The sequence below is a fragment of the Elephas maximus genome, chromosome 8, assembly GCF_024166365.1.
Source record: "Elephas maximus indicus isolate mEleMax1 chromosome 8, mEleMax1 primary haplotype, whole genome shotgun sequence".
Classification (NCBI taxonomy): domain Eukaryota; kingdom Metazoa; phylum Chordata; class Mammalia; order Proboscidea; family Elephantidae; genus Elephas; species Elephas maximus.
This window is the reverse complement of record NC_064826.1, coordinates 92,658,630-92,730,718: the sequence shown is the minus strand read 5'-3', so window position 1 is coordinate 92,730,718 and position 72,089 is coordinate 92,658,630.

The window sequence follows — 72,089 nt, the reverse complement described above, 5'->3', positions numbered from 1 at the left end:
TAGAGAATCCCATCATTGGCAAGGATTACTCACCTGAGCTGTCCCAAAACCCAGATGTTGAGAACAGGTTCTTAAAAATTAAACCTGTGACTCCCAACTCTTCTTGTTCAGGCCTATGTAGGGACAAAGAATCAGGATTAGATTCAGAGGGGGCTGACGGCAATTGATTGACAACAGTTGAAGAATAGTTGAGAAGGTGCTGATCGTTTGAGGGCAGTGGTGGTTCAGTGGTAAGATTGTTGCCTTTCATTCCAGAGACCAGAGTTTGACTCCTGGCCAATGCACCACGTGTCTATCAGTGGGTGCTTAGTTGTTGCTGTGATGCTGAATAGGCTTTAGCAGTGGTTCCGGACTAAGACAGACTAGGAATAATAGGACTGGTGATCTGCTTCCAAAATCAGCCAGTGAAAACCTGATGGATCACAACAGTCTGACCCTGTTGTACATGGGCTCTTCATGAGAGCTAACAACTGATGTGTTTACATGATTATATATATTTTTAAATGTGTCCTAATTATATCAACCTCTAAGGGTTATAAGGAGCCCTGGTGGCTCAGTGGCTAAAAGCTCAGCTGTTAAACAAAAGGCCAGCAATTCGAATCCACCAGCTACTCCTTGGAAACCCTATGGGGCAGTTGTACTCTGTCCTATGAGATCTCTGAGTCGGAGTCAACTTGACAGCAATGGGTTTGTTTTTTGTTTAAGTATTATAAAACACAAATATTAATGTCTAGAGTTTTAAATAACTGTGTAATAAAAGCTCACCATTTGACTGATTGTCACTCTGTCTCTTCCCAAATAATAGAATGATTTTCTTCAAGAATGATTATTAATATATAAGCGATCATAGGCATTTTGGGGCTTTGCCTGTGAGATCTGTATGGTTTGAAGTTAGACAGGGGCGTCCCATTTATTACAGCCTTCGCCACGCTGACTAACACCTAACAGTTACCAGTAGTGACGTATGTGGGCTGCTACCTGCCTAAGCCCCATAGCATACGTCTTGCTTTATTGGGGTATTTTCCCAAGAGCTGTGGCAGCATTCGTTTTGCCTTCTCTGTTCCAGAGCCATGAGGAGCCAAGGGAAGCTTGGCTGTTAATGCCAATGTTCCTTCAACATTTCTTCCCAGGGCCCCAAAATTTTTAATGGATGGCAATCCTAGTGGGCTTTCTGGACATACCAAAATTCCTAAATTGTATGTCTAGATGAGGCTTTTAAAGTTTTGTTTCTTGGTTTTAACATTTGCTAACGTTTTCATTATTAGTTCTGACAATAACAGTATTGCATGCTTATTGTAGAACACTGACATTATAAATCCAGCCAACGAACTAGCAAATAAAATGCATAATATTCTCCTATCCTGACAAACATTCCTTCAGGATGACTGGGAAGACCAAGCTCAAATGAAAAATAACCTGACTCTGTGGATTTTCTCCCTTGAAGCTGGCAGTGCAGGGAGGGGAGGCAGCCCCCAGGCCCCAGCCTGTCCCCTTTTCTTCCCACCCCTGACCCTACTTGGCCATCATATGAGCCTGAGTAAGCATGGTCCCCACTGTGAAGACTGATCCAGGAAAGAGATGTGCATAAACGCTGGAAGCAGGCTCCAAGCCCTTTTGGGAAGGGAGTTTAGAGCCCCAGGTACCTGGATCAGGTCAGGAAGAGTGTATGCACAGACTCAGGTTGGGCACCTGCCCTGGGCCCTCTCCCTCTCTGACTTCCTTTCTATCACACTGCCATCCCACATAGATGGCATTTTTGTGACCTGGCTAAGGGAAGCTACTTGGACATACATTTAGTTTGAACTTACTGCAATATATTTATGTGGTTGTCAGTCATTCCATATTATTGCCGCTGTCTTGGTATACGAATTGCCCCTTGAAACAGTCCTACTACCCACCATACCGACGTAATCCCGTACCGAGTTGTGAAGGTGCAGCACCAGAGGTGGTGTCGGGATAAGAGTGTGTCCTCTAGCATTCAGCATATGTGGTAAGGGAGGAAGAATAAGAAGCCAAAAGTTAGACAGCGCAAAATTCTTCTAATTATCAGGTATGTATAATTGTAAATGAAGGATCAGTTGTATCCATACCTGGGTCAAAATGGAAGTTCTGTCCTGTCAGGAATATACCTGGAATACAGTGTAAAAAAAAAAAAATAAAAGTTCCTGTGGAGTCGATTCCAACACATAGTGACTCTATAGGACAAAGTAGAACTGCCTCACAGGGTTTCCAAGGAACGGCTGGTGGGTTCAAACTGTTAACCTTTTGGCTAGCAGCCATAGCTCTTAACCACCACCCCAATATCCAAGTGTAAATGCACCATATTTCTTTTTTGATGCAATGCACATTTGATAGAGCTCAAAAATACCATGTTAACCACCATTTGTAAAAACTTTTTGAAATGTTCAATAAAGCAAGTGAGAAATTGTCAAATCTTTACTTGGATATATGTAAAGTATATCCTCTTTGCTAACCATAAAATGTATTAGTCAAACACACAAATATACACACAGAGATAATTCAGATAAAAATTACGAGTCATTAGACAAAAGCTACTGTGATCACTGGCAGTAGAGGAAAGACTGGCTTAGCTTTCTACTCTATTAAAAATTGTATTGCCTAGTGTTAGTGTGATATGACGATATGATTTTTAAAAAATGTAGAGAAAAAGATATTTTAAAGTGTGCCAAGCAGTTGATTATTAAAAATATTAGGTTTATTGGATTTCATAATGTTTGTGGTATTTTCCAGCTTTTTAAAAATCATAATGTGCTGTAGTCTCCTTTTTCACTCAAAATAAATACTCGTTTTGGACCTAATTCTGTATTTTGCATCTCGTATTCTTTGTTTTAAAGATGTCTCCCAAATTGTGTAAGCTCTAGGCTCCACCAACCTGGTTCTGTTTCCAGGTACAGGAGGCAGAGGCAGGCACCCCGAGTCTTGCAGGTGAGACCAAGGTCCAGATAGGCAAAGCAGTGATGCGAGAGTTAAAAAGGGTGGAAAGGGTATCTTTTAAGTTACATTAGAAAGCATTGACAGTGAGTAAAAGCCAGTTCAGACCGATTAAGACAAAAAAAATCAGTATGAACTGATATTTGACTTATAGATGTTTTTAGTAAAACTGTAATTTTTTTTTTTTCAGGTCCATAAAAAAATCAAACCAAACCCACTGCCATTGAGTTCACTCCAACTCATGGTGACCCTATAGAACAGAGTAGAATTCCCCCATTGCTGAATTATTCAATAAAGTATTTGGGCGTACATATCCTTCATTTTTTTTTTTTTTTTTATCCTTCAGTTAATAAGACACAATTCATGCGCTATTTACGGCCATTTATTGTGTCTGCAATGTTTCATCCTGTTATACATAAGGCCACCATGAGTTGGAGCTGACTGGTCAACAACTACCAACAAGAACTGTATTTGCGTATAAACAGTTAATACGTAGTTCCGAAATTCTAAACAAAAACTGGGTGTGTGTTTTTTTTGTTGTTGTTGTTGGTTTGTTTGTTTTGAAGCAGCAGTTTATTAATGCATGGACTCTGGATTCACTCTGCATGGATGCAAATCTCGGATCCATTTCTTAACTATCAGTGTAACCTGGGCAGGTAGATTATTCTCTCTGGGCCTTGGTTTTCTCCCTTGTATATTGGACCTCACAGCAACACTTGCCTCGTAGTGTTGATGTGAGGAGGATTAAATGAGATAATACATGAAAAACACTTAGAACAGTACGTGGTCCAGAATAAGTGCTCAAGCCAGGTTGAGTTATTATGAAACCCAAATCAATGGCCACCAAACAGGCAGTTTGACTAAACAAATTGTTTTGTCCCTAGCCTGGTCACACTGTGGCAGAAACCTTGGCAGACCATGCAGTGTTACACTGGTGAGAGAACATGGCAAGAAGGATATTAGATTAGTTATAAGTGCAGCGAGCGATTGATATCATCTGTAACCCTCCAGGGTCTCTCTGCATTGCCATGCTGACCAGTGTAAAGCACTGCATTTTTCCTCTCAGTCAACTGTTTTAATTCCAGATTTACCCTGAGCAACTTCCACCCATCTGACAAAATATGGAAAAGAATTACAGAAACAGAATAAATCTCTAATTGGTTAATTGTCATGGCAATAAAACTGAAATAGACTTGTCATGTGACCATAGCACAAGACCCCAAGTATTGTAACTGATATTCACAAATATATATTTAAGGATTTTCTGCTCTAAATCAACTCTATTGCAAATTAGCAAGCCTCAGTAAGAAAATATTAGCATTTCTCCTCTTTATCTTTACAAAAAAAATCTTTCTTAACTTAAAAAATTAGCTTTGAGCCTTCCACAACAGTGTTTTAGAAAAAGAAATGATGAGTGCCAACATTAAGCTCAGTATTTTTCAGCCTTAGACTCAATGACTACCTGGAGAATAACGTGATGTTCACTGCATAGAGGTTTCAAAAAGACTATTAGCACCATAAGCTTTCATGATTTTTTTAATAACAATTTCCTATTAAAAGACATTGAAATTAATAGAAGTAATTTAAACCATGCTGAAAAATAAAGACTAGATGAGAATTGGATAATTCTTCTTAATAGGCATTATAACCCATAATAAGCTTATATAAAAAGTAGGAGTTTTCTTAAAGCTGAGTCAGGAAAGGAAACCCTGGTAGCGTAGTGGTTAAATGCTACGGTTGCTAACTAAGAGGTCGGCAGTTCAAATCTGCCAGGTGCTCCTTGGAAACTCTATGGGGCAGTTCTACTCTGTCCTCTAGGGTTGCTATGAGTCAGAATCGACTTGACGGCACTGGGTTTTTGAGTCAGGAAATGTAGACTAGATTGACAGATCCACTTTTATGTTTTCTAATCCCGGTATGAAAACCGTGGTGGCGTAGTGATTAAAAGCTATAGCTCCTAACTAAAAGGTCAGTAGTTGAATCCACGAGGAGCTCCTTGGAAACCCTATGGGGCAGTTCTACTCTGTCCTTTAGGGTCGTTATGAGTCGGAATTGACTCAACGGCAATGGGTTTAATCAAGGTATAGGTACGTTTTATGTGATTAGTACTATTTCAGCAAATATATATTTGCAGGTCATTAAGTACCAAAAGTGTGGGTGATGATACATTTGTTTGTTAAGTTACAGGTATAAACAGTTATAACTAGCCCAGAAATAAATACCGTGGAAAAGAATAGAGGAAGACTTCTAGTTCAAGAAGGTTGAGAACATGTGTTACCACCGCTGTCTTCATCAATTCCATTGAAAGGAAACAAGAGGTTAAAAAAAAAGCAAATGCACTGCAACACTGGCCAGCTGCGAAGTATACCACCGGCAGACCAAAAGCCAAAAACCCAACCTGTCGCTGTCGAATTGATTCCGACTCATAGCGACCCCGTAGGACAGAGTAGAACTGCGCCATAGGGTTTCTAAGGAGTTGCTGGTGCATTCGAACTGCCAACCTTTTTAGTTAGCAGTCAAGCTCTTAACCACTGCGCCACCAGGGCTCCAACTGACAGACCAGAGCGGAGAATAATTTCTAAAATATATAGAAGAAGGAGATAAAACCCAACTGAAAAACTGACAACCACTTCAAATAAAAGAGAAAGTTTCCTAAGTCCAGGCGATTTTCTACAACAGAAACTCCAACTACAGCAAGATCAGAGGCAGCAGAGTCTAGGAGGAGGCAGACAAGAGTGTGTGGTTAGTTGAGCAATTAAGAGGCAATTTAAAAAAAGTTAGGGCAGTTTCATAGTCTCTGTGCTTCTAGGTTTGGCATTTGACTGGATTAAATTCTGGAGTATACCTCTTTGAATTCAGAAATCTGATATGAGAGGCTTAATGATTGGTATGGGGCAGGAGATGCATCTGTCAGTTTGTTGTACTGTGGTGGCTTGTGGGTTGCGATGATGCTGGAAGCTATGCTGCCAGTATTTCAAATACCATGGTCACCCACTGTAGACAGGTTTCAGCAGAACTTCCAGGCTTAGACAGACTAGGAAGAAAAGCCTGATGATCTACTTCTGAAAATTAGTCAGTAAAAACCTATGGGTCACAACAGAACATTGCCTGACCCACTGGCTTTGGACACATCATCAGGAGGGCTCCATTGCTGTAAGAAGACATCACGTTTGGTGAAGAAGAGAGTCAAGGAGGGCATGGGAGACACTCGGTGAGATAGATTGGCACAATAGCTACAATGTGCCAATAATCATGACAATGGGGCAGGACTGGGCAATGTTTCATTCTGTTGTACATAAAGTCACAATGAGTTGGCAGCTAACAACAACAACAACAACATGGGGCAAGCTACGTTTTAAGAAATGATCACTGAGAAATTGGCCCACGTACTCAGAAGAAAAACCACTTGTACTCTTGAAAAGAAAGACTGTCCTGCCCTGTACATGTCCTCTCTCTCCATCCAACCAGCAGATAAAAAAAAAGATAGGTCCTTCTAAATCAGAACGTGAATTCATGTGCAGATGAGAAGTTTCACTTCAGCTGAGGAAATAACTCTTCTTCACAATATTGTTTAAATTAGATCCGCACCTATAATATAAACAGGTCACAAAGAATTGCCAAATATCCAAGGAAACCTCCAGGACGAAAGAGACATTAATACTGAGTAAATATAAAAATTATACCCAGGGGCACAGAGTAAACACAGAAACAAAAGGAAACTTTATTTGTGTACATTGTTCTCAAAGAGATTTTAAAACTATCACATTTATAAATTTAAAAAGGAAGAGCAGGCTACTATTAAAAAAAAAAATCAGCAAACAGTGCTCTTGCAAATCAAAGATTACTAAAAAAATAAAATAAAATAATGTTTTTGTTGTTAGGTGTTGTGGAGCCAATTCTGACTCATACCAACCTTATGTACAACAGAAACACTGCCCCGTCCTGCGCCATCCTCATCATCACTGGTATGCCTGAGCTCATTGTTACAGCCACTGTGTCAATCCTTCTCCTTGAGAGTCCTCCTCTGTCACTGACCCACAATTTCACTTGCTAGCCTCCACAACTGTGTAAGCCATTTCCTTGAAGTAAGTCTTTCACACAGATACAATTGTTCACTACAGATTAGTAAATAAGTACAAGTAAGTCCATGCGTACCTTGCTTATTGGTTAATCTGCCCCTGGTTCAGGACAATGAGGGATTTAGTTTGGCTGAATTGGAGGTTATAAGCAGACAGAGTAATGGGTGATGCTGCAGAAGTATACATTAGGGGAATGCCAGAGAGAAACTGAGGTAGTCCCAGGGCTGGCGAAGAATTCTAGCCGGGAAATGCAGCAACAGAGGGAGCAGGTACAAGGCAGATGACTGTTTAAGCCTCAGCTGCCTCTATCTGCCTCTCGGTCTGATGAGAGCTAATCCCAGGAGAGCCTACAAATACAACAGAAAACATCTGGCTGGATATTCTGAGTGCAGGAACAAGAGCAGACTGTTTTTTAGCAGCTGCCGTTCTCCGCAGGTAAGGGGCTAAGGATCCAAGAAAGCTACCTGACCCACACTGGGCTAAGTAACGCTTAATGGTAAGAAGCTAACTAGCCATAGACCAGACAGAGCACTTACCTCTCTTCCAAAGGATTCCACCCCACAGCGTTCCTGCTTCCAGGGACAAGCATCCTACCCAAACCAGACATAAAATAAACCTATTTTTGTCAGATTTGACCTACAGACATAGTGCATCAGTGAGGGGAATTTATCCGAGGATGCCTGCTAGAGCTGTGTGGACGGCTGAGGTGGCATTTACACTGTATCACTGGTGAACACAATAGCAGAGCTGTGCTGGTACGGGTTTAACAATTGGCTTTCTAGGGAGAAACCTTTGATTGGTAGCACTTGCCAGTTTTTATGGTGTAAATAGTCCCACCATGACCAATTTCAAGTTACCAACATGATGCCAATGAAGGTGGTATTGAGAAGAGAAGCAAAGGCCAGGTCCAGAACAGAAGTGCCTGTCACCCCCACCTTAGCATTCATCCTTCCAACACATGACAAGCCCCACTCCTTGGTGTGTGTGAGGGTTAATGTTATATGTCAACCTGGTTAGGCCATGACTCTCAATATTATGTAATTATCCTCCATTTTGTGATCTGATGGAAGGAAAGTTTCCTTGTGTGTGTGGCCTGCATCTAATATAAATGGATGTTCTGGAAAAGCTCTCTCTCTTGATCTTGTATCCATCTCATCATCATCTGGCCTCTGGTTCTTAGGATGTGAGCCAGCAGCCTGAAGCCTGATCTGCAGATTTGGGGGTTCATTAGCTTCCGCAGCCCTGTGAGCCAGCAGCCTACCATCTGACCTGCCAATTTTGGGTTCCTGAGCCCCTGCAACCACATGAGTCAGGAGAAGCTTCCAGCCTGTTGCCTGACTCATGGATATAGGGCTTGCCAGCCTCTATCACTGCCTGAACCATTTCCTTGAAATAAATCTCTATCTTTATACACATACACACTTCACTAGTTTTGGTCCTCTAGAGAACCCATCCTAAGTCAATGTGATTTCTGTGACCCTGGGTGAATCTTCAAAGAATCACACAACGCGGACACTTGAAAACAATTTATCTCTCTTTATGTCTTGAAAATAGCTAGGTCCTTGTTCAGCATGGAAAACCTGGTAGTGTAGTGGTTGAGAGCTATGGCTGCTAACCAAAAAGTCAGCAATTTGAATCCACCAGGCACTCCTTGGAAACTCTATGGGACAGTTCTACCCTGTCCTATAGGGTCACTATGCGTTGGAATCGACTCAACGGCAACGGGTTTGTTCAGCATACTTTGACATTTCCTTGCTTAATACCCTTTACCACTGGAATGGAACACCATCATTTAAGCAGGTAGTGAGGCAAGAATATAGATTGGTGTCTAAGAGAATGATCCATGGAAAACTCAAGCCAGAAACTTATTAAAATGACACACAACAGAGGGGGAAATCACCCTCTGCTTCTAAAAAGCTGGAGACAAACCTGGACTATATTCCACTGTTTTCCACGAGCTAGAAAGAAAGTAACTAGTTGGTAAATTCCATCAGGAGCTTGGGGATTTTTGATGTAATGAGTTTTACGGTTTCAGAGGAGAATGCTTTGCTAATAATTATGTAACAGTAATTAAATCTGAAAAAGGCTGCACTCTAACTATGTTGATTTATTGCGGCTCCAACAAAGTACTCCTGGAGCGTGCATTGGAGTGTGTGTTGCCTCCCTCCAGTTTTCTTTAAATTCTCACAGAGCACTGGGTCACAGATGGTCTGAGCTGCTATATTTTCCCTATTAAATTCCTAATAATCTTTTTCTGAGGCTGAGTCATGGAAGCCTGGGGATTTCTCATTTTAATTAGAAGGTTTAAGGAGCTAACTCTGTTTGAAATTTCCTCCTAGGAGAGATGGGTGCAGGTGATTCCATTCAGGAGAATGACACAGTCCCGTGGCCAGGACCATATTTCCATATTAGATTGCAGCTTGTTTGGCTCAACTCCTATTTTCTGAGGGTGATGGTGCATTGTCTGAATTTAAAGAATAAAGTTTGGGAAATAAGGTTCTTTGGAGATTATTCTGGGGGAGGGGGACAGAGTTTGGCATTTGCTTCCTGACCTTACCTTGCATATAGAGCAGCAATTCAGGAATGTGAATTATTTGTCTTTCCAAATGAAATTTAAATTCCATCAGTGTGAGCCAAAGCCACCAAGGAACGAATCTGGAGACGATCTGTCCTTCTTTACCTCTACTTTTTTCTTCCTCCCCCCTCCTCTCAGATTTAACTTTTAAATCTCTCAAGTTCTGGGGCAATCTCATATTAAATATAATTTGGAATAAGTTTGGGTAGCGAAAAAGTACAAAAATGTGTATGAATGGACAAGCTATTTACAGCAATACCTTTCATTTGTTGGAGAACCACAGAGTAGTATCAAGTTAAACCAGATAGCTGAAATAAAACTGTCTTTTGGAGTTTACCAATGAGTCTGATTATTTGTAGAAAGTCTGCTATGCAGGGGTGGATTACCCAAGAAGCAAGGTAGGCATGGGCTTACTTGTGTTCTTTTACTAATCTGTAATGAACAATTTCACTTGAAATTTCATGTGAAATTGTGCACTACAGTGCACTACAGATTAGCAAGTAAACAAAAGCAAGCCCATGCGTACCTTGCTTGCAGTAAACCTGTGCGTACCTTGCTTAAGATTAATCTGCCCCTGCCTCTCTGTGAGATGGAGTGTGAGACTAGGCACAATTCCCTTGATACTATAATATAAAAGAAAAAAAATGCTTCTTATAAGACAGCTGTTCAAGTTTTGTCTCCCCAATCACAGAGCTGGTTTCTCTGCTTTTGTAAAATAACGAGCACAATCCAAAGAAGTCCAACCGAACGGCACTTACCTCTGTAGCACCCTGGAGTTTTAACATGCTGCACGCGTTTCAGAGCTGGCAGCAACCGCTGCGTTTTATAAAACTAAGAAGTATAAGCACAACTAATGCATGATTCTAAAAATAAAAAATAAAAAAAATCGATTTTTCAAATGTAGAATACTGGCTTCTTAGTTCATTGAGGGCACCAAAAAGATTTTTCTCCTCTTTTACATCAAAATCATGTTCTGCTTCCTGGCTATATTACTGAAGTCTCTGAACCCCTACAGGTTCAGCTAATTAAGTCATTCCAAGGCTTGAAAAGTACATTTGTTCAGTTATTACCAGTCTTCAATGATTCTATTCATGGCTTCATATTTTTCATAGCAATTGATCAGGTTTCACAGAATAGGTCTTAGTTTTTGTAGCCATAATTTAAAACATGTTAGAAATATGACATGTTTTATATTTTTATACTTTATAAGTGTGTGTGTGTTTTCTACTTTTAAGGTAGAAATGTCATTTTCCCATGTGTGTAATCAAAACAAATTGAGAGAGGAAATCATTGTTTCTGCACTAAATTCTGGGTTACATCAGAAGGTTGAAAAACTAAAGACGTGAAGTTTCCAAATACCAGACTAAAGAATGTTTAAAGACACTTAAGGATTTTTAATCTGTAAGAATAAATTTTCTTTCAGATATCTCTGGCCCAGCCCGATGTTTCTAGAATGTACTGGCAATCGCCATATGTTTAGTGATTGCATTTGTGAAATGTGTGGACAAGGTGGCTGGAGAGAGTGAGGGCTGCCAGACTGCCTCTGTGTGAGCAGGTTGGCCTGCTTGATGAGTGTTGCTCATACTGTAATCACAAGGAAAACAGCACCAGCCCCATTTTTGTGGGAAAAAATCAAACCACATTCATTTCTGAAGGCCTGACTTAGGAAAAGCGAGCAATCTTTTCATAGCCCATTCACAAAACAGCTGGATTTAGAAATCCAGAATCCTAAATTCTGTATGAAACAGTCCAATAAGAAGTGCGTATGGCTATACGGAGCTGTAAAGAAGCCTAAATCATCTATGTTTATGCCAGTTCTCAGGTGAAAGAACAAAGCTTTCCCTGAAAATTCCACATCTCCTTGCATCAGACTTGATCGAGTCAAGGGACCACTTGTCCTGAGCATTTGGTCCGGGGAAGAGGTAAGGGCAGCAAGTATGCAGCCAGGTTCGTGAAGGAGTTAATCAAGACAATGTTTCCGACTTCTGATTAACGGCCAGGGACGTTCCAAGCTGCTCTGCCTACCTCAGCAGTACATGACTGGTGCAGCAGGGTAATACTTAATAGCTCATCTTTGACACAAGAATTAAGTCATTTTGCAAGAAAGAAGATCATTAGGAGCCAAATTGAATTATAAGTAATACTACCTCTGCGGAGGATTGTAAATTAATTGGTTTTTAACAATAACATTTCTGTATTTTATTAAAGCAGCATAAGAATTCGGTGAAGAAACGAATGTAGCAGATAAACAGGCCAGGTGCTGGCGATGCAAATGAAATAGATGACAGATGGCGAGTAGCACGCTCACTCTGTGTGTGTGTATAATGGAGAGAGGTAATCAAATTCCTTTGTGAATTGGCGACTTTCTTTACATCAAGAACTTTAACACGGGCCTGCTCACACGTCTCCCTACCTCCTGCTCCTCAGTGTGCACACGTGCACACACACACACCCTCTACTTACACACAAATACATCCTAATGACAACCAGGTTACTACCAGAAAGATGGGCTATAGCTTTATTTACATAACACCACACACAAATAGCATTCCACCAAACCAACCTGTGTACGCTAAACAACAGATTTCTCTGATGAGAAGACCACACTAAGGAAATGAAGCCACCTGTTTAAAGGAGTCCCAGTCAGTAAGAGAAGTGATACTTAGACCAAGAGGCTGGTCTAATGGGAAATGACTACTTCTGGTACACTTAGGTTGAACTTTCCATGACTGTCTTCAGAAAGCAATGATCATTCTGGTGGGCTTCCTTTTGCCTTCCGATAATGGTTGCAGGGTCTCGGCACTCAAAGAAAATGCTGATCCAAGCCTACTATTAGACTGACGGATTGTATACAAACTGATCTCTCCCCTTTCCATTCTGGTACTGAAGAGGGGTTGCTCTCTTACTGTTTCTTCTGATAAAGGAAAAACTGTCCTCAGCCAATTCAACTGCACAAATTCATATCCTGTGCAGAATACAGAAAGTAATTTTACTCAGGGTCATAACAGATGACCATGGAGCTCACTGAGAAATTATGTTGTATGTGTTCAAACCCCTATTTTCAGTCACATGTTGTTATCTGAGCTTTATCACCACATATTTAATGTTCACTGAACATGTCCACTTGGATGCTTAGAGGTTTCCGTAACAACAGTATGTCCCATAGTACACTTCTGGAGTCCCTGGGTGGTGTAAACCAGTAATGCACGTTGGCTGCCAACTGAAAGCTTAGAGGTTCAAGTCCACCCAGAGACACCTTGGAAAAAAGCCCTGGCAATCTACTTCTGAAAAAGCAGCCATGGGAAGCCCTGTGGAGCACAATTTTGCTCTGACACGCACGAAGTCACCATGAGTCCGAATCTACTCAATGGTAACTAGTGGTTAGTCATCTTCTTCAACGCCAAGTTCACAGGGAAAGTGCCTATCTCTGAGCTCTCTTTTACTCAGGCTTGAAATTTTGGAGTCATCTTTGACTGTTCATTCTTCTTTATATTTTATGTGCAGTGAAGATACAAAATCTTCAGATTTTTCTTCTAAAATCTCCTAAAGTTTATCAGTCCCTGTCAAGTCCCATTTCTGAGTTCTAACCTGGGTATCGTGGCTAGACCACTTCATCAGCCTCCTGGGCTTCCTCCTTTCTCCCCGTGCACGTGCCAGGCTAATCTCCCCTTCCTACTGCTTCCAGGTCTCTCTATTTCCTAACTTGTCCAATCTTTTGCTGGCCCTCAAGCTGCCATTTGTGCCATTTGGGCCAGTCTCCTGTGGTCCACATAGCAGCCATGTTCTCTCCAACCTCAGGGCCCTCATGAATGCGTGTCCCCTTCCCTAACCTTATCAAAGTCCGCTCAAGATTTCACAGACAACTCTCTCTGAACCACATACAGTCAGCAACTCATTACACAGTACTTACTCATTTGTCACTTTGATTGTCTTCTGGTTATTTCATATGTGATCATGGAGTTGGCCCAGCCATGGGGAGTTCTTTGAGATGCGGGGTTGCATGTTACACATGTTCACGCCTATCCCCATTGGCAAACACCGAATGGTTCATAGCTACTTTATTACCGCGCAGCAGATACCACACACTGAGACACTCCAGCGCTCTCACTCTTCACAGCCTGAACCCTCCTTCTGGTCACTTTCGTTCTGGGTTCAGATCACAGCCCCTTCTTTCCATGCCCTTGAGATTTGATTCTCAAGTCACCACACACTCACGGTCTTCTCTGACAAATTCCTGTTGTCTTTGACCCTACTTTTGACTGGGTACTCTACCTTTTTGGCTCAGTTTGGCCCTGGGACCCCTACTTGGAAACCACCGTTCTCTCTCCCTTTGAGGAATCTGCCCAGTTGATCCATCTTTACGAATGCTGGGCAGTAGTAAGTGCTTAATTAATGTATGTTCCTTGATGTGTTGGTTACGGGAAAAAGACATCTATCTCTGTGCTTTTGAGGCCATGGTACAAAGCTACCAGATCACCATAAAGTACGCTTGATTTGCCCTTGCTTTGTTTATATATATGTCCCTACCAGAACACCTCCGTACGCCAGGCCTTAAATTTGATTCCAAGAAGTTAAAATGACATTTGCATTGCAGGGTCCTGTGCTTCAGGCAGCACAAAGCGTTAGAGTTTGTCCTGGTGGTGCTAATCTTGTGTGGACTCCTCCTAAGGGAATATTGTGCTTTCGGACTGTTTCTGATTTCCTATTAGATGGCATTTAAGGAAGTATATAATATCCTGATCCTAAAAGGATCAGCTCTTTAATAAACCAAATTGACCTTTCTGCTTTTCTCCCAAGGGGAAAGGGGTCATCCTCCTTGCCTTGAAGCCCCCTTTCTTCCCTGGCAACAAATTGATTTTGTGACTGTTGTGTTTGGCTTTTTTACATGACAACCACATATATGGTGAAGGGTAATGACCAAAAGTCGTACGAACTCCTGGGCAACTGGATATAGCCAGATGAGGCAATAAATATAATTTGTTGAATTACTGAGGTAGCTCCTGTTCTGCTGGCTGCATGTTCAGCTTCAACATCTTGGCGAAGAGATGATGTCACCAGTCGTAAGAGATGGCAGACCACCTGCTAAGCATCCAGGCATAAGTCAAAACCAAGAGCTCAGAGTTTGTAAATATCCCCCTTTAATTCTCACGATTTCAATTTGAAGTTATACTGTTTTAAACAAAAATCTTTTTATTACTGATGCTATATGCTAAGGAAAATCAAATATCAGAAGACTTGAAGTTTAGTACCTACCTATAATTTGTCACCTAATTTGTTACTAGGAAGTACTTCTGGAAACCCACAGCCCTGCAAACTGTGGACAATTGAAACCCAACCAATTCTTGGGTATGACTGAACTTTATAAATATTCTGAATTAAAGATAGATTGGCACACATCACTTTTGTGGGGCTATGTAAGAGTTACGGATATATTGGGAAATAAAGGAGAGACTTGACTATTCTGATCTAAATTACCTTTCTGGAGAAGGACCAGTCTAAACCCAGTTTCTGACTTCCTGCAATAGTACTGCTCAGTATCAGCACCTTGAGCTCTCGCCGAAAATTAAATTTACCGATATCCCTTAGATTTCCTCTCTCTCTGACAATTTTGGCCTTTCCTTTGCACAGCAGAAATTCTGCAACTGAGTTCCAAAGTCTCTCCTTCCTAATGCATCTGTAAACAGCTGCAGCTCCCTGTTCAATATTGGCTGCAGCTGCCATAAGGCCCCAGAAGGACAACCAAATGGAGAGAGCTCCCCTTAATTGCCTCGCCACCCCCGATTGAATTTATGTTTTGTTTTTAAGTAACATTTTGTTGCATTTGCATTGCCCAAATTACCAGGTTACAGTAAACTATAATCCCAAATCAATATCCCCCCAAAGAAAGCAGACGTGAACTTTATCACCAACAACAAATTCAATTTTCGCATTACCTACTGACAAAGAAGCTCGTGCCAGCAACCCTTACGGATTACTGAAAAGTCGGCCAGACAAGAGAAAAACCACAAATCTTAGGTCTTAATGTCTCATAGTTGGCTTTCTTTTTAACTATTGCTTTTCACCCATAGGTGGAAACTAATCTTTATGCATTTTGCTTTTGTTTCCAAAATGAAATGAGTGACACATATATCCCAAACCATCTAGAGTTTAAAGTGTTATTTTAATGTGAATTCTAGTAAAGCATTAAGAAATCGGGTGGTAGGTGAAAGGATAAGGCTTCAAGCTATTTTATCTATAAATTTCTAAAATCTTGATAAAAGATGGAACTAGAAATAAGAACAGTCATAGCTTTATAAAGCAGTGGGAGAAGACTACAAGAAATAATTACACTGTACACTTTTCCTTTAAAAAGAGAAAAAATGGAAAACTCCCTTTGATTGCTTCTGTCAAAGATGGATACAGTTGACTAATCTCACTTCAAGAAAAACCAAGCGGAAAAAAAAAAAAAAAAAAGGTATAACCAGAAAACGTTTTCTTCCCACTCATGCTCACTTCCATTGCATTCTATTCCTAGGATTTGGGAGTGGAATTCAAAGCTGTAAGGATGTTTAGAATTACTGCAAAAGGCCCACACTCCCTCCCCTTAAATACTGGACCCATTCAATAAGGAAGGCTGTTTACCTGGTCCGCCCACTTAAGTATTTTGACGATGAAAATAATTAGGTCCACCTGACTTAGTTACCTTTGCTTCTTTAGCAATTTATGGAAGAGTTCTTTGACTTGAAGCTTTAGAACTATGGGTCTCAAATTTTAAGGTGCATCAGAATCACCCAGAAAGTTTATTCCAAAAGCAGGCTCACTGGGCATCATCCCCAGATGTTTCTGGTTAAGTAGGTCTACCATGAGATCCGTAATCTGCATTTCGAACCAGTTCCCAGGCTGATCGTTGATGTTATTGATGCTCAGACCACAATTTAAGGACCAAGATTTAGAAAGATAACAGGAATATAGAATGTCTAAACTGAAATGACAGAAAAGATCCTATAGCTATAAATACATACATGGGCATGAGATATAAATAACATACAACTGTAACTTCAGCATGGATCAGTGATTAACTATTTACACTGAGTTAAAACCTTAGTGACAAAAGGAAGTATTTATCTAAACCAGTCCTGTTTTTTTGTTTTTATTTCAACTTTTTTTTTCCTGTAAGGATCTTTTTAATGCAATAGTTGACATATACTAAAGAATATCTGAGGATCCCTGGTGGCACGGTGGTTACAAAATTGGCTGCTAGTTGAAAGGTCGGCAGCTCGAGCCCACCAGCCTCTCTGCAAGAGAAAAGAAAGGCCTGGCGATATTCTTCTGTAAAAGTTACAGCCTAGGAAACCCTACGGGGCAGTTCTACTCTGTCTTATAGGGTTGCTATGAGTTAGAATCAACTCAATGGCACACAACAACAACAAACAACATCTGTAACCTATTTATGTAAGTTAGAGTCCCTGGGTGGTGCAAGTGGTTTGCCATAGACTACTAACCTAAAGGCTGGCAGTTCAAACCCACCCAGGGGCACTGTGGAAGAAAGGCATGGCAATCTCCTTCTGTAAAGACAACACCCAAGAAAACCTAATGGAGCAGTCTTACTCTGTAACACATGGGGTCACTCTGAGTCAGAATTGACTCAATGACAGTGGGTTTGGTTTTTTGGTTTTATATGAAGTTACATAGAAAAAAATCCCAAGAACCAGAACATAATCAGCAACTTTATCTATCTATGTGCTTTTTCCTCTCCTATTCCATTGCCGATCCTCCATGGAGGGGTAACCAAAAAAAATCCTATCCCAAATTTTATATTTATTATTTACTTCCTTTTGCATATTTTAAAGATTTATTAAAATGGCATTGTGCTGCATGTAGTCTTTAGTATTTCCAGGCAGGATTTCATTTGAGACATTTCATGGGAAATTTATATATTTTTCCAAATCCTGAATTCTGAGAAAAATTAGTCAGGAAAACAGAGAAATGTGGAAAAGTGTTATAATTGAAACTGGTAATTAATATTGTAAGAACTTAAAACTTAACAATCAACCTAGACATGATTCTGATTTGAAGGAATCCACTGATGTCAAGTCAAAAGCAAAACATAAAGCTCTGGGACATGGAATCGAAAGTTACGGTCAGTCTTTCCTGTAACCAGGACAGGAGTATAAGAGGGAGAAGCATCACGAGCTAGTCAGGTCAGCTGGGCTTGGAGCTGTTGCCACGTTCTAGGTATGCTTTCATGGTCCTGTCTGTTTACAGTAAGTCGTTCTTGCAAATAAAATATATATTGATGAGTTTATATAAACCAAAAAACAAACCCACTGCCGTCAAGTCGATTCCGACTCATAGCGACCCTACAGGACAGGGTAGAACTTCCCCATAGAGTTTCCAGAGAGCACCTGGCGGATTCGAATTGCTGACCTCTTGGTTCGCAGCCACAGCACTTAGCCACTATGCCACCAGGGTTTCCATGAGTTTATATAGATAGTGCAAAAATCAAAAAAACATTGCTTCGAGTCAATTCTGATTCATAGCAACCCCATGTGTTATAGAGTAGAACTGCTCCATAGGGTTTTCTTAGCCGTAATCTTTAAGGAAGCAAATCTCCAGGACTTTCTTCCACAGTGCCTCTGGGTAAATATGAACTGTCAAGCTTTAGGTTGTTAGTCGAGCACAAACTGTTTGCACCACCAAGAGACCTATAGATAGATAATATGCTTTATACAAATCCTATGACCAGTGTGTCAAGAAATAACAAGTTTTAGATGCAAAATAAGTCCTTAAATGGGTAGTTTCAACGTATGAGTCCATGTAGTGCTGTCAAACTTGTTGGGAGGTCTGAGCATTAATATATTCAAATGTTACCCAATAATGGCATTAATGGTTAAGAACTCACTGCTAACCTAAAGGTCAGCAGTTCAAATCCACCAGCTGCTCCTCGGAAACCCTATGGGGCAGTTCTACTCTGTCTTATAGGGTCACTATGAGTCAGAATCGACTTGTCAGCAACAGAGAATGTTCACTGGCATTTTTCCATGTTTGAATATTCGCTGTAGGCTACCATAAAACCCATTAACCAATGTGTCACCAGGGCTCCACTGTAGGCTGCAATTCTTTGTAAATACTACTGAACTTTTTTTTTTTTAAAGTAAACACAAATTTTAGATATACATAATAATGAATAGGGTATGAAGACTGTTGAATGTGTTTTAAAATAATCATGTTTCAGGAATTTCTGGGAATTCTGGTATCTCATTCCTGAATCCAAGAGATTAATATCTGTCAGAAATTTGAAAACACTAAGAAACTTGCTTATCTTTACATTATAATTGTAAAATATATCAATATTGTTGAATAAATTTACTTTATTCTTTTTCACTGCAAAATAATATTCTAATAGGTTAATTCACTACAGTTTATGTATCCAACCTTCTTTCAATTGACATCTGGCTTTTTTTTTTTTCTTTATTTTTTGTAACACAAAGAATCCCAATACAAGTAATTTATGTGTTTCCTGCTGCATTTGTGCAGAAGAGAATTTCTCTAGGAAATAAAACTTTTCAAGATAATACCAAATATATTCTGGAATTGTACAAATTTATTCTCCACTACCATTATATAGGAAACCCTGGTGGCATAGTGGTTAAGTGCTACGGCTGCCAACCAAAGTGTTGGCAGTTCAAATCTGCCAGGCACTCCTTGGAAACTCTATGGGCAGTTCCCCTCTGTCCTATAGGGTCTCTATAAGTCGGAATCGACTCGATGGCACTGGGTACCATTATATAATAAGTCCTATTGCTCTATATTCTCGCCAACATTTGATATTGGTAGACATCTTAATTTTCCCAAGCAAGTTGGCAAACAATACGTCATTGTAATACTAATTTGCATTTTCTTGATTACTAATTAGGCTGAGCATCCTTTCATATGTTTATTCACCATTTTTTCCTTTTTGCAAAATGTTTTTAAATGCCTTTTATTCATCTCTTCAATGGTTTATAGAAATAGGCACACACATATAATAATATTACTTTGGCAATGAAGTGTGTAACACATCTCTGAATTTGTGACTTGTCTTTTCACTTTCTTTATAGTACTTAGGAATAATTTTAAATTCTAATATGGATACTACTTTTTGCTTCATGTAAAAAATTCTTCCCTCTCTTGACATCAAGGAATAATGCTAGATGTTTTCTTCTAAATATTTTGGTGTTGTACCTTTCATATATAAGCTCAGTAATTGATTTTTGTATATGACGTGAGGTAGGATTTAGCTTCATTTTTTTTCTTATAGAAAATCAGTCATTCCCTTATCATCTACTGAATGCTCTGTCCTTTCACTAATGATCTAATATTCCTCTGTCATATATCAAAATTCTGTGCATGTGTAGGTCTATTTCTGGGCTCCCTATTCTGTCCCACTGATCAGTTTTTCTATTCCTGCATCGATACTATACTTTTTATATCACAAAGTTTTATAATAAGCCTTGATACCAAGGGCAGCAAGCCTTTCATCTTTTCTTCTGTAACACTATGGTCTTACAAATAAACTTTAGAACCAACTTCTCAGCTTCAATGAAAAATTTCTTTTAAGATTTTGATTGCAAATTCATTGAATTTATTTGGAAAGAATTAACAACTTTACAATATCAAGTTATCGTATCTATGGACTACCTCACCATTTATCCAGTTTTCTTTCGTGCTTTTTAACTAAGTTTTGTAATTTTGTAATTTTCTTCATACAGACCCTATACGCTTTTTATTAGGTTTATTCTTAAGTGCCTTACAGTTTGTTGTTGTTATTGTGAAAATATATATATACTTTTTTCTTTAATTGCATTTTCAAACTGTCGTTGGATTTTGTTATTTCTGCAAATTGATCTTAAATCAAACTGCCTTGATATATTTTCCTATTATTCTTAATAATTTAGAGATTCCTTTGGGTTTTCTGAGGAGATCAATGTTTCTGTTTTATAATCCTCATGTCTTTGCTTTTTTTTCCCTTAACTTGATGCACCAACTAGGATTTTTAGAACAAGATAGACACCAAGAGAATAGGAATCCTTGCCTTTCCATATATTAAGGGTCCTCTTTTAAAGTTTTTCTATAAAGAATTATGTTGGCTGAGATTTGGGATAGATATCCTTCTTTGAGTTATGAAGTTTCCCTTTCTATTCATGGTTTGCCAGAGGTTTTGATCATGAAAATGTATTGAATTTTATCAGATTCAATGATTTTTATTCTTTTATTGAGATGACCCTATATATTTTTACTTTAGCATATTAGTGTGGTGAGTTATGATAACAAATTTAGATTCTCTAATATTAAAAAGTGGTAAAAAAGAATAACAATAATCAGTTTAAGAAAGGACTAAGCCTTAGAAATAATTTTAGAAAGAACTAAAACACCAGCACATAATTTGATGGATAATTGGAATTAAAGCATTCTAAGATCCTTTTTTTTTTAATAATTTTTATTGTGCTTTAAGTGCAAGTTTAAAAATCTAGTCAGTCTCTCACACAAAAACCCATATACACCTTGCTACACACTCCCAATACTCTCCCCCTAATGAGACAGCCTGCTCTCTCCCTCCACTCTCTCTTTTCGTGTCCATTTCGTCAGCTTCTAACCCCCTCCACCCTCCCATCTCGCCTCCAGGCAGGAGATGCCAACATAGCCTCAAGTGTCCACCTGATCCAAGAAGCTCACTCCTCACAAGCATCTCTCTCCAACCCATTGTCCAGTCCAATCCATGCCTGAAGAGTTAGCTTTGGGAATGGTTCCTGTCCTGGGCCAACAGAAGGTCTGAGGCCATGACCACTGGGGTCCTTCTAGTCTCAGTCAGGCCATTAAGTCTGGCTTTATGAGAATTTGAGGCCTTTTATCCCACTGCTCTTCTGCTCCCTCAGGGGTTCTCTGTTCTGTTCCCTGTCAGGACAGTCATCGGTAGTAGCCGGGCACCATCTAGTTCTTCTGGTCTTAGGATGATGTAGTCGCTGGTTCATGTGGCCCTTTCTGTCTCTTGGGCTCGTAATCGCCTTGTGTCCTTGGTATTCTTCATTTTCCTTTGATCCAGGTGGGTTGAGACTTGAGACCAATTGATGCATCCTAGATGGCTGCTTGCTAGTGTTTAAGACCCCAGATGCCACTCTTCAAAGTGGGATGCAGAATGTTTTCTTAATAGATTTTATTATGCCAATTGACTTAGATGTCCCCTGAAACCATGGTCCCCAAACCCCTGCCCCTGCTACACTGACCTTTGAAGCATTCAGTTTATTCAGGAAACTTCTTTGCTTTTGGTTTAGTCCAATTGTGCTGACCTCCCCCGTATTGTGTGCTGTCTTTCCCTTCACCTAAAGTAGTTCTTATCTACTATCTAATTAGTGAATGCCCCTCTTCCACCCTCCCTCCCTCTCCCCTCTAATAACCACAAAAGAATGTTTTCTGCTCAGTTTAAACTATTTCTCAAGTTCTTATAATAGTGGTCTTACACAATATTTGTCCTTTTGCAACTGACTAATTTCACTCAGCATAATGCCTTCCAGGTTCCTCCATGTTATGAAATGTTTCAGAGATTCCTCACTGTTCTTTATCAATGCCTAATATTCCATTGTGTGACTATACCATAATTTATCCATTCATCCATTGATGGGCACCTTGGTTGCTTCCATCTTTTTGCTACTGTAAACAGTGCTGTAGTAAACATGGGTGTGCATATATCTGTTCGTGTAAAGGCTCTTATTTCTCTAGGATATGTTCCAAGGACTGGAATTGCTGGATCGTACCATTAAAAAAAAAAAAAAAAAAAAAAAAAATTTTTTATGGTAGTTCTATTTCTAGCTCTTTAAGGAAGCACCAAATCGATTTCCAAAGTAGTTGTACCATTTGACATTCCCACCAGCAGTGTAGAAGTGTTCCAATCTCTCCACAGCCTCTCCAACATTTATTATTTTGTGTTTTTTTGAATTAATGCCACCCTTGTTGGAGTGAGATGAAATCTCATTGTAGTTTTGATCTGCATTTCTCTAATGGCTAATGATCGTGAACATTTCCTCATATATCTGTTAGCTACCTGAATGTCTTCTTTAGTGAAGTGTCTATTCATATCTTTTGACCATTTTTTAATTGGGCTATTCGTCTTTTTGCAGTTGAGTTTTTGCAGTATCATGTAGATTTTAGACATCAGGTGCTGATCAGAAATGTCATAGCTAAAAACTCTTTCCCAGTCTGCAGGTAGTCTTTTTACTCTTTTGGTGAAGTCTTTGGATGAGCATAGGTGCTTGATTTTTAGGAGCTCCCCGTTACCTAGTTTTTTTTCTACATTCTTTATAATGTTTTGTATACTGTTTATGCCATGTGTTAGGCTTCCTAATGTTGTCCCTATTTTTTCTTCCATAATCTTTATCGTTTTAGATTTTATATTTAGGTCTTTGATCCATTTTGAGTTAGTTTTTGTGCATGGAGTGAGGTATGGGTCTTGTTTCATTTTTTTTTTGCAGATGGATATCCAGTAATGCCAGCACCATTTGTTAAAAAGACTGTCTTTTCCCCATTTAACTCTTTTGGGGCCTTTGTGAAATATCATCTGCTCAAACGTGGATGGATTTATGTCTGGATTCTCAATTCTGTCCCATTGGTCCATGTATCTGTTGTTGTATCAGTACCAGGCTGTTTTGACTACTGTGGCAGTATAATAGGTTCTAAAATCAGGTAAAGTAAGGCTTCCCACTTTGTCCTTCTTTTCAGTAATGCCTTATTTATCCAGGGCCCCTTTCCCTTCCATATGAAGTTGGTGATTTGTTTCTCCATCTCATTAAAGAATGTCATTGGGATTTGGATCAGAATTCCATTAAATGTATAGATCACTTTTGGTAGAATAGACATTTTTATAATGTTAAGTGTTCCTATCCAGGAGCAAGGTATGTTCTTCCACTTATGTAAGTCTCTTTTGGTTTCTTGCAGAAGTGTACTGTAGTTTTCTTTGTATAAGTCTTTTACATCTCTGGTAAGATTTATCCCTAAGTATTTTATCTTGATGGGGGCTACTGTAAATGGCACTGATTTGGTGATTTCCTCTTCAATGTTCTTTTTGTTGGTGTAGGGGAATCCAACTGATTTTTGTACAAGATGTCTGGGTGACTTTCTTCTAACATCTACCTTATGTGGAGTTCGATGAGCATCTTGGATAGATATCGTCTCATCTTTCACAATATCAGGGAAGTTTTCTGCCAACAAATCTTCAACAATTTTCTCTGTATTTTCTGTTATCCCTACCTGTTCTGGTACTCCAATCACTTGTAGGTTATTTCTCTCGATAGAGTCCCACATGATTCTTAAGGTTTCTTCATTTTTTTTAATTCTTTTATCTGATTTTTTTTCAAATATATTAGTGCCAAGTGATTTATCTTCGAGTTCAGAAATTCTAGCTTCTACTTGCTCAATTTTGTGCCTCTGACTTTCTACTGAGTTGTCTACTTCTGTAATTTTATTGTTAATCTTCTGAATTTCTGATTGCTGTCTGTCTATGGATTTTTGCAGCTTATTAAACTTTTCATTACATTTCTGAATAATCTTTCTAATTTCTTCAGTTGCTTTATCTGTGTGTTCCTTGGCTTGTTCTGCTTATTGCCTCATTTCCTTCCTAATGTCTTGAAGGGTTCTGTATATTAAACTTCTGTGTTCTGCATCTGGCAATTCCAGGAATGCACTTTGATCTAGAAGATCCCTGGGTTCTTTGTTTTGAGAGACTGTTGAGGTGATCATGGTCTGTTTCTTTATGTGACCTGATATTGAGTGTTGTCTCCAAGCCATCTATAAGTTATTGTATTAGTTTATGCTTGCTTGAAACCCTGGTGGCATAGTGGTTAAGTGCTACGGCTGCTAACCAAAAGGTCAGCAGTTCAAATCCTCCAGGCACTCCTTGGAAACTCTCTGGGCCAGCTCTACTCTGTCCTATAGGGTCTCTATGAGTCGGAAACTGGGTTTTATGCTCGCTTACTGTGTCATAGCTGCTTGCTTTGTTTTGTTTTCGTATACCCCTATGGGTTGCTTGAGTGAGCCAGCTTGATTATTTTCACCTTTGGAGCTCTGGTGTCCTGTCCCCAGCTGGCTAGAGCTGTTATCAGGTATATTGGTCTAGGAGTCCATTCAGTTTTCTTGTATGAATTCAGCTCAGGTTTCCAGGTAGCTGATCATCAAGTGTGTGGTACAGGCCCTGTCCTACAGTCTTAGAGGGGCAGGGGTGATTGGTGTATATACCGGTATCTGATTGCAGCAAGGGGTCATGCTCTGAACAAGCAGGGGCCTGAGAACCAACCCCTAAGTGTCTCTGAAGAAAACATGTCTCTGTCCCCTAAAGCATGCTGGTGGGTGGGTTCTTCAGAGGGACCATGGACTCAACATTTTTGGTTGTAAGGACTAGGAGGTACCAGTTATCTTTGGACTCCTGTCACGGGTGGCTGGGTGACCTGAGTGGAGCTTCCAGTCCTTTGGTCCTTGATGTGGGTAGGGGAGGACCTTGTTTAGTAGGCAAAGCAATGTCAAAAGTCAAACACGCACCTCTCCACCGCACAGCTGAAATGGTTGGAGTTTGCCAACTAGGGCCTATTCTCCCAAAATAGGCCCACACAGGTCCATGCAGAAGGGAAAGGTGCTCAAGGTCCACGGATGGTTTATGCCTGGACAGGAGCCACTTCTGTCCTGAGCTCCCCTGGTTAATGGAGTTAGCAAATTATCTTTTCCCCCCAGTTGCAAATTTTTTCCTTCCCCAAGGCCAGGAGGATGGCTGTAGGTGCTCACCAGGGTCTACCTCAGACCCAGGGATTCAGCCACTGAGGCCAGCTTGGGGTTGGGGGGGTGCGGTAAAATATACTCAAGTGCTTAGCTTTTGCCGAGAGCGCCCTTCTCCTCAGGTTCCAGAGGTGTGAGTAGACTGTGCGACTGGCTGCTTCTCCCTGAGGAAACTGCAGCCGATCGCCAGTACCAGCCTGCCGCTGCCGCCATGGCCACCACTCCTGGAACGGTGCCTAAGGGCTCCCCGCTATTCAGGTCCGGTAACTCCTCTCCGCTTCTGAACGGCCTCTTCCTTCCCCTGCCCCTCAGTTCGTTGTCTCAGCTTGCCTTTGATGCTCAGGGCTCTCAGCTTGTCACAAATATACTCCTTTCACTTGTTTTTTCGAGTCTTTGTTGTAAAGAGGACTTGCTGGAAGCCTCTGTCTATTCCGCCGTCTTTACTCCGCCTCTCTAAGATCCTTTTTATTTTTTGAAAAAGGAGCTAAGATTTTTAAACAATAGGAATTTTAGAGATTAGATCCTCAGCATACTGGTTTCTTAAAAAAGCAGTTCCTCCCACTTTGCCTCAGTTAGAAAAAATGAGTATTCTGATTTTTGATAAGCAAGAACATGTCACCCTTCCTCAGGATACCACCTCTCCCATATATGAAGGTCTTTTACTCTGTGGCTTTCTCTTGTTTTACGTTCTTAAATGCACAGCATCACCTGGGATCAAAACTGTCACCCTGATACTGTGAAAGTGTTTTGGATCTGAAGTATTTAAATTTCATAATATTTAAGAGTTACAAGAATTTTTAGAAAATCTATCATTTAAATTACATACTGAAGAAACATTGAATTATTTTCTACTTGAATCCTTTCAGACTGTTGAGATACAGGACAAGTAACAATAATTTGGGGCAGAAAAGCAAGTGAATGCACAGCAATAGCAATTAAAAGACACTTTAGAGTCCCAACAACCTCATTTGAACCAATCACCTGTAAAAGACATTTTGGGGACAGTTTTAAAAATTTTTAAATAGACTGATACTATTTGATATTAGGGAATTATTGTTAATTTTGTCAGATATGATAATGGTTTTGCTGGTCTATAGGAATGTGGCCTTTTTTATAGATGTCTGTTGAAGTTTTTAGAGGTAAAATATCATGATGTCCACAAATAACATAAAATTCCATAAACAAAAAGAAGAAAATTGATGAAGAAAATATGGCAAATTGTTAACAGCTGTTAACGTTACATTATGGATATTTGAATGTTAACTGAAGGGTTGGTTGTTGAACTCACTTCCAGCCTCAGGAAAAAGACCTGGTGATCTGCTTCTGTAAAGATTACAGCCTTGAAAACCCTATGGGGCAGTTCTCCTCTGTCACATGGGGTCATTATGAGTCAAAAACAACCCAGTGGCACCCAACGATGACATATGAGTGTTGATTATACTTTTCTATATGCTTGCAATTTCTCAAAAGAAAATAAGACAGGATTTTAGGTATTAAGTAATAAGGAAAATAGTGTAATAAGCAACTCCTGAGATAACCCCAGGAGTTCCTGGGGGGAGTGAACAGTTAAGTGCTCAACTATCAGCTGAAAAGTTGGTGGTTTGAACCCACCAAGAGGCACCTCAGAAGACAGGCCTGGCCATCTCCTTCTGAAAGGTCACAGTCTTGAAAACCCTATGGAGCACAGTTCTACTCTGCAACGCAGAGGTTGCCATGAGTTGGAATTGACTTGATGGTGATGAACAACAACACTAGGTAGCCCTGAAGATCCCCACTCCTGATAGTCACACCCTTGTGCAATCCTCTCCCTTTGAGTGTGGGTTAGACCTACTGTCTTAGGCTGGGTTCTCTAGAGAAGCAACACCAGTAAAGCGTATAAATATACAGATAGAGAGAGATTTATATTAAGGAAAAGGCTCATGAATTTTACAGGCTGGAACATCCCAAGTTCATAGGGCAGGATGGAGCCTTCTCCTGATTTACAGGGCTGGTGAATCCAAGATTGGTAGGTCAGAGCACAGCGCTCTTGCTCACAGGCTGCAAAGGTCAATGAGTCTCAAGATGGGCAGGCAAGACAGCAAGTAAGCTGCTAGCTCAAGTTCCAAGAACCAGAGGTCAGATGAACAGGAGCCAGCTGCAGAATCCAGCATAAGCAAAAAGTTCACGAGCCTTGCCAGAATGTCCGCTTATATTCAATGCAGGCCACACACCCAAGGAAACTGTCTTTCAACTGATTGGCTACTCACAGCAGATTCCATTACGGGGGTGATCACATATCAGATCTCAACATGGAAGTAATCACAACATTATACAATGCCAAACTACTGACAACCATGGCGCAGCCAAGCTGACATACAATCTTAACCATCACACCTGCTAACTTGATTCTAACAAGTAGAATATTGCAAAGCAATGGAATATCACTTCTGAAACTAGGTAACACAAAGATTCTGATCTCTATCTCTCTCTCCCATCTCTCTCTGGGAAAATCAAGCTTCCGTGTTGTAAGTTGTCCTGTGAAGAGGCCCAATGGCAAGAAACGGATAAAGGACCTGAGACGTACCAATAAGCAGCAAGTGAGTTTGGAAGAGGATTCTCCCTGAATCAGGTGTTAAGATGAAAGCAGCTTTTTGAAAGACGCTGAGCCAGGGTCTGGGGAACTGAGAGGTAAGGTCCCTCAGGTATTAAATCACAGAGATGAGCCTCTAGCCAGTGCCAGGGCTCCTAACCACTAGACAGCCCTGCCCCAATGGCATGTGTTCCAGCTGAACTGTTCTTTGATTCCTGACCCACAGAACCTGTGATATAGTGAATGTTTGTTGTTTCAAGCTGCTAGATTTTGGGGCATTTGTTATGCAGCAATAGATAACTAGGACAAATATTATGAGGGAAAAGAGGCTAAACACGTGACATTGCTAGAGACATTTTGAAATATGATTTCAGTTGCTGTTTTCAATAAGGAGTTAACTCCTCCTATTTCAGGAGTTAATCAGTTTGGTGGGGAAGAGAGGTCCATTAGGCAATAGGAGATGGTCATTAAAATTAAAAAACACTAACCTACCATTTCTGCAAGAAAACACATCTATTAACTTATAATTAAATCGATGAACATTTATAAGACACCTACAATTTGTGCAGCAGTGCTTTCGATGACAGAATGGAAACAACATAATTAAAAGGTAGCCTCTGCCGTTTATTGAACTAGAGTCTATCGATGCATAAACTACTCACTGAGATTAAGCAAGGCAGGTTTTGAAGCCATTTTCATTCTTCCAGGCCATCTGGTTACCTCACATGGAAAGCCCAAATGGACAGCACAGCTTCTAAAATTTGGTTAGCTTACTTCTAGAAATTAGTTTATGTAATAAGAGAAGCTGCAATTAAGCACCGCTTCTGGCAATGTCTGTGTAAGATGGTGGCGTAAGTATAGATGCAAGGAAACCCACTTTTCCTACCACTCTTTAAAGTAACCACAAATAGGAGAACATCTGCAACCATCATGAATTAGGAAATATTTATTGAGCACCTACTGTGTGTTAGGGACGGTGTTATGTGTGACATTACAAAAGTGAATGAGCTGGACATGTCCCTGCCCTCACTAAGTTTATCCTGTACCAGAAGATAAACAAGTAAAATATAATCACATATTATGACACATACCATGAGGACAAAGTATAGCATGGGAAAGGAGCACTTCACTGAGGAAATTTAATTTAATATGTGACCTGAAGGATAAAAAGAAATTAGGATAATCCTAATGCAGGGAGCAGAAAGAAGGCCAGTGCCTTTGTTACCTAGTGCTGCTGTAACACACATACTATAAGTGGGTAGCTTTAAAGACCACAAATTAATTTTCTCACAGTTCTGGAGGCTAACAGTCCAAATGAGGATCTCAGCCATGTCAATTCCTTCCTTACGGTAGCCTGTGCCTTCCTTGGTTCTTGGCGAGCATCACACAGCATCTGCCTCTCCCTGTCTCTGTGTTTAATCTGCTCTTTTTATAACTGGAAGGTGATTAGGTTTAAGACACACCCTACACTGGAATGGCCTCATTAACGTAACATTAGATTACATTATGGAACGTGATTACATTACATCGCATCCACAGGTATAGGTGTTAGGATTCCAACACATGTTTTGATGGGACAGAATTAAATTCATAACAGCGAGGGTGCCTGAAGGGCTGGAAGTATGAATCTAGAGACAAGGTGTGATCAGGGTTCTGTAGGCAGTCAAGAATTGTTTATTTCATCGGAAATGCAATGGGAAGCCTGTGAAAGGATGTAAGCAGGAGAGTGACCTGGTCTGATTGGCATTGTTACTAGATAATTCTAGCTACTGTGTGGAAAATGGTTGGGAGAAACAGCATGGGAAGCAGGGCTGACTTCAGGATTACGTAAAGGAATTGTGTCTCTTGGATCCATACTTGATATATCTCATCTTCATCCCCATTATGTTTCATTTCTTCTTCTTTTCTTCCACATTCTGAAAGAATTTACTAAACTCATCTTCTAATGTGCTAATTCAATTTTCTGAAGCACCCAATTCTCTGCCTCTATTACGGTTTAAAATTCTGCAATTGTGCTTTTTATCTTAACATAGACTTTTCAAGTCTCAAAATTGCTGTTTCTTCATGTCTATTTATCTATTTTTGTGGATGCAAGATATCTTTTAAAAACAATTTTATTGGTTTTTTCCCCCTTATTTACAAAATGCAATGCACATTCATGTTAGGAAAAAATACAAAGCACAAAGAAGCAAAATGGAGAAAATGAAAATACAGTTTTAATTGCACACTTCAAAGATAATCTAGGCTGAATTTGTGTGGGTAGAAGAAAAATGAAGTCCAAAAGTAAAAGACAGATGAAAAAAAGGAGATGAGTCATCAATTTCAAAGGTCCTGGGCAGGAATATTGAAACCACACTTTAGTCATATCCAAATGACATTTCCAAACTCAAAGGATAAATGACAAATGAGCCAGAAGGACACTGGACTCAATACTAGAAAATGAAGAAATGTTCAGAGTTATGAGAAAACAGGGATTTTTATCTTAGACATCAGTACTCAGGCATACTGTTGTTCATACTGAAGAAGGAAAGGATGACATTTTTGGACATTCAAAGGTGCTGAAAATGTACCACCCATGTCTGTTTTCTGAGAAAAAAAAAAAACTGAAAGTACAAGGAAAAATCACTTAGTCACCCACTCAGATAACGACAAGGATGCAAAGACTGGCTGCAGAGCACAAAGGAGGAAAAATGGAGTTTGTAAGTGGAATTGAGAAGTTTAATGCTGGCATTAAGAGTGGAACCTTAAACTAAAAGATGCTAATCACAAATACACTAAAACTAAAATCCTGGGTTATTAAAAATTTAGGAGGAGGGAGGGTAGAAGCAAGTAAAAGCATATTAATATTCTTTTATTTTTGAAGGGACAGGCAGATGTTATAAACACTATTGAACTCTTGTTGTTTGAAGAGAAAGTTAAGTTCAAATATATTTACTACCAAGCAAAAATAAAATTGAAATTTTGTTGGCTGCCTGTTTTTATAAAGAAAGTTGTATTGGAACCGAGGCTGACATTAGGTTGAGGCAAGTGAGGCTGGGCTGTGGAATGCAGGATCAGATTTTATTTTTATTTAAACCCTTGATATTTTTTTGTTCATCATGGGTTTTTGGGATTAATTCTTATTTTTAAAAATTGCTCTGAATCAGCTCGACAGCAACTAGCAACAACTATTTTGGAGCCCCCTTTAAATTTGCACTCATTTACCTCATCCTAGTCCCAGCCCGGTATCAAAACTATTAGAGAAGACAAATGAGAGAGAAACTTGACCAATCCTTGAAAAAAAAAAGTCACTAAAGAGAAAAAAGGAAACAATAATAGAATACACACACATTTGAAATGAGGGAGAATGAATAGTCAAAATATATCATGTAAAAGCTAATGAAAGCAAAGGAAGTAGTACAAACCAAAAAACCAAACCCATTGCCATCGAGTTGATTCCAACTCATAGTGACCCTATACGACAGAGTAGAACCACCCGTAGGGTTTCCAAGGAGTGCCTCGTGGATTCGAACTGCTGACCTTTTGGTTAGCACCCATAGCACTTTACCACTACGCCACCAGGATTTCCAAGGGAAATAGTAAGCTCAGGAAAAGGAAAAAAAAAAAATCAAATTAAAATGAATATTTTCCATTGATAATATAGCTATTAGTACTTTTCTATTTGTTAAGCAATATTTACTGATATTTCTGTTATTCTGTACCAAAGAGATAGAGATAGGATTTATCAATTAATATTGCATTGAAACTTACAATCAAAAACTGTAGAAATAAAAGGAAATTTAGATAAAACTCTCAAGGGTTAAAAAATTAGAAGTTCTTGCAGCCTCTCCAAGGCCCCTCATGACGTGCCCCTAAACAAACTCATTTTTTGAACTCCTCTTCTGAGCCAGCCACCAGCCTTTCCTTTGTTTAAATGTATGAAGCAGCTCCCACATCAAGCTGTTCCCCCTGCTGGACCATGTTCTCCTGCCAGTTCCTTCACTCCCCCTCTTAACCTGGCTAACTCTAGTGATCCCTCAAAGCTCGCCTGAAATATCAGTCTGAGGAAGGCTTTCTTTGTGTCCTGCACTGAAGGAGATCATTCTGTTGTATCAATGTTGTTGTTAGGTAATTGAGCTCTAGTAGATTCCAACTCGTAGCGACCCCGTATGATGGAGTAGAACTGCCCCATGGGGTTTTCAAGGCTGTAATATTTACGGGAGCAGATCATCAGGTCTTCTCCTGAGGAGCTGCTGGGTGGGTTTGAACCGCCAACCTTTTGGTTAGCAGTGAAGCACTTGACGGTTGTGCCGCTAGGGCTCCTATATGTCTCCTAGCAACTTTTATTCTTCCCCATGCCATTTTTCATACTTTGTAAATATTCAGTCTATAGCTTACCCAGTCTTTGTAAGTTTCATGAAGGCAGTTGGCTTTTAACCAGTGACCAGCATGCTGGGTAGCACAAATGGTTTGTGCTCAGCTGCTAACTGAAAGGTTGGCAGTTCAAATCCACCCAGAGGTGTACTTCTGTAAAAACTATAGCTGCTGGTAATACTACAGACCACAGTTCTCTGCAACACATGGGGTGCATTATCAGAACTGACTCAATGGCAACGAGGTTAGCTTAGCATCTGACACATGGTATATGCCCAATAAATTATTTGTTGTTGAATTATTGCAATTTGGTGTTTACTGTATGGTTTCATGATTATTTGCTATTCCTGTTCCTATACCACACATTTTTTATCACAGTATTTTTAATATTTATTTATAACTTAGAAGGTAAATGCCTCCCACTAGTTATTGTTTAAAATTTTCTTGACAACTGTTACATATTTAGGACCAGCTCGTCCAGTTCCAAAGACAACAAAAAGGGTATTTGGCATTCTGATTGTATCTGAGTTATCCCATTGCCAACGAGTTGATTCCGTTTCATAGGGACTCTATATGACAGAGCAGAGCTGCCCCATAGGGTTTCTAAGACTGTTTTTTTAATCTTTATAGAAGCAGACTTTCTTCTGCAGAGTGGCTGGTGGGTTCAAACTGACGACCTCTCGATTAACGCAGAGCACTTAACCACTGCACAAGCAGGGCAACTCATTGCCTTTGAGTCAATTCTGACTCATAGCGACCCAATAGGACAGCGTAGAACTGCTCCATATGGTTTCCAAGGAGCGGATGGCGGATTTGAACTGCTGACCTTTTAGTTAACAGCCATAGCTCTTCACCATTGTGCCACCGGGGCCCCAGTTGCATTATATGTCTGCATTAATCTGGGAAAGATCAACATTTTCATTAGGTTGCTTTCTATCTCAGCCAACCAGGATGTATTTCCCCCTCCCCTGTCTCCCCTGTCCCAAGACTATCCCCAGGGTACATGTATAATCTTCAGTTTGCTGACATACTTTAGACCAAGGGAGTCAGGTCACACCTCCCTCCCAATGCAATACACAAACATTCCATAGAAGGGGTGAGTGGAAGAGCCTTCTCCCAGGAGAGCATTAACCTTCTCACACTTTGTCCTAGGAGTTCTCCAATTTGATCCAGTCTCTGTGCGCCCTTACACTTGACATGACTGTTTCCATCACTCATCTCCCAAAGAACCCAAGCATTAGCAGTATCTTGGAACCCCAGCCTAGCCTTTAATATTCTGAATATATGTATTAACTAGAAGAAAACAGGTATGTTTCACCTGTATCACTTGAAATCTTATTTACGAAAAAAAATTTTTTTTTTTCCGAAGGGCTGTAACAAGTAAGGACCTTGATGGCACAGTGTGCTTCAGTAAAGTTTACAGCCTTGGAAACCCCACAGGGCAGTTCTCTGCGCTATAGGATCACTATGAGTCGGAATCGACTCAACTGCCAGTGAGTTTGGTTTGGGTTTTGGTAACCAGTCTAAGCTCTGTAGGCAGGCAGGTTTCCTTAATAGCGGAGATTATCTAACTCAATTAGCCAGGAAGAAAAGCAATAAGGAAAGGCAGATGTCTGGAAGCTCTAAGCACTCAGCCATAGGATACCTCTGGTAATGAAGGGGAGAGGGAGCATAGTTTGACAGTTTTCTGCTTCTTTTGAATGTACTGCACATTTTATTTCAATATTAGACATCCATATGTTTGTTGTTGTTGTTGTTAGGTGCCATTGAGTCAATTCTGACTCCTAGTGACCCCATGTGACAGAGTAGAACTGCCTAATAGGGTTTTCTTGGCTATAATCTTTAAGGAAGCAGATTGGCAGGTCTTTCTCCCGAGGAGCTGCTTGCTGGGTTCGAACCGCCAGCCTTTGAGTTATCAGCTGAGTGCTTAACCATTTGCACTTCCAGGGTTCCTTTATCCACATGTTTAATAATATTACAACCCCAAACTCCATTTATTCTGGTCTTACTTTGGCATGTCCTTCAGAAAAATTTCATACCACAGTGAAATTTCGTGTTACACAGGGAATAGCTTCCAAAGCCAGCCTTCGAAGTGACAGTTGCTGATAATCAAAATTATCCTCAAAATCCTTTAAATTGCTGCTGAAGAACTGCATACCAATGATATAACAGGTTCAACTCCATCAGTTTTTCCTCCAGTGTTGAAACAGATGCTGTTTCTTAGCTTGAAAACAGAATGAAGGAGTTGCCTGGTGTTTGGTTGGGGGCTCTATTATAAGAATCTTCAAAAAACAGAAACACCCAGCATGGAGTCCATATAATTTAATCCGTCTGTGATAAATGGGCGTGTGATGTGACTTCACTACGTTTCCCCTTATATAGGTTTTATTTTTCTTATTAAATTTATTCCAAGTAGTTTATAGTTTCTGTTGCCATTTTGAATGAGATCTTATTTTTTCATTTCAATTTTTTTGCTGGTTATAGCGAACAGATTAGAAAGCCGTTGATTTTTGCGTATTTATTTTGTACTCCAGCATTTTAACGAGCTCTGTTAGCTTTATGAATACCTTTGAAATGGATACTTTTATATTTGTAGGTGTATAATTATACAAATAAATCAGCAATAAATAAGAATAGTTTCTGTTCAATTCCAATATTTACACTGCTCATTTTGTTTTCCTGTATTCTGACATTTTCTTGAAACTTTGGAATGTTAAAATGTTTTTAAAATTATGCTAACATTTCTTAATGTTAAGAAACAATAAGTCTCTTAATTTGATAGGGAATACCTTTATTATTTTTCTATTATAAATTATTGTTCTTGGTTCCTGATGAAATATTTTCATGATGATCAAGAAGTTTTCTTATAGGCCTTATAATAAATATAAATTCAATATTTTAACTTATGAATGACTACTTCTTCAACAAAGCTATACAAAGATTGCTAACTAGGGTGTAACAAGAGTCAAGGTGCTGTACTGATTAAGTTAGGTTTATTTGTCATGTTCTTAAGGTTCCTGGAGATATACTCAGATTAGCTTTGACAATGGGGAATTATTTTAAGGATATCCAAGAAGTAGCATGGGTCAGGGCCTCTGCAGTTATGTCCATGTGTTTTCCAGGCTGGGATGGAAAGTAGGTATCAGAAGAACCAGGAAATATATTTCATCATTGCCCAGGGCACAGAGTAATCTTAATTTCTTTCAAATTGCTGAGTTGTTGCGCTTTTTATAAAGTCCTCACGTGGCACAAATGGTTATGCGTTGGGTACTAACCAAAAGGTTGGTGGTTCAAACCCACCCAGAGGCCCTCTGAAGAAAGGCTTGAACACATGGAGCCATCATGAGTTGGAATCAACTCATTTTTATGTTTTTGTCTTTATGGTTTTTAATAGAGAATCTGATGGGGTTAGTTTAACACCATCTGATAATTAACAGAGATTTACTGCAAGCCAATTCAGAGTCAACTAACCTTCTCTATCAGTGGTTAGAAGCTTGTATGTCCCTGGGTGTCCCAAATAGTTAACCACTCAATTCCCCTTTGCTGTCGAGTCAATTCTGGCTCATAATGACCCTATAGGACAGAGTAGACCTGCCCCAAAGGGTTTCCAAGGCTGCAATCTTTGCAGAAACAGACCACCACATCTTTCTACCCCAGAGAAGCTGGTGGTTTCAAACTGCCAACCTTTTGGTTAGCAACCAAGCGCTCAACCGCTGCACCACCAGGGCTCCTTAGGCACTCAACCAGTAGCTAAAAAGTTGGTGGTTTGAACCCACTCAGAGGTGCCTCAGAAGACAGGCCTGGTGATATGTTTCTGAAAAGTCAGCCATTGAAAACACACATGGGGTCATCATGATTTGGAATCAACTGCCAGCTACTAACAACAACAATAAGCCTATATGAATTTTGTTCATGGCTAATACTTAGATCTCTGGTACAAGTACACCCAATATATGTTTTATTTGACCAAGCACTTCCATAAAAAGTCACCAGTTTGGGCCACCTTCTTTAAGGGTAGATGTGCATGGAAGATTTGAAGCTTCGTGAACGTGGTAACCATCTGCCCACTGTGTTAGGTTGAATCCTGTAAGTGTAAAAAAACCAAACTGGTTGCCTCGAGTCGATTCTGATGCATAGTGACCCAGTAGGACAGAGTAGAACTGCCACGTAGGGTTTCCAAGGAGTGACTGGTGGATTCAAACTGCTGACCTTTTGGTTAGCAGCCTGAGCTCTTAATCACTATGCCACCAGGGCCCCCCTAGAAGTGTAGATATTTAAAATACAGTGTTAATAACTGGATTTTTTTTTTAAAGAAAACAGTTTATTCTTTAATTTTTACCATTGAATTGAGAACATACAAAAAATAATAGTTCTCATAATGACAACTATATAATAGCAAAAGAAGTCTATTGTATAATCAGACTTATCAAATCTTAATGCATTAAAATAATATGGGCATTTGTCATGCAGTTTCGATTCCCATATGTTAAGATGTGTTTCTTGTTATTTGGTTTACAAAAATAGCATCTTCTGATTTAATTGAAATTAATTATGCACTGGGCTATATAACATTTCTGTCCTACATAATGTTTAAACAGTTGTATACAGGATGAATATAATAACTGAGGTATTCGATTTAAGACTCATGTACCTCAGTTTCTGTGCCTATCCTATTTCTTCTGCCAGTTATAGATTTACCTTTTTTGCATATGTGCTTGTGATGTGCTACTTAAAGCAATAGAAATCCCAATGCTACTCATTTATTATATTAATCAAACAGCAATGTACTTAGTCCCTATAGTAAAATTAACAAATTTTTATACTTGTCATAATACAAGTATTGAGTATTTATAATTGCATTCTACGTACAAAAGATTTGTTGGGTACATTCTTCTCTTATCCCCTCTGAATGATTTGCTCCCCCCACTTTGGTAGCTGAGGTGTAGGAAGGGTAATGAATGCCCAGGGGCAATCTCTAAGTTGGATTGTCCCTCCATCCATTTTAAAATGAATAGATGTTTATAGAAGCAACCTGTCAGCAGAAATGCCTTTCCCCCTCTTGTCTGGCTGTCTCAGTCCAGTGGTGTCACTAGGGTTGGTGTCACCCAGTATACTAACTCATGGTTTCACCGCCCCCACCCCCCCCCCCCGCCATGGACCTTCTCCCATACCAGACTATACAGAATCCTTGGTAATGTTTTTTGTACTAATGTTACTGGTAAATCTTAATTCCCATATATCATTTCTTATTTCCTTTAATTACTACTTCATTCCTAAAAAAAGTTATTGATAAAGATTCACAAATACTAATTACCACAATATCGTAGATAAAACGCCAGAAAATTTGACAAAAGCAGTGACTATAAAAATACCAGTGGCAACGAAAGCAAGAGTATGTGCTTGTAGGGTGAACAGACAAAACCAAGTGATTCAAAGCAGCTCTAACTGATGCTGTCCAGTTGATTCCCACTCATAGCAACCCTATAAGACAGAGTAGAACTGCCCCTTAGGGTTTCCGAGGAGCGCCTGGTGTATTTCAACTGTCAAATTTTCAGCCTTTTGGTTAGTAGCTGAGCTCTTAACCACTGTACCACCAGTGCTCTAGGAGAGCATTAGAAGTTTCTAAAAGTACATTAGCATAGAGTTTTAGCCTTGTAGGTATATTGATACATGTAAGCTGGGCTTATGAAAAATGCTTTTGTTGTTATAACTAACTACAGGGATATTTTCATAGTCGGTCATTTTGGTGTCACCCCCTCTGAAAGTGTCACCTGGTGAGGTCTTCACCCCCTGCACTTTTCTAGTGAAGCCACTGCCTCAATCAGGTTCCCTTCATATTTGTGACACCTCGGAATGTCATTTTGTGCCTCGTCTGGTGTCCCCCTGGACTAGTGTCCAGAAACAAGTCCTCCTTCTGCCCCTTCACTATGCTTCTGTTCTGTTGTAGCAGGAGGTGAAGCTATCCATCAAGACAGCAAGCTGACATAATTTCTAGACCCCTAATCTAATCCTTAAAATATGCTGCATCAGAAGAATGAGGTCAACCATCTCCTAGTCCTGGTATTTTCTTTTTTCAATGGTAATGGTCACCAAAAGAACTGAGAAGGCAACCTGAATTTAAGCAGCTTATTTCCACTGCCTGCAACACCATCATTGGGAGAAACAAAACTCTGCAAGACCAAGGGGTTCATGTGCTTGCACATTCAGTAAAATCACTTTTATTTGCAACCCAAGATCCTCTTCACGCTCTTGTCTTTTCTCCAATGCACATTACCGCCCTGACCAATTACTCCCCAGATTTTTTCCCAAGGTAGAGCAAGTGAGACCATGTATTTGTCTATCATCAATTACTATTTAATTCATTTATGTATGACTTTTTTGTCCATTATAATGTCATGGCCATGAGTCACGAGTTCTAGTATTGAGGCAACAGGAAGTGGTGCCTACAGAACTCAGTATTAGCTGGATTTACACCATTGATTTGAATTTCATCTGTATTCTGGGCTCACTTAAAGTTTATAGTTTGAAGGAGTAAGCACTCAGTAGTCTCATTAGCTAACCCAGTCTTTCCAAAGTCTTCACTGAATCCATGACTCGGCATATTCCATTTCTGCTGACTAAACCTAATACATTTCCCTCATTCAATAAAACTGATGTCAGATTGAAAGAGAATTTCTCAACAATAGTCATTAAATGTTTAGATTTTCTAACATTAGCCTTTAGTCCAATTCTGTGTGTGTATGTGTGCATGTGTGTGCATGCATGTACACTGGCAATATTGCCTGCCACATAAGGTTTCCAAGGCTGTAATCTTTACAGAAGCAGACTGCCACATCTTTCTCCCATGGAGCAGCTGGTGGGTTGGAACCACCAACCTTTAGGTTAGCAGCTGAGTGCTTAACCACTGCACCGCCAGGGCTCCTATCAATAGCAGTATTACTAGTATGTTTAGAATCTTCTTCGTTATGCCTTTCACCATTACTTATTGAATGGCTATTAAGTGCCAGACACTGGGCAAGGGAAAAGGTGGGTGAAGTTAATCCTCTTTTCTCCCAAGCGACTGATTTGGGTATAAGTCTTAAAAGCATAAAATTAAAAGAGAAAACTCAGAATAAAACTATAACACACACCACAGCACATAACAGACTAGATTTCATGTTCAGACTGAATTTGTTGTTACTCACTAGTAGATCCCAGATAAGTTTAACTTGTTAGTCAAATAAACTGGGAAAAAAGTGTATTTTTTATTTTTCTTTTGTGCCCTTGATTTTATACTTGGAATTCCTGATGAGTATATTGGCATCAAAAGATAATATGTGTAATTCCTAGAAATCTATTCTGAAAGGACTTCCTTTTCCAGGTAAGATGTAGTAAAAGGAACTAGGTTAGCCTCCCCTCAACTCCCACTTCCCACACACACATACGTAAAACAGCTAAATATCTGGTCAAAATATATGAAACAACAGTTTTAGGCATTAGACAGTGCATGACAGTGATTCCTGAGAGAAGAAATAAGTTAGTTGAGTTGAGCAATATGAGAGTTTCCAGGCCATGGGGCAAAGAGAGAGAACCTAGCAGAAGCCAAAAGTCTCAATGAGTTGAGGAACCATTTGGGGGAGTCTGGGGAGGGGGTTAGAGTTATTAAGGCAGAGTTGGGCAGAGGAGAAAGATACACATAAAGAGTTATGGAGTACTATGGAGTATCTCTCTTGAGTTTTCAGCTGCATGCTGATCAGTGCATATATGTGAAGAAACTACCCAAGTCTAGGGAAAGGACCATCTGAAAGGATTAGAGGGACCACTACTCAAGCTAACACAGGAATTCAAATCTCAGAACCTCTATTTCTTGGTTGTGTGATCTCGGGCAAATTGCTTATGATCTCTGAATTTCAGTTTCTTCATGAGAAAAAAAAAAATGGAGACAATACCACTGACATCAGAATTTTGTAAAAATCAGAAAAAATGTGTATTAAACACATATCACAGGACCTGGCACATAATAGGTGCTCAGTAAAAAATGGTATCCCCTCCGCCACAAAAGAAAGCTCACCCAGTACTCAGAAAAGTTCATGTTCCCACCAACCACAGGGGAAAAAAAAACATAATTCAGGGGGCATGGCATAGAGTGCTCAGAAGGATATTGCTTCAGTAGTAGAGAAAATAAAAGCACTAGATTAAACACTGCTCTGGTCCCACCTAAGAAGGCTTAAAATCAAGCCTTGAAAGAATAAAATGATTTCTAAATAACCTGATTGCATCTCAAAACAAAGATCAATGATATTTTGGAAACACAAAAATATCTAGCACTCACCAAGTAAAATTCATAATGTCTGGCATCCAATAAAAAATCACTGGGTATTTAAAGAACAAGAAGGATATACCCCAGAATGAGGAGAAAATCAGCCAACAGAAACATATCCAATCTATTCATATGGGATCAAATCGACAACCCATTCCGTAAAACCCTGTTGCTGTGGAGTCGATTCCAACTTGTAGGCACCCTATAGGACAGAGGAGAACTGCCCCACAGAGTTTCCAAGGAGCACTCGGTGGATGCAAACTGCTGACCCCCACTTAACTACTATGCCAGCAGGGTTTCCAAAATTGACAACAGTGACCCTAAAGATTAGATAGGAACCTCTAAGGTTCCTATCTAATCTTTAGGGTCACTGTTGTCAATTTTGGAAACCCTGGTGGCATAGTGAATTTATGTTAATTGGGGAGGAACAACTCAGAAAAAGAGGGTAAAAATGGTTGCACAACCAGAAGAATATAGTCAAGTCACCAAATTGTACACGAAGAAACTGTTGAATTGGTGATGAAAAATACATTGGATGAGAATAACAGCAGTTCAGACAATGTAGAAGAAATATTAGTGAACTTGAAGATGTAGCAATAGAAATATCCAAAATGGATCACAGAGAGAAAAAAAAAAAGACAAAAAGAAATTAACAGAGCATCAGTGACCTGTCAGACAACTTCAAGCAGAGTAATATGCCTGCAATTGGAGTCTCCAGAAGATAGCATGCGGGAGAAGAAAAAAATATTTGAAGAAATAATGGCTGAGATTTTTCTAAATGTGATGAAAACTACAAACCCACAGATACAAGCTCAACCAACCCCAGGAAAAAGAAAATGACATCAAAGAACATCATACTCAAATTGCTTAAAACAAATGATAAAGAGAAAATCTAAAATGAAGCCAAGAAAAAAATTCATGTTTCCCTGTCCATCAGAAACAATGCCAAGTCAGAAGTCAGTGGAGTAAGATCCTTCACACACTGAAAGAAAAAAAATGCCAACCTAGAATTCTACACCTAGCAACACAATCTTTCAAAAATTAAGGCATGGTAAAGACTTTTTCACACATACAAAAGCTGAAAGAATTTATCACCGACAGACCTGCACTACAAGAAATGTTAAAGGAAATCCTTCAGGCAAAAAGGAAAATAATACCAGATAGAATTCTGGGGCTACACAAAGGAATAAAGATCATCAGAAGTGGTAAATACACGACTAAATATAAAAGACTTTTTAGTTACTTAAAATATCTTTAAAAGAGAATTGATTTTTAAAATAATATACTGTGGTGTTTATAACATACGTAGAAGAAAACTGTATGACAATAATGGCAGACTATATGACAATAATGGCAGACAGGCCAGAAGGGACGTATACAACTATACTATTGTAAAGTTCTTATGCTATATGTAAAAAGTGGTATAATATTACTTAAAGGTTGGTTGTTGTTAGGTGCCTTCGAGCTGGTTCTGACTCAATGACCCTACGTACAACAGAATGAAGCACTACCCAGTCCTGCACCATCCTCACAATCATTCCTATGTTTGAGCCCATTGTTGCAGCCACTCTGTCAGTCCATCTCGTTGAGGGTCATCCTCTTTTTTGCTGACCCTCTACCTTAACAAGCAGGGATTGGTCCCTCCTGATAATATGTACAAAGTAAATGAGACGAAGTATTGCCATCATTGCTTCTAAGGAGCGTTTTGGTTGTATTTCTTCCAAGACAGACTTGTTCATTCTTCTGGCAGTCCATGGTACATTCAATATTCTTCCTCAGCACCATAATTCAAAGGCGTCAATTCTTCTTCAGTCTTCCTTATTCATTTTTTTTGCATACACATGAGGGGACTGAAAATATCATGGCTTGGGCCAGGTGCACCTTAGTCCTCAAAGTGACATCTTTGTTTTCGAACACTTTAAATAGGTCTTTTGCAGCAGATTTGCTCAATGCAATACGTCGTTTGATTTCTTGACTGCTGCTTCCGTGGACGTTGATTGTGGCTCCAAGTAAAATGAAATCCTATTCAAAGGTAGGCTGTGATAAATTAAATTGTATACTATAAACAGTAAAGCAATCACTGAAACGGGTATTGCAAATGAACCAATACAGGAAATAAAATGGAATCATAAAAAATAATCCAAAAGTCAGAAAAAGTGGGAAAAGAGAACAAAGAACAGATGGGATAAATATTACCTATTCTGAGGAAATAATCTAAAATTCAAAAGTTAGAATCAAAGGTGTTCATCATGCCACTATCTACAACACAAAACATTGAAAACAACAGATCCAGTAGTAGGAAAATGGTTGGTAAATGACGTAGCGGACTGCTACACAGACACGAAAACTGACACTCATGAAGAGCTGGTAATCACATGAGAAAATGCTTGTGTTATAAAGTAAATGGAATTAAGGCAAAATGTAAAATTTTATACTGAATGTTGCCTCAACAACAAAAACCAAGATCAGTAAAAGGCTAGGGGGAAAAAAAAAACAGGAAAAAAATTAAATGCTGTGAAATGACAATTTTTTTTCTATTTTTTCTCAATTTTCTGTAATATGCTTATATTCATTTCATAATCAAAAAAATAGTTTTTAAATTTTTAAATTATGTCAGGCTCTGTGCTAGACTTTATTCACATATTACCTCCTGCTTCTCTGTAATAACCTTGCAAAAAAGGAAAATTTTGAGGCTCAGAAAATGTATGTGTTAGTTCACACAGTGAATAAGTGTCAGACTTTGGTGGCTACTGTTTAAGACTTAATTCTTTAACCTGAAAATCAGAAACTAGGTACGTCTGATCCCAAAACCCATGGGATGTATTTGTTGCAGAACTAATAATAAGAAAAGGTATGCAATTCCCTTTATTGGTGTACATTTGCTTTTCAATTTGGCGGATTAAAGATACATAAGATTAGCTGATATAATTCCATCTGCTTTTTTTTTTAATTGTAAAATGTAAGCTGAACTTGATGAAATAGAAAAATAAAAAGTCTTACTTCTAATAGATACAAAAAGCAAAATGGCAACCATAAAAAGTCTTCAAATCCTTCCAAGCATTGTCCTCTGAAAGAAGAGAACTTCATTGAATAGTACCACAAACCATTTGCCTAACGGAGTTTAAGACATGTTAGGAGGCTTTATTCATAGAACAATAAAAACAAATATCGACGTGCTGTTTGGGAAGTCCCTCTGCTTATAAAATACCAAGCATTAGCATATTGTTGATGTTTTATACATACTGGCACTCATGTTTACTAAATACTTGTATTGTCAATTGTTATCCTTAATCACAGAATAATTTGTTATTTACACCAACATAATTGAAGCTGATGCTAAGTACTTTTACTATTTTTAAAGGCACAGAAACCCAGTTGTAAAACATCTCAGTTACCAAACTTTAAAGAACGATGTGTCCCAAGATTAAATGGCCTCAAGAAATCTGCACACTGTTGAGGAATTTGTGGCGGACGAGCATAAGATATTTATAGCATTTATACTCTGCTTTGTATATATATTTATATATGTTGAATCCTCTAACCAAAGAAGTCTGATCTAATGCATAGAGAAAGCAAAATATTGATTTTTTTTTTTTTTTTAATGCCGGATGCCTGGAGAGCAGACACAGGGGTTTGTATTCCTCCGAAAATTCTGAAGCTACAAAGATGATTGTCAAAATTAAGGGCAACTCACAGCTGAAAAATATACCTTTGGGCAAAGGGCCAATTCGGGACGCACTTCAGTCTGATTTGGAGCCATGCCAAAGTCGCTCAGTCCCATTTGTTCAGTTTTATGGCTAAGCAACAAAAAGGAAATACTGATAGTGTAGCTGAAATGTGGCTGTTTGGAAGTCGGTATCTAAGGTCTTGCTAAGATGCATGTTAACATGTACAGTAGCATGGTGAGAACAAGAATCACTGGACATTTTCAAACAGCCAAGCAGAACACGACTACGGAAAGAATGCTGTGTAACAGTGGTGCTTTTCAGCAAGTAGCCAGCAGGAGAAATGGGAGAGGCTAGGAAACCCACGGCTAAACATGAGCAGATTTTGACGTTAGCATGAAAACCAGGATTTGTTATAATAGCCCGGGAAGTTGACAAGACCTGCTTCTAAAATAGATGCATGGTATAATCTCACCTGATTACCATACAAAAACCATTGTTTATTTTCACCTTATACTTACGCAACTAGTAAAGATCAAGCTAGTTGAATTTGACAGTTTTCACAAATTAAGTCCCCAAAACAACTTTATTAATACTACTACTACTTTTCATGCTATAGATAAAAAATACTGGCTTAAATTTTCATAATGACACTTGTATTCAGAAAACAAATTTAGCTTCCTTCATATTTCACCCTAAAAAAACTACCCTTTTTACAATGTTACAACTTTTAAAATGACTGCTTGTAGAAGATATAAACAAGCAAAAAGAAAAAAAAAATCTGAGTTAGCTGCTATTAACATTTTAGGGTATCATTTTTTCACGTTTTTATTGTTATATGTATATACACACATGTATATATAAACCCGTTGTAACCCGTTGCCTTCAGGTCAATTCCAGCTCACAGTGACCCTACAGGACAGAGAAGAACTGCCCCATGGGGTTTTGTTTGTTTGTTTTGTTTTGTTTTTTTCTTTCACTTAACCATGTACCATGAACAGCTTTCCATAAAACACTATTTTAAGCGAGGTAAAGAAAGACTTTGAGTATCTTTTTTTGAATAGACTTTAAATGGAATATAACACCATTTAGTGGAAACTGTTTCTTTCTGAAATAGACTCCACACATGATTCTTAATACAAGGAATTTAAATGACTGTTGCTCTTGTAATGTTTAACAAAATTTTAAAATCTCAGTTTCTGGAATAAGACATTCAGACCTAAGTTGGAGTCCCAATTCCACCCAGCAGTGTGACTGCTGGAAAATTATAGAACCGATCCTAAGTTCAGAGTTAAGATTCTGAGAAGATTAAGTATATATAAAGTGCTTACTCCAGGAATATTATACTCATTGCTGTCAAGTCTATTCGAACTCACAGCGACCCTACAGAATAGAGTAGAGCTGCCCCACAGGGTTTCCAAGGAGCAGCTGGTGGATTTGAACTGCCAGTCTTTTCACTAGCAGCCGAGCTCTTAACCACTATACCACCAGGGCTCCACCAGAAATATAGGCAATTAAAAAAAAAACATTGTCATCTATAGGCAATTCACCCAAACCCACGGGTGAATTGCCTATAGATGGCAATTTTTTTTTTTTAATTGCCTATATTTCTGGTGGAGCCCTGGTGGCGTAAATCTATAGGCAATTAGCATTTATTTATTCTTCCACGCTATGTAAAAATCATTTTACGGATCCTACCCATCTGTCACTTCCCAAAATCTCATAGTGAATTTGATTTGAAATTGCAGTAGTAAACTTATCCCTTTACTTGAGGGAGATTGTCCACCTGTCTAATATTTGGTCTTCCCATTTAAGTACATGACATATTGCTTTAAGAAGTCCTTTATGTACTTTGGAGAAGTAGATTCAGTTCTTTTCTCCTTTTTTTTTTTTTTCATGTAAATACTAGACATTTCTTCCATTTTAAATGATTGTTTTTCTAATATATTTTCTACTAATGATTGATGGCATAGAGAAAAGCTATTATTTTTTAGCTTGTCTCATTATTAAAATACCATACTAGTCCTGGAAGTTCACATCATCTACAAATAATGATTACTTTATATCCTCCCTTGTGATAATTTTATTTATTTCTCTTTCATATCTTATTGCATTGGCTAGAATTCAGAAAAAAATGCTCAATAACACCAGTGAGGATAGGGATTTTTGTCTTATTCTCAGTTTAAATGGGAATGCTTCCACAGACTATGAGCCACTGGTTCTGAATAAATATTCCTTATCAGGAAAAGGCAACTTCTCACTCCTTCTGGTTTTCTAGGAGATTTTTCTTATTAGTGATGGATGTTAAATATTATCAAATGCTTCTGTAGAGCAGGAACAGTGATGTTTTTGTGTTGCTTCTTTTCAGATCTATCCTTTTAATGAATTAATAGATGTCCTAGTACTAAGCTTTCCCTTCTAGAATAAAGCCTACCTGACTATTCTGTATTATTATTTTGATAGACTACTGTATTCAGTTTGGAAATATTTTATTTATATTTTCTTGCATTAATAATCACAAGTGTAATCATTCTTTAGTTTTCATTTTTGGACTATCTTTATCAGGCTTTGATATTAATGTTAATTTCTTAAAGTGATTTAGGGAGCTTTTTATCTAATCTAGAATGGATAAATAACCTAAGAATCATATGTTCTTCAAAGGCTAGACATGCTATCTAAGCTGTGCCTTTTTTTTAATGGTAGATGTTCATCTGATTGTATTTCCAGTCTCTTTTATGAAAATTGGGTCAGGTCTTCTCCTCCCACTGCTCCTTACCCTTCCGCCTTCCTCTAATTCCTCCTCCTCCTCTTCTCTCTTGCTCCTCCTTCCCCTTCCTCTTTCTCCTCTTGTTTCTTTTTCTCTCCCTCTTCTTCTGGTTTTAACTCTGTCGTATGTTTACTTTAATTTGTAGGTTTCAAAAACTTTATTTGTTTTCTCATATTTTTGTTTTCTATTTTTTGTATTTAGCTTTTATCTTTGTTAATTAATTTTTACAATGTATTTTCATCTTTTAAAAAACTGCTTAAGTTCAATACTTAGTTTATTTTCAGCCTTTTCTTCAGACCATTGCTTACTGCATCCCACCCCTTCCCTCTGGGCTCATTTTCCTTCTTGCTGAAGTTTAATCCCTTAGTAGTTAAGATGAAGGTCTGTGGAGTGTACATGCACTTTGTCTCTATGTGACTAAAAAATGTATTTCATCCTCATTTTGCATCCCCACAGTTTAAGTAAATAGAGGAGTCTTGGTTCAGTTATTTTCACTTAGCACTGTGAAGGTGTTATTCTATTGTCCTAAACAGCTATTGTTGCTGATGAGAAGTCTGCAATAAATCTGATGGTCAGTTTTTTGCAGTTACTCTGTTTTTCCTCTGGTAGCTTTTATATTTTTCTCTTTTTCCTAGATACTCTGCTAATTTGCTGTGATGTAAATATGTGAGAATTCGTTTTTATCTATTCTGTTTGGATTTCCATATGTTTCTTCACTCCAAGAACTCATGTATTTCTTTAATTACGGAAAATTATCAGCCATAATTTCTGTCAATATTGCTTCTGTCTGTATTCTAGAGTCTTGCCTTGTGGAACTACTTTTATCTAATTGAACTCTCCTTCATTTGTCCATGGCCGTTACGTGCTTTTTCATGTTTAAATCTTTTCTTTCCTTGCTGAACTGCATTTTGCCTGATTTCCTCAGATCTATATTTCAATTCACTAATTCAACATTCACCTATAATTTAGCTCCTTTTTAACCTTTCTGGTGAGTATTTTTAAACTTGTATTTTCAGTGACTATATTTCTCATCCCTAAAATTTTCACCTGATTCCTATTCATATCTATCTACTGTTTCTTCACATAATCCAAAACTTGCCTTGTGGATTCCATTATGTCTTTGAATATTTCTTTAAATGTTTATTTAAAAATTTCTTTTTAATTAATGTTATCTTTTTTTCTTCAAAGATAATTTCTCCTATATATTATATCTGCTAACTATCTATCATGACTCTATCATGGCACTGGAAATTAACAAACCCCTTGGAGCACTCTCAGAAAAGAGAAGCATACAGTTTGGTATAGGTATTCTTAGGCCTTTCCATGGGTTAAGCTCCTGTGATCAGGAATCCCAACTCACAGATGCTAGAATCCATTAGGTGAAAGGTTTTAAACCTATAGCCATTGAACATGGTGGTAGGCTGAATAAATACTATAAATTTACTTTCATATGTGTTTGCTTAATTTCTGCCTCTCCTGAGTAATGATAGTTTCAATAGGTAACAGGAATCTTCTTTATCATGTTCTTCGTCATCTTCTTTGCATTCAATAAATATCATTAAATGAATGAATCAACGTGCAAATTGATTATTTAACTACATTCAACTATAACATTAATTAGTATACTATTAATTAACAAAAATGTCACCTGGGAACCTTCAAAAGTTAAACAAACTTGGCAGTCTATGGCCTGTGGCTAACCAAGTCTGTCTCTAAGGTTTTTGCAAATTTCTGAGCACCTTGCATTCTCTAGTTCACTTCTGCCTTGAGGCACCTGCATCCTTATAGGTTGTCTTAGATGTTCACCACTTCAACCCGGCATGAAACCTATCTCCTTCTTTAGTTTCCACAGCCAAATTCACTTGCATCAAGCATTTATGAGTTCACTCTACTTTATTAAAATCTACGGGTAGGTGTGTGTCTTAGTCATCTAGTGCTGCTATAACAGAAATACCACAAGTGGATGGCTTTAACAAAGAGAAATTTATTTCCTCACATTAAAGTAGGCTAAAAGCCTAAATTCAGGGTGTCAGCTCCAGGGGAAGTCTTTCTCTCTCTATTAGCCTTCACATCAATCTTTCCCCAGACTAGGAGCTTCTCCTCACAGGGACCTGGGGTCCAAAGGATGCACTATGCTCCTGGCACTGCTTTCTTGGTGGTATGATGTCCCCCACTCTCTGCTTGCTTCCCTTTCCTTTTTATCTCTTGAGAGATAAAAAGCGATGCAGTCCACCCCCTAGGGAAATTCCCTTTACATTGGATCAGGAATATGACCTGGGTAAGGGTGTTACAATCCCACCCTAATCCTCTTTAGCATAAAATTACAATCACAAAATGGAGGACAACCACACAATACTGGAAATCATGGCCCAGCCAAATTGAAACACACATTTTTGGGGGGGATGTAATTCAACGGGAAAGTGTCATAGCAGGGAAAAAAATTCTTCCCCTTTGCTAGCTCCTCTCTCCCTTTAGTCTCCCTTCTCGCACTCCTTCCTTTCATTCTCTTGTCCTGTCTCCCAAAACTCTAACTTGTTCTCTCTGTATAATGGAGAACAACTCCCTATTCACCAGCCAACACTCTAGCCCTCCACATTTCTATCATTGCCCCCATATAGTCATCAGGCTGTTTTCCCAAGGAGAATTTTTTCCTAAAAATAATACTGATGCTCTTTATTTTTTTCTTGTGCTAACTCTTAAGATTAAAATTTCTCAGTCTGACTACATTTACTTAGATGTTTATATGATTAATGTAATGCAAATTAATTTTAAAGTGTTAAATTCATAACAGTTTTTATCATTTTATACTCTTTCAATCAACAGATCCTAAAAACTAACGACCGCTATTTTGTTGGCTTATCTGAGGTCGTCATTAGTGCCATTTACCCAATATTTCCAGTTCTCTCCTCCTTCGGGGCCTATGGTGGGGTTGCACCTCCTGGCCCCCTTGTAGTTGGGTTGTGCCATGTGACTAGTCCTGGTAAATGAATTGTGGGTGGAAGTAATGACTGTCACTTCTGAGCCAGGCTTTAATGGCCAGATGTAGACCCTCTTGGAGCGCTGCCTTTCCCCTCTACTTCAGTGATCAGGGATAATGGCTGTCCATAAGCCTGGGGACCAGCATGACCACAATGACCAGAGGCCACCATTGATTCAGGATGACATGTAGTGTGATCCGGAAATAAAGTTGGTGGTCCTAAGCTGCTGACATTTGAAAGCTGACTGTCATCATCACATAATGTAGCCTATTCTGACTGGTACAGGGTTTATAGCATCTTTTGACATGAAAAGGATTTTCTAGTGTCTGAAGATTGTGAAGCATTTTCTGAATAGTCAATATCCAGGGAGATGTCTGGAATCCTAGGGCAGGGAATGACCCAGAGCATAGCATAGAAGATCTGGTACTTTGTTTGGATCCTCCATACCACTCCTAATAAATGTTACAGTGACCAGCTCATCTTAAAATTTTAATTGGCTCATTTATAGCTGATTTCTTTCTATAAACATTTTGAAGCATCATATAAACAATATCGTGGACAAAAAGTAAATAAAACAGAAATATAAAATGAGAATTATAGAAAAAAAAGGAGACTGCAAATATATTAAACCCCATTGCCATTAAGTCTATTCCTACTCATAGTGACCCTAGAGGACAGAGTAGAGCTGCCCCATAGAGTTTCCAAGGAGTGCCTGGTGGGTGTGAACTCCCAACCTTTTGATTAGCAGCCATAGCTCTTAACCACTACTGGTCACCAGGATTTCTACAAATATATTAACCTATATAAATTCACTAATTCTGAACTCAACATATTAATTCAAATTTGAGCTTCAAATTTGTCTCTGAGAATCCTGGCAGGCATGACAAAAAGAGAATCAGGACAAACTACATAACTTTTGTTCTTGAAAAATAGACAGTGTTTCAGGTTTTTGGAGAGAGGGACAGGGGACTGTGAAGAGGTAGAAAAGCATCTCATAAATAAGAAAAGGAAGGAAAAAGAAAGCTGCACTTCTAATTTCAGGTCTATAGAGTAAAAAACACATAGAATGCACAGACTCTTGCAGGTTGCCAAGATCAAATGCTGACATCCTTTGAGAAGCCACAACCAGCCACTGACTCAAATAACATGTACATATATGTTTACAATTAATTATTTAATTTTATGCAAATCAAAATTGGCACCCATTCTTCTAATATTAAACTGACAAAAAAAACCAGAAAAACTTTAGGTTAGTGACAGCTGAGCATTAAAGTAAAATAAAGCTCTGATGGGGGCGTTATTTCTCTGGCACAAACTACAATGAGAATTGCTACAAAACTGCAGTGCATATCCTATTGTCAGAGTGTATCTGTACGTGCCCGTACGAGCGTGTGCTGTGTTTTAATGCACCTGGTTCAGTTACAAATGATATCAGAAGATGACTTAATACATTTTTCGGAAGTAACTGTATTCTTTTGAACATAGAAGCTAGGCACATTATAGTTAAGTGCCGTAGTCACAAGCATGTGTTTAACACTTGAGACTTTGAAGGCTTTATATGGTCGGATTGTTTAGGTTAGCACTTTTTTAGGTGCTAACAAAGCATAAAAAAAGACAAGAATCCTAACTCGGAATGCAAATTTGATTTATTTCTATGTTTCCTGAAGGAGAAGTTGCTGAGTAGCAAAGAACTTGTTTTTGTTTTTCCTTTTCATTAAATCATAGAGAGCACAGTGGACTCTGTCTCTTTGCCTTTCTGGCATCCATTTGCCCATCTTTAGCATCAACACCTTGATTTTCCTTTGGAAAACGATCCTTCCTCCGTTCTGGTCCACATGATTTGAGTGGGCATTGTTGTCGGTGGTTCCGACTAAGGGAGACCTTACGGATAACAGACGAAGCGCTGCCTGGTCCTGGGCCACGTTCACGATTGTTGGTATATTTGAGTCCATTTTTGCAGCTATTGTGTCAATCCATCTCACTGAGAGCTTCCTTTGTTTCCATTGACCCTCTGCTTTACCAAAAATGATGTCCTTTTCTAGCGACTTGTCTCTTCTGATGACGTGTCCAAAGCAAGTATATCAAAGTCTGAACATCTTCTCTTCTAAGGAACCCCTGGTCATATTTCTTCTAAGACTGATTTTTTCATTCTTCTGGCAGTCCACGGTATGTTCAACATTCTTTACTAACACCACAGTTCCAACACATTAACTCTTCTTCTATCTTCCTTTTTTACTATTCAACTATCATATGCATATGAGGCAATTTAAAAGACCATGGCTTGGGTCAGATGCACCTCAGTCATCAAAGTGACATCTTACCCCAAACTCCAGTACTTGACAAATGACCTAGGCCTGGCCAACTACCATATTTCATATCTTTGGCCAGACTATTTGGTTCAGGGGTATGACAGCAGAACCCAGAGAGTCCTGAACTTCTGCCAGCGGTACTAAGAGATAAGTCTTTCTCAGTCAACAAAACAAAGACCTGCCCTTATAGAAATAATACTGGTGAACAAGAAACAAACAAATATATCAATAAACATTTAATGTAGTGCCAGGTAATGATGTGACTCATGAAGAAAAATAAGGCGGGGTAATGGAATAGGAAGTGATGGGGAATAGTTTAAAAGGGGAAGCTAGCAAGGAGGGAGCAGAGACCTGAAAAGGTGAGGTTTTTAAAAATTCCTCTACCTATTGGAGAATATTATTTAGGCAGACAGACAGAAAGCTCAGATTAAGAAAGAAAATGCTGTATGTTTGACACCACTGTGGACTGGCTGACACAAGGAATGACAATATTTCTTTCAGTGGCTCTCTGACCCACCATTTATTCAGCTTTCACCACATGTAAAACCAGTCACTGGTATGAGCAGTATAAAACAAACAAACAAAACAACCACCAAACCCGCTGCCGTTCAGTCCTTTCTGGGGGGCAGGTTCAAACCACCAACCTCTCAGTTAGTAGCTGAGCACAAACTGTTTGCACCACCCAGAGACCTAATTAACAGTATAGCCAGAACTTCAGCAAAAACATGAGGAAACAGAGCAATACATGAAATGAATAGATGTTTGAACATACATATTGCCTTATTCAACAAGAAGTAGATCCAGAAAGACATAAACTTTTTGTTGACTTCAGTTTTACGACTAAATCCTACAAGAAGTGCACTTTGACTAGTTTTGCCCACGAGGCTGGAAGTTCTGAGGAGGCCATTTTGACACTACCAGTACCAGTACAAGATGCCATCAAGTCAACTCTTACTCATAGTGACCCCATGTGTTTCAGAGTAGAATCGTGCTCCATAGGTGTTTTCAATGGCTGATTTTGGGGGAAGTAAATCATCAAGCCTTTATTCCAAGGCACCTCTGGGTGGACTTGAACCTCCACTCTTTCAGCTAGCAGCCAAGCACATTAGCCATTTACGTCACCCAGGGACTCCATCTTGATGATACTGTGTAATTATTTAACTACTGCCAGTTTTTTTCTGCTTGGTAGTTTTACTGCTGCCAATTTGACAGCTCTGATTTTTTTTTTTTTTTTCAGCCAATTTCTTTATTCATCATCTGTGGACCTTATCAGAGTTACCTGTAAAATGTAAGACAGGGCAGTGTGCTCAGACGAGGGAAGTTTGGTGGTGCCATGCTTGGTATTTTCTGAGGGAAATCATTCGTGTGGAGATGAGGTGCTTGGTGAAAATGAGGGGTTACTTATTAGAGTGAAAAAGATGTAATCAGGAATTTTTTCCCAAAAGAAAAAAATACCCAAATGTTTTCATATAAACCTAACACCTTTCTCTCTAAAAAATAAGTTCTAAAACTTTTTTCTATGAACTGTTTCTGCTGAGTTCCTACACTCACCAACAATATAATACCACAGAGCACCAAGCCATGTGTGTCACTAAGTCCTCCCTGTTAGCAATGCCACAACTCACTCTTTGCATTTTAATATGTAATCACAGCCTGCTTAGTTGATTGAGAAAAGTACATTTTTTTAGTTTTGTCAGCTGAGTTGAAGTATACAGAGGAGCTGATTTAGCAAATGAAATGACTGCCTCAAAATCAATGGAGTCTTAAAAAAATTAATTTAAAAAAGTAATGGAGTCAAAACATCAGAGTCAAAAATTGGAGTCTAAATACCTCGTGTTCCTCTGAGCACCATAATTTTTATCATAATTGTGAGATATTGTAGACTCATTCCAGGTATTCATCTACCTATAAAATTGTTTCCCAATATAAATAGCTTGTTTCTCAGCTAAATAGATTTGGAAAATATTGAGTTAAAACAAAGTTAAATGGGTTCCTTTTCTTAGAGAATTTTATATGAATTATGAATTGCCAAAAGGAAGAAATATAAAGAAACAGCTTTTTTCTTGCAGAATATTTCTTGTGAATTTAATGGAATATACTCTGGGAACAGTTGATCATCTAGACCAAACATAGAGTAGTATTTTAACTTAGGGTTTTAATTATATGAAAACACATTTAATTCTTCTGCAATAAGAGTAATGCAAATTAAAACTAAATGAAATACCATTTTTTAGCTCCTAGATTGGCAATAGTAAAATTAAGATAGCACGCTATATGGTTAGGCTGTGGGAAACCAGGCATGCTCATACAATATTTGGGATATAAATTAGTGTATGTTCTTTGGAGGGCAAAATGGCAATATATATCAAAAACCAAATGGACATTCCCTTTGACCAAGCAATTCTACTTCTAGGAACCTGTTTAACACATTTACTTGTACATGTGTGAAATAATGTACATATAAAGTTATTCACCTCTTTATGGTTTGCAATAGCAAAAGATTGGAAACAATGTAAATGTCCATAAATAAGGACTGTATAATAAATTTTAGAATATTCATATAATGGTATATTATGTAGCTGAAAAAAGAAGAAAAGAAAAGGGCATCCCACTTTTGGTAATAGGGGATTAATTTTTAGCAGACCAAACCTCCCACCAAGAGCAACGAAAATAGCTAGATTTATAAGAGGGTTGAAGGCAACAGAGAGCTACCAAGGCAGCCAGGATTGGATGGCCAAGTCTTGCAGAAAAGAAAACTAGAGATGCCTCGAGACATTTGCCATTTTCAAAGAGTTAAAGGCAAAGAAACTGAGAAAATGGGCAAAAAGAGATTGCTAAGAGACAGAGAAACTAAGCAGCACTTTTAATGGTTCAAGATATGGCGAAAAAAAAGAGGGAGCATTTGGAGATACTAAGATATCCAGGATGTGAGGATCCAAGAGAAGGGAAACAGACAGCAGTGAGTCTGATGGTGCATGAAGTTTTTCCCCTTGAGGAATTCACGGACCCCTAATCAGCTTGACCGAGAGAAGCCATTCTGAAAGTGACAGCAAACAGGTTTAGAGCTTTTGGCAGTCTCACAATGCTGGGGAGATTTTTTAAATGAAGTTCAGTTCCTGCCAAAAAAAGAGGGACAAGTTTAAATACCCCCAAGTTTTCATTTGGAATTCCTTGAAGACTATACCCTAGGAATTAGCAGAAAGCAGAAGTAGACCAGGCATTTACCTTAAAAGTGCTGAATCTCTGGCTGAATTAGGGTAATCCTCCTATTCTAACCGCCTTTCAGAGCTAAAGGCTCATCTAGAAAGATCTCAATATTTCATTGAGTCTTCCATGCAAAAACAGTGACTGCTATGCAATCAAAAATTACCAGGCATACCAAGAGCAGGGCCAAAAGGAAAGAACAAACAAAACAAAACAAAAAAACAGAAAACAGATAATAGAAACAGACCCAAAGGTGATAGGAATACACCCAAATACAACTGAGATTTTACACACAGACTTTAATTTAAAACATGTTCAAGAAAATAGAAGACAAGATGGTGAATCACAGAGAATTAAAATACACATTTTAAAAATAAAATTGAAATTCTAGAACACAAAAATAAACTTACTGAAACTAAGGACTCAACAGGTAGATTAAATGGTTAATTTGACACAGCTGTGAAGCCCTGGTGGTGTAGTAACTAAGTGCTACGGCTACTAACCAAAGGGTCGGCAGCTCGAATCCGCCAGGCACTCCTTGGAAACTCTATGGGTCAGTTCTACTCTGTCCTATAGGGTCGCTATGAGTCAGAATCAACTCGACGGTGCTGGGTTTGGTTTGGTTTTGTACAGAAGATTATCAGCATCAGCTGCTATCAAGTCAAATCTGACCCATGGTGACCCATGTGTGTCAGAATAGAATTGTACTTCATCTGGTTATCAATGGCAGATTTTTCAGAAATAGATCACCAGGTCTTTCTTCCAAGGCACCACTGGGTTGACGTGAGCCTCCAACCTTTCAGTTAGCAGCCAAGTGCATTAACTGTTCATCCACCCAGGAACTCCATGTACAGCAGATTGCTGTTGTTGTTGTGTGCCATTGAGTCAATTCTGACTCACAGCACCCCTATAGGACACAGTAGAACTGCCCCATAGGATTTCCAAGGAATAGCTGGTAGATTCGAACTACCGACCTTTTGGATAACAGCCTGAGCAATTAACCATTGTGCCACTAGGGCTCCAGTGTGCCACAGCAGATTAGTGATCTGAAAAGTAGGTCAGTAGAAAATATCCATATTGAAGAACATAAAGAAAAATCTGAAATTACAGGACAGAGCATATTCATATATATGAATTTCCTTCATTCTGGGATACTGGCTCTCAAAGACCTAGTTATCTTGATACTCTCTAAGGACTTCAAGCGGCTGTGCTCTTTGTTTGTTTGAATTTTATTCAGCTTCTTGCTTCCGGCAAGAGTTAGGTTTGCAAAAGCTAACTCTTCAATATAGGAAGTAGAACACATTTCTTGTTTTGCTTTTCTTTTGGTTTATTGGCTTTTGGTTTTGGCTTGTTTTAGCTCTACATAGTATTCTATTATTTGAATGTACTAAAATGTGTTTATCCAGTCCTTATTTATGAAACAAAAGGAAAACATATAGCATATATGTATTCGGAATCATAGAGCAGGAAGTGATAAAAAGTGGGTATTCAATATTCAAAAAAGATTATGGTTATGAATTGTCCAAAACTCATAAAAGGCCTAATGTTATTATAAATCTCAAGCAAGGGAACTATAAGTAAACATAAATAAAAGCACAGCTAGGCACAACATGGGAAAGCAGGTGAAAACTGAAAAACAGCCAGAGAAAAAGGATATATTAACTTTGAAAGAACAGGAACAAGACTTACGTGTGACTTTTGAACTAGAAGACAGAAGACAATAAGATGACATTCTTAAAGTACTGAAAGAAAATAACCACCTACTTAGAATTCTTTATCAGGGTTCAAACTGGTTCAAATCCCTGCTGAGAATCTGAATTTCCACCCCAGATATACTGAATCAGAATCTACAGTTTAACAAGATCCCCTGGTGATTCTTACGTACAATAATTTTTGTGAACCAATGCTTTACTAGTGGTTCTCAAAACTGGTCCCTAACCAGCAGCATTAGCATGTCCTGAGAACTTGTTAGAAGTGCAAGTTCTCATTAGGAGTGTAAACCGAAAGGAACCAGTTCAAAGACCTATTCTTTACCTAGAGAAAATGTCTTTCAAAAATAAAGGCAAAAGAAAGACAATAAAAATAACCTCCACAAAAAAAAAAGTAGAAAGAAGAAAAACAATTGTCACCAATGGACCCACATAAAGGAAATACTAATCACAGTACTTTAGACAAAAGGAATCTGATGCCAAACAGAATAAAAATGCGGAAAAAAATAAAGAACACTACAAAGAGTAAGTGTGGAAAAATCTGAATAGAAACAACTATATAAAACAGCAAAAATATCATATGAGATTTAAAATATATGTAGAATTAAAATATATGGCAACAATAACAAAAAGGCTGGGAGAAGGTAAATGGTATTAGTAGGTTTTTATCTTACCTGAGAAGTGGTAAAGTACTAATTTATGAATTACTGATAAGTCAAGATCACATATTGCAACCCTTAAGATAATTACTAAAGCAAGCATTTAAGAATGCAAAAAAACAAAACCGTAGTAATTTAAGACTCCCACCTATCTGTCAGTTTGTCGTACTATGGGGGCTTGCATGTTGCTGTAATGCTGGAAGCTATGCCAACGGTATTCAGATACCAGCAGGGTCACCCAATGAGGACAGGTTTCAGCCAAGCTTCCAGACTAAGACAAACTAAGAAGAAGAACCTAGCAATGTACTTCTGAAAAGAATTAGCCAGTGAAAACCTTATAAGTAGCAGAGGAACATTGTCTGATATAGTGCTGGGAGATGAAGCCCCAGGTTGGAAGGCACTCAAAAGATGACTGGGGAAGAGCTGCCTCCTCAAAGTAGGGTCAACCTTAATGACGTGGATGGAGTAAAGCTTTTGGCACCTCATTTGCTGATGTGCCACAAATCAAAATGAGAATAAACAGCTGCAAACCTCCATTAATAATCGGAACATGGAATGTACGAAGTATGAATCTAGGAAAATTGGAAATTGTCAAAAATAAAATGGAATGCATAAACATCAATATCCTAGGCATTACTCAGCTCAGATGGACTGGTATTGGCCATTTTGAATCAGACAATCATATAGTCTGCTATGCTGGGAATGACAGCTTAAAAAAGAATGGTGTTGCATTCATCATCAAAAAGAGCATTCCAACATCTGTCCTGAAATACAACGCTGTCAGTGACAGGATAACATCCATACGCCTACAAGGAAGACAAGTTGATATGACTATTATTCAAATTTACGCACCAACCACTAAGGCCAAAGATGAAGAAATTGAAGATTTTTATCAGCCTCTGAGGTCTGAAATTGATCGAACATGCAATCAGGATACATTGATAATTATTAGTGATTGGAATGTGAAAATTGGAAACAAAGAAGAAGGATCGGTAGTTGGAAAATATGGCCTTGGTGACAGGAATGATGCCAGAGATCAAATGATAGAATTTTGCAAGACCAACGACTTCTTCTGGGCAAATACCTTTTTTCACCAACTTAAACAGCGACTATACACATGGACCTTGCCAGATGGAATACACAGGAATCAAATCGACTACATCTGTGGAAAGAAATGATGGAAAAGTTCAGTATCATCAGTCAGAACAAGACCAGGGGCCGACTGTGAAACAGACCATCGATTGCTCATATGCATGTTCAATTTGAAACTGAAGAAAATCAGAGCAAGCCCACAAGAGCCAAAATACGAACTGAGTGTGTTCTTGTTGTTGTTAGGTGCCGTTGAGTCAGTTCCAACTCGTAGTGACCCTATGCACAACAGAATGAAACACTGCCCGGTCCTGTGCCATCCTTACAATCGTTGTTATACTTGAGCTCATTGTTGCAGCCACTGTGTCAATCCACCTCCTTGAGGGTCTTCCTCTTTTCCACTGACCCTGTACTCTGCCAAGGATGATGCCCTTCTCCAGGGACTGTTCCCTCCTGACAACATGTCCAAAGTATGTAAGACGCAGTCTCGCCATCCTTGCTTCTAAGGAGCATTCTAGTTGTACTTCTTCTAAGACAGATTTGTTCGTTCTTTTGGCAGTCCATGGTATATTCAATATTCTTTGCCAACACCACAATTCAAAAGTGTCAGCTCTTCTTCAGTCTTCCTTATTCATTGTCCAGCTTTCACATGCATATGATGCAATTGAAAATACCATGGCTTGGGTCAGGCGCACCTTAGTCTTCAGGGTGACATCTTTGCTCTTCAACACTTTGAAGAGGTCCTTTGCAGCAGATTTGCCCAATGCAATGCGTCTTTTGATTTCTTGACTGCTGCTTCCCTGGCTGTTGATTGTGGGTCCAAGTAAAATGAAATCCTTGACAACTTCAATCCTTTCTCCATTTATCATGATGTTGCTCATTGGTCCAGTTGTGAGGATTTTTGTTTTCTTTATGGTGAGGTGCAATCCATACTGAAGGCTGTGGTCTTTGATCTTCATTAGTAAGTGCTTCAAGTCCTCTTCACTTTCAGCAAGCAAGGTTGTGTCATCTGCATGAGTACATCCCACCTGAATTTAGAGATCATCTCAAGAAAAGATTTGTTTTGACCCATTGAAAACTAATGACCGAAGAACAGATGAGCTGTGCAAGGACGTTACACACGAAGAAAGCAAAAGGTCATTGAAAAGACCATGATGGATGTCAGAGGACACTCTGAAACTTGCTCTCAAACTTCAAGCAGCTAAAGCAAAACGAATAAATGATGAAGTAAAAGAACTGAACAGAAGATTTCAAAGGGTGGCTCAAGAAGACATAGTATTACAATGACATATGTGAAGAGCTGGAGATAAAAAACCAAAAGGGAAGAACACATTCAGTGTTTCTCAAGCTGAAAGAACAAGAAAAAACTCAAGCCTCGAGTTACAATAGTGAAGGATTCTATGGGGAAAATATTAAACGACACAGAATGCATCAAAAGAAGATGGAAAGAATACACGGAGTCATTATACCAAAAAGAATTAGTTGATATTCAACCATTTCAAGAGGTAGCATATGATCAGGAACCGGTGGTACTGAAGGAAGAAGTCCAAGCTGCACTGAAGGCATTGGTGAAACACAAGGCTCCAGGAGTTGATAGAGTATCAATTGAGATGTTTCAACAAACGGATGCAGCGCTGGAGGTGCTCACTCGTCTATGCCAAGAAATTCTAAAGACAGCTACCTGGCCAACCGGCTGCAAGAGATCTATATTTATGCCTATTCCCAAGAAAGGTGATCCAACCGAGTGTGGAAATTATCGAACAATATCATTAATATCACACGCAGACAAAGTTTTGCTGAAGATCATTCTAAAGCAGCTGCAGCAGTACCTCAACAGGGAACTGCCAGAAATTCAGGCCAGATTCAGAAGGGGACGTGGAACCAGGGGTATCACTGCTGATGTCAGGTGGATCCTGGCCGAGAGCCGAGAATGCCAGAAGGATGTTTACCTGTGTTTTTTTGACTATGAAAAGGCATTTGACTGTGTGGATCATAACAAATTATGGATAATATTGTGAAGAATGGGGATTCCAGAACTTAACTGTACTCACGAGGAACCTGTACATAGATCAAGAGGCAGCTGTTCAGAGAGAACAAGGAGATACTCTGTGGTTTAAAGTTAGGAAAGGTGTGTGTCAAGGTTGTACACTTCCACCACAAGTATTCAATCTGTATGCTGAGCAAATAATCTGAGAAGCTGGACTATATGAAGAACGGGGGATGAGGATTGCAGGAAGACTCATTAGCAACCTGCATTATGCAGATGACACAACCTTGCTTGCCGAAGGTGAAGAGGACTTGAAGCACTTATCGATAAAGATCAAAGACCACAGCCTTCAGTATCGATTACACCTCAACATAAAGAAAACAAAAATCCTCACAACTGGACCAATAAGCCACATCATGATAAATGGAGAAAGGGTTGAAGTTGTCAAAGATTTCGTTTTACTTGGATCCACAATCAACACCCATACAAGCAGCAGCCAAGAAATCAAAAGACACATTGTAATGGGCAAATCTGCTACAAAGAACCTCTTTAAAGTGTGGAAAAGCGAAGATGTCACCCTGAAGACTAAGGTGTGCGTGACCCAACCATGGTATTTTCAGTGGCAACATATGCATGTGAAAGATGAACAATGAATAAAGAAGACCGAAGAATTAACAGCTTTAAATTGTGGTGTTGGTGAAGAATATTGAATATACCATGGACTGCCAAAAGAACGAACAAATCTGCCTTGGAAGAAGTATAACCATTGCATCTTACATACTTTGGATATGTTATCTGGAGGGATCAGTCCCTGGAAAAGGACATCATGCTTGGTAAAGTACAGGGTCAGTGGAAAAGAAGAAGACCTTCGACGAGATGGATTGACACAGCGACTACAATAATGGGCTCAAGCATAACAACTATTGTAAGGATGGCGCAGGACAAGGCAGTGTTTCATTCTGTGGTACATAGGGTTGCTATGAGCCAGAACTGACTGGTGGGCACCTAACAACAACAACAACAGTAGTAAGAAGAAAATGAAATGATAAAATTTACTCGAGTAATCAATAAGCAGGAAAAAAGACAATTGAAAAGGTGGTACAAATAGAAAACACATAATAATACAAAAGATTTAAACATAGAAATGATAGCAATTACATTTATTATAAAAAAACTAAATATCCCAATTAAAAGAAAAAGATTGTGAGATTGAGTAAAAAGAAACAAGCCCGACTATATGTTGCATGATAGAAATGCAGTTCAAATACAAGGGCACAAAACGTTTAGCGTAAAACGATGGGAAAGGATAGGTCATGCAAACATCAACTAATATCAAATTAGTAGAATTTAAGGGAAAAAAATATTACCAGAGATAAAGAGGAACATTTCATAATGATAAAAGTGTTAATTCAAGAGGAAAATATAACAAGCATAAATAGCCTCAAAATATATGAACCAAAAGTTGATACAATAGAAAAAAATAGACAAATCCATGATTATAGAGATTCTTAATATATTTCTCTAGAAAATCCAATCAGTAGGTAAGTAAGACAGAAAATTTAAACAATGTGATTACTAAATATGACATAAATAACAAATATAGAACGGCGTAGAGACATGTTTTTTTTTTCAAATTGTGTTTGGAACAGTTACCAAATTGACCATATGTTGTGCCATAATCAAGCAGAGTACGTTCACCAGCCACCAGCTGCCATTGAGTCAATTCTGACTCATGGTGACCTGATAGGGTTCCACAGAGTTTTCAATAGCTGAACTTTTGGAAGTAGATAGCCAGGTCTTTCTTCCTAGGCACATCTGAGTGGACTGGAACCTCCAAACTTTTCATTAGCAGTGAGTGCATTAACTGCACCACCCAGGGACTCCAGTTGACTTCAACTCAAAAAGTAAAAAAAAAAAAAAAAGAGGAAGAATAAAATGCTTATGTAATGATATGGAATAATCTCCTAGATATATTGTTACAGAAGAAAATGAGAATTCAGAAGAATACATATGGCTTCTACCAATTGTGTAAAAAAAAAAGTGGGGAGTCTTCATGTGTTTCTGTACTTACACTTATTAAAAAAAAAATACACATAGTTTATAACTTTAAATATACATAGGAAACTAGTGACACTGCCTCCAGGAATAAAATGGATTGCTAGAGGATGAGATGGGAATAGAGAAACAATTTTCATGGCACACTTTTTTGAATTTTGAATCACATAGATTTATTATTTAGTTTTTTAATTTAATAACAAAATTAAACTTTGACCTATAACTTAGGTTTTCTATTGAAAAAAATTTCTTTTTTGAGGATGCAATTGATGTAAGAAATGGTAGAAAGAAATGCCCAGCCATCTGAGGTCAAGAGGTAGGATTTGGTACAGAAAATAAAATATTATACTACTTTTACAGCTGACACTTGTCACCAAATCTGAAATTAAGAAAAGGCAGTCATGGGATTTTAATTGTTTTATATGAGACTTATATTGACTTGCCCTCAACTTTATGGAATTATAAATGAAAGGATTTTTAGAGTCCAGAGAATAGACTAAAGAATTGGCAAAGACAGTAAAGAAAAAACAAGTCTGAAACTTCCAATTAGGAGAAGTGGAGTATTCAAAGAGATAGTCTAATTGGTGCTCATATTCATAAGATTATGAATCAGAGCATAACTGAAATCCTTAAGGATTAGTGGAAACTCACCAATTTTTTCAATGTAAGTAAGAAAATGCTATCTTTCTTAACAAAAACAAAACCATTTATTTTCATGGTCAGTTCTGGAAAGAGAATTTTCTTTGCTGGGGAGACATAGAGACACCCCTCTTATTGCCTTGAGCTTACCTTCCCTCTTTGTTTTATTTGTTTGTTCATAACATCACTTCCATTGCTCTAATGGTGTTGGGCCCCAGCCCTTGTTGGGCATCTCTACTTCTGTGATATAAGAACTGTCCCCAAGGGCAAAGACCCCTCATACTCCAACATTTTACTGCCATTTGAATCTTGTAATTCTTACCTTACCAAAAGCACAAAAACAACAGAAAACTTCCCATCTTAAATTCCTCTTAGTCCCTGTTCTCTGACAGCAAAGCAAACTTCTTTCCCAGGTACTTGGAACCAGAAATTCTTCAGATGAGCCTCTGGCTCCAATCACATAGATACCCATGAGAGAACAGAGTAACCCAATTTAATGCAAAAATCATAAAATTCATATAATAAAATTAAAACTTACTTTTTTTCTTTCTTGAAGATTTGTGCAGCTTGGTGTTTTTAGTTCATTGTTGTAAAAAATTGAAATATGTCCAAAATAAAGGTTGTTTTTTAAGAGAGGGAGAAGCAAGGTTATTTAAATATAAGTTAAATGGTTTATGATTTATAATGAAGTAATTTTAGGTTATGTTGCACAACAAATAAACTTCTAAAATCTCACTGGCTTAAAAATAAGGGCTTTGGAGGCGGGACCAAGACGGCAGAGTAGTCAGATGCTTCTGGTGATCCCTCTTACAACAAAGACCCAAAAAAACAAGTGAAACAATTATATTTACAACAAGCTAGGAGCCCTGAACATCAAAGGTAAAGTTAGAAAATGGACTGAGTGGCAGTGGGAGGGAGAGATGGTTCATTAAGCAGAGAGGAGTTACCGGACCTGAATCTCCAGGAACCCTCAGTCACCATTCCCAGGAGCGGCGGCTGCAGGCCGGCACTAGTGTTTGGCCACAGTTTCCTCAAGGAGAGGCGGCCAGCCACACTGACTAGTCACACCTCTGGAATCAGAGAATAATGGCACTCTGGACAAAAGCTAAATAATTGTGTATATTTTACCGCATTCCCCCACCCCCGCCCCCCTGCTGGCATCAGCAGCTGACTTCCCTGGGCCTGAGATAGGCCCTGCTGAGCACCCAGTCTTGGAGAAGGAATAAATTTGCAATAGAGGGAAAAGATAATTTGGAAGCTCCACTAACCAGGGGAGCTCAGGACAGAAGTGGCTCCTGTCCAGACATAAACAGTTGGTGGACCTTGAGTACCTTTACCCTCTGCATGGACTTATGTAGACCTATTTTAGGAGAATAGGCCCTTGTTGGCAGACTAAACTGTTTCAGCTGTGTGGCGGAGAGGTGGGTGTCTGATGTTTGACATGGCTTTGCCTATTAAACAGGGTCCTCACCTACCCACATCAGGGGTCTAAGGACTGGTGGCTCCACTCAGGACACCCAGCCACCTGCGACAGGAGTCCAAGGATAACTGGTACCTCCCAGTCTTTACAACCAAAAACATTGGATGCCCATGGTCCGTCTGCAGAACCCACCCACCTGTATGTTCTCGGGAACAGGGACACGCTTTTCTCAGAGACATAAGGGGGACAATTCTCAGCCCCATGCCTTGTTCAGAGTGTGACAGTCTGCTGCAACCAGACACTGGTACACACGCCAATCACCCCTGCCAATCTAAGACTGTAGGACAGAGCCTGTACAACACACTTGATGATCAGCTACCTGGACACCTGAGCTGAATTCATGCAAGAAAAGTTAATGGACTCCTAGACTGATATACCTGATAACAGCTCTAGCCATTGGGGGACAGGACGTCAGACCTCCAAAGGTGAAAACAATCAAGCTAGCTCACTCAAGCAACCCATCTGAGCATATCAAAACAAAACAAAGCAAGAAGTTAGGACACAGTAAGAAAACATAAAATAAACTAATACAACAACTTAGAGATGGCTTGGAGACAACAGCCAAAATCAAGCCACATAAAGAAACAGAGCATGATCACCTCAACAACCTCTGAAAACAAAGAATCTAGAGATCTTCTAGATGAAAGTGCCTTCCTAAAATTACCAGAGGCAGAATACAAAAGGTTAATATACAGAACCCTTCAAGGCATCAGGAATGAAATCAGGAAATACGCAGAATAAGCCAAGGTACACACAGATAAACGTGTTGAAGAAATGAAAAAGATTACTCAGGAGCATAATGAAAAATTTAATAAGCTGCAAAAATCCATAGACAGACAGTATTCAGAAATTCAGAAGATTAACAATAAAATTACAGAAGTAGACAACACAATAGAAAGTCAGAGGAGCAGAACTGAGCAAGTGGAAGGCAGAATTTCTGAACTGGAGGATAAAGCACTTGGCACCAATATATCTGAAGAAAAATCAGATAAAAGTATTTTAAAAAATGAAGAAACCTTAAGAATCATGTAGGACTTTATCAAGAGAAATAACCTACGAGTGATTGGAGCAAGAGAACAGGGAGGGATAACAGAAAATAGAAAGATTTGTTGAAGATTTGTTGGCAGAAAACTTCCCTGATATCTTGAAAGATGAGAAGATATCTATCCAAGATGCTCATTGAACGGCACATCAGGTAGATCTTAAAAGAAAGTCACCAAGACACAATCAAACATGCCAAAATCAAAGAGAAAGAGAGAATTTTAAGAGCAGCTGGAGATAAACAAAAAGTCACCTACAGAGGAGAGTCAATAAGAATAAGCTCAGACTATTCAGCAGAAACCATGCAGGCAAGGAGGCAATGGGATGACATATTTAAAAAATTGAAGGAAAAAAATTGCCTGCCAAGAATCTTATATCCAGCAAAACTGTCTCTGAAATATGAAGGCGAAATTAGGACATTTCCAGATAAACAGAAGTTTAGGGAATTCGTAAAAACCAAACCAAAACTACAAGAAATACTAAAGGGAATTCTTTGGTTAGAAAATCAACAGTATCAAGTATCAGCCTAAGACTAGAAGACTGGGCAGAGCAATCAGAAGTCAACCCAGACAGGGAAATCACAAAAATAAATCAAGATTTAAAAAAAAAAAAGCTCAAAACAGAGAAACAGCAATGTTATTATTTAAAAGAATACTTCATTAAAACAATTAAGAGGGACTAAGAAATGTGTTATAGATCTTCCATATGGAAGGGAAAACAAGACGATACAAAGAAATGAAAGTTAGGTTTAAATTTAGAAAAATAAGGGTAAATAATAAGGTAACCACAAAGGTAACATCAAAATAAAATACAAGAAAAAAAATAGAGACTCAGCAGGAAAAAAAGCAACAATAATGAATATGAGAAAAGGACAATATATAAAGATAAACTTAAGTGGGAAAAAGAAACTTTCAACAACACACAAAAAAAGGCATCAAAATGATAGCACTAAATTCATAAAAACCCTATCCATAATTACCCTGAATGTAAATGGACTAAATGCACCAATAAAGAGATGGAGAGTGACAGAATGGATTAAAAAAAACATGATACATTGATATCTTGCTTACAAGAGACACACCTTAGATTTAGAGACACAAACAAACTAAAACTCAAAGGATGGAAAAAAATATATCAAGCAAAAAACAATCAAAAAAGAGCAGGAGTGGCAATATTAATTTCTGACAAAATAGACTTGAAAGTTAAATCCATCAGAAAGGGTAAGGAAGGACACTATATAATGATTAAAGGGACAATACACCAAGAAGATATAACCATATTAAATATTTATGCACCCAATGACAGGGCTGCAAGATACATAAAACAAACTCTATCAGCATTGAAAAGTGAGATAGACAGCTCCACAATAATAGTAGGGAGACTTCAACACACCACTTTTCAGTGAAGGACAGAACGTCCAGAAAGAAGCTCAATAAATGCACGGAAGATCTAAATGCCACAATCAACCAACTTGACCTCATAGACATATACGGAACACTCCACCCAACAGCAGCCAAGTATACTTTCTTTTCTAGTGCACATGGAATGTTCTCTAGAACATATTAGGTCATAAAGCAAGCCTTAGCAGAATCCAAAAGATTCAAATATTACAAAGCATCTTCTCTGACTATAAGGCCATAAAAGTGGAAATCAATAACAGAAAAAGCAGGGAAAAGAAATCAAACACCTGGAAACTGAACAATACCCTCCTCAAAAAAGACTGGATTATAGAAGACATTAAGGATGGAATAAAGAAATTCATAGAATCCAATGAGAATGAAAACACTTCCTATCAGAGCCTTAGAGGTCAATTTATATCAATAAATGTACACATACAAAAAGAAGAAAGGGCCCAAATCAAGGAATTATCCCTACAACTTGAACAAACAGAAAGAGAACAACAAAAGAAACCCTCAGGCACCAGAAGAAAACAAATAATAAAAATTAGAGCAGAACAAAATGAAGTAGAAAACGGAAAAACAATCAAAAAAAATAATAAGACCAAAAGCTGATTCTTCGAAAAAAATCAACAAAATTGATAAACCATTGGCGAAACTGACAAAAGAAAAACAGGAGAGGAAGCAAATAACCCGAATAAGAAATGAGAGGGGCGATATTACAACAGACTCAACTGAAATTAAAAGAATCATATCAGGTTACTATGAAAAATTGTACTCTAACAAATTTGAAAACCTAGAAGAAATAGATGAATTCCTAGAAACACACTACCTACCTAAACTAACACAAACAGAGGTAGAACAACTAAACAGACCCATAACAAAAGAAGAGATTGAAAAGGTAATCAAAAAACTCCTAACAAAAAAAAGCCCTGGCCCGGGTGCCTTCACTGCAGAGTTCTACCAAACTTTCAGAGAAGAGTTAAAACCACTACTACTAAAGGTATTTCAGAGCATAGAAAAGGACGGAATACTCCCAAACTCATTCTATGAAGCGACCATATCCTTGATACCAAAACCAGGTAAAGACACCATAAGAAAAAAAATTATAGATCTATACCCCTCATGAACACAGATGCAAAAATCCTCAACAAAGTTCTAGCCAATAGAATTCAACAATATATCAAAAAAAGTAATTCACCATGACCAAGTGGAATTCATACCAGGTATGCAAGGATGGTTCAACATTAGAAAAGCAATGTAATCCGTCATATAAATAAAACAAAAAATCACATGGTTTTATCAATTGATGCAGAAAAGGCATTTGACAAAGTTCAACACTCATTCATGATAAAAACTCTCAACAAAATAGGAATAGAAGGAAAATTCCTCAACACAATAAAGGGCGTTTATACAAAGCCAATAGCCAACATCACCCTAAATGGAGAGAGCCTGAAAGCATTCCCCTTGAGATCAGGAACCACACAAGGATGCCCTTTATCACCACTTTTATTCAACATTGTGCTGGAGGTACTAGCCTGAGCAATTAGGCTAGATAAAGAAATAAAGGGCATCCAGACTGGCAAGGAAGAAGTACAAGTATCCCTATTTGCAGACAACATGATCTTATACACAGAAAACCCTAAGGAATCCTCCAGAAAACTACTGAAACTAATAGAAGAGTTCATCAGAATATCGAGATACAAGATAAACATACAAAAATCAGTTGGATTCCTCTACACCAACAAAAAGAACATTGAAGAGGAAATCACCAAACCAATGCCATTTATAGTAGCCCTCAAGAAGATAAAATACTTTGGAATAAATCTTACCAGAGATGTAAAAGACTTATACAAAGAAAACTACAGTACACTTCTGAAAGAAACCAAAAGAGACCTACATAAGTGGAAAAACATACCTTACTTATGGATAGGAAGACTTAGCATTATAAAAATGTCTATTCTACCAAAAGCAATCTATAGATTTAATGCAATTCCAATCCAAATTCCAACGACATTTTTGAATGAGATGGAGAAACAAATCACCAACTGCGTATGGAAAGGAAAGAGGCTCTGGATAAGTACAGCATTACTGAAAAAGAAGAACAAAGTGGGAGGCCTCACTCTAGTTGATTTTAGAACCTATTCTACCGCCACAGTAGTCAAAACAGCCTGGTACTGGTACAACAAAAGATACACACACCAATGAAACAGAATTGAGAATCCAGACGTAAATCCATCCATATACGAGCAATTGATATTTGACAAAGGCCTCAAAACAGTTAAATGGGGAAAAGACAGTCTTTTTAACAAATGGTGCTGGCATAACTGAATATCCATCTGCAAAAAAATGAAACAAGACCCATACCTCACACCACACACAAAAACGAACTCAAAATGGATCAAAGACCTAAATATAAAGTCTAAAACGATAAAGATCATGGAAGAAAAAATAGGGACAACATTAGGAGCTCTAATACATGACATAAACAGTATACAAAACATTACTAACAATGGAGAAGAAAAAGTAGATAACTGGGAGCTCCTAAAATCAAACACCTCTGCTCATCCAGAGACTTCACCAAAAGAGTAAAAAGATTATCTACAGACTGGGGAAAAGGCTTTAGCTATGCCATTTCCAATCAGTGCCTGATCTCTAAAATCTACATGATACTGCAAAAACTCAACTACAAAAAGATAAATAACCCAATTAAAAATTGGGCAAAAGATATGAACAGACACTTCACTAAAGAAGACATTCAGGTAGCTAACAGATACACGAGGAAATGCTCACAATCATTAGCCATTAGAGAAATGCAGGTCAAAACTACAATGAGATTCCATCTCACTCCAATAATCCAAAAAATAATCCATTAATCCAAAAAACACCAAAGAATAAATGTTGGAGAGGTTGTGGAGAGACTGGAGCACTTATACACTTCTGGTGGGAATGTCAAATGGTACAACCACTTTGGAAATCGATTTGGTGCTGCCTTAAAAAGCTAGAAATAGAACTACCATAGGATCCAGCAATTCCACTCCTTGGAATATATCCAAGAGAAATAAGAGCCTTTACACAAACAGATATATGCATACCCATGTTCATTGCAGCACTGTTTACAATAGCAAAAAGATGGAAGCAGCCAAGGTGCCCATCAATGGATGAATGGATAAATAAATTATGGTATATTCACACAACGGAATACTAAGCATTGATAAAGAACAGTGATGAATCTGAAACATTTCATAACATGGAGAAATCCGAAGGCATTAAGGTGAGTGAAATTAGTCAGTTGCAAAAGGACAAATATTGTATGAGACCACTATTATAAGAACTCGAGAAACAGTTTAAATGAAGAAGAAAATATTCTGTGATGGTTACGAGACAGGGGAAGAAAAGAGTGAGAGGGTTATTCACTAATGAGGTAATAGACAAGAACTGTTTTAGGTGAAGGGAAAGACAACACACAATACAGGAGAGGTCAGCACAGCTGGACTAAACCAAAAACAATTTCCTGAATAGACTGAACACTTCAAAGGCCAGCGTAGCAGGGGCAGGGGTTTGGGGACCATGGTTTCAGGGGACATCTAAGTCAATTGGCATAACAAAATTCATTAAGAAAACATTCTGCATCCTACTTTGGTAAGTGGCGTCTGGGATCTTAAGCACTAGGAAGTGGCCATCTCAAATGCATCAGTTGGTTTCAACCCACCTGGAGCAAATGAGAATGAAGAACACTACGAGCCCAAGAGACAGAAAGGGCCATATAAACCAGAGAGTATACCAGCTTGAGGCCAGAACTAGATGGTGCCCGACTACAACCGATGACTGCCCTGACAGGCAACACAACTGAGAACCCCTGCAAGAGCAGGAAACCAGTGATATGCAGACCTCAAATTCTCATAAAAAGACGAGACTTAATGGTCTGTCTGAGACTACAAGGACCCCAGAGGTTATGGTCTCCAGACCTTCTGTTAGACCATAACAGGAACCATTCCGAAAGCAAACTCTTCAGACAGGGATTGGACGGGACTATGGGATAGAAAATGATACTGGTGAGGAGTGAGTTTCTTGGATCAAGTAGACACATGAGAATAGCGGGCAGCTCCTGTCTGAAGGGGAGATGAAATGGCAGAGGGGGTCAGAAGCTGGCTGAATGGACATGAAAATGGAGAGTAGAAAGGAATGTGCTGTCTCATTAGGGAGAGAGCAACTAGGAGTATATATACAAAGGTGTCCATAAATTTTTGCATGAGAGACTGACTTGATTTGTAAACTTTCACTTAAAGCACAATAAAAATTTTTTAAACATCAAAAAAATAAAGTAAATGCTTTATTTATCATTCATACAAAGTCCAGTGTGGGTGAGCTGTTGTTCTGTGTGACTTTCTTTTGACCTATTGGTCAGGGACCCAGGCTTTTACCACATCAAAGCCACATCAGTGGAAACATGTGGCCTGCAATGTCACCATGGCAGAAGAGAGGGAAGTGGCCCTTAACCACCATGGC